Source organism: Alnus glutinosa, chromosome 5 (genome assembly GCF_958979055.1).
Source record: "Alnus glutinosa chromosome 5, dhAlnGlut1.1, whole genome shotgun sequence".
NCBI lineage: Eukaryota > Viridiplantae > Streptophyta > Magnoliopsida > Fagales > Betulaceae > Alnus > Alnus glutinosa.
In genome coordinates this window covers 14,277,774-14,340,553 of record NC_084890.1, presented here as the reverse complement: position 1 = coordinate 14,340,553, position 62,780 = coordinate 14,277,774, and the positions used below count along the sequence as shown (strand labels likewise).

Here is a 62,780-nt window from a genome sequence, read left to right as displayed (position 1 = left end):
AAAAATCGTCATACCTCGTACTCAAAACAATAATTAATGTAAACTCTCTCTTTCCATGGTTTCCTTGAATTCAATGTAAAATTTAGAAAAGGAAAAAGAAAAAAGCAATTTGAACAAAAAAATAATATAAATTAGGAAATAGGGACAAAAAAAAATGTAAAGAGAGAACAAAATCATAGAAAATAAAGTAAAAAAAAATGATAACCACTAATATAATAGAAAATAACTATTTTTTTATATACTTTTTCCAGTTCCAAAGAAATTTGTAGGTATAGGAAGAAACTACGGTCAGATAAATATTTTTTAATTCGACCATTATTCTTATATATAGCGGAAAAGAAACTACTTTTTCAACAAAAATAAAAAAAAATAATATAAATTATCAATGCAAAAATAAGGATATAAAATCAAATCAGAAAAACAGAAGCACATAAAATAAATACAAACATATTATTTACAATTCTATTGAACACAACCCCGACAAACTTGAAAGACAAACTAAAAAAAAAAGGCTATAGTAGTATTACAAACAAAAAGGTTCCAACAATAGCAAAAACTTCGCTCTCTTTGCTTTGAGCACCACTCTCCGGTAATGTAAACAACATTGCAGTTTTGCATAGCCACAAACCATTACTTCATATATTTATTTGAGAAAGCGAGAAATATTGAAGTGACTTTTGACATTTCCCAAAGAAAAAAAAACTGGCATTTGACTTTTTGAGGTTTAGTTTGTAATGGACATTTAGTGGGAGGGGAAGCAGTGTTAGAGTAAAAGATTTTACTTAAAGGAAGAGAGAGGTAGAAATTAGTGAGAATTTAATGACAACAAAATTAAATGTTTCTATTCATTTTCTATTCAATGGAAGAGATTTGATTAGGAATACGTTTCTATTCATTTTTTATTCAATATAAGATAATTAATTAGTCATATTAAATGCACCATTTATTTTACTTAAAATACACAGATCGGTTTAGTTTTACTTAAATTGCCAGTTTTTTACTCAAATGGCCGATTCAATATTTAAAAGTATGGATTCATGCCACGTGTCCTAATTCTAGGCCAATTCTAAGTTAGAACTCGGCTTTTATATATATATGATATGATATGATATGATATGATATGTTTCAATAAAAATAAAATCCATATAATTTTGAACATTAAAAAAAAAACATTTCAAATTTAATGCTTAATTAACTCTTTAGTGTTTTAAAAGCATTTATATTCCTTTTGTGCACAATAATCAAATAAAATTTTGCATTTTTTGACTTTCAAAAGCAGAATAACACTTACAAAAAATAATTGAAAATCGAAAAATTACATAAAAGAAAAACAAATATCCCATTAAACATTTAAATCAATTAATACATAAGACCCTTATTTTTAGTTTAATTCATATAAATTAAAACATGTTAGAATATTTATTCACATAGGTGTAGTTTAGAATGAAAATAAGTATGAAGAAGAAAAATAGCAAGAAGAAAACCACGATTTTGATTATCAAAATATAAAATAGAAAATTAGTAGGAATTTTTTTTGATGTTAGTGTGATACCTATTATATTTCAATCCTATATAATTCTGAACATTCGAAAAAGCAAATGAACAAAAAAAAAATCTCATAAACATTCAAATGAAGAATTGTTCAATCACAAATTTCACAAACAAAATGGAAACAATTTAGATTTCAACCAAAAATATAAAAATACCAAAGAATCATACTTATATCATTAATTGAGAGAGAGAGGCTACTTGTATCGTTAATAGAGAAAGAGAGAGAGATTAAATAGACCGGTTATATTTAGATTTCAACAAAAAATATAAAAATACCAAAGAGTCATACTTATATCATTAATTGAGAGAGAGGGGCTACTTGTATCATTAATAGAGAGAGAGAGAGAGAGAGAGAGAGAGAGATTAAATAGACCAGTTCAATTTTATTTAAAAGACCGGTTCAGTATTTAAATGACCGGTTTAGACACTAAAAAGTATGGGTTCATACCACGTGTCACTATTCTATGTCATTCTAAGGAAAAATTCGGCTTTTATATATATATGATATGATATGATTACTAGTTGGGGTATCTAAGTCATTGAAATCCGACCATTAGAACTTAACAGACACTTAATCTTAACCATTAGATTAAATATTTATTAACGTTTATTTAATTATAACTGTTAGATTGTAATTATTAGTACCGATCACTTGATTTCAACCTTAAATCATATTAAGTTTGATCTTAAAAGTTTAGTTTATTAATGGTTCAGTAAATCTGGCAGTTGGATTTACCTTAGAAGTATTCCAATGGTTTGGATCAAACTATCAAATCGAATGATTTGACAGACCAAGTGCCCTACATGCCACTGTCGTGCGTATCCGGTGCAAACCGTACTAGATTATACACACATATACATACACCAAGCATTTGCTTGAAGTGTGATGGGCATTTTTAAATGCTAACTTGACTTTATCTTTTTTCCGCATGGGGCTCTATTTGTTCAAAGCTATTTAAAACCTTTCATTTAAAACATTCTCAAACCACGAATTAAATTACTAATTTTGGAAATGCTTTAACAGTTTGGTTCGTTGGCATTTGAGAAAAATGGAAAAGCATTAAGAAATTGTGAGAAAAATGGAAAAGGGGATTGAGAATATGAGAGTCTGGCCGGAGTAATCAGAGATAGGCGCATATATTGGAGACGTTGATTGGGTAAAGCTTAAAAAGGGTCAGAATTAATCATATCTGTAAAAGAGTTGCAAAATGGCCTCAAGAACAGGGATTGACGAGGAAACTGGTGATCATAAAGGTAGTATGTGGAAGTTGGATCAGAAGCTTGATCAACCAATGGATGAGGAAGCCATGAAGCTTAAAAGTATGTCTAGGAACAAGGTACATTTGCATTTTTCCATATAAGAAGTTATATTCATGTTGATAGGTTACCAAACAGATGGGATGAATTACTACCTTTTTCTTTAAAAGTTAAGAAGCATGAAAATGGTACATCCCCCTTCTTCTTCTTTTTTTAAGAGAAACCCTTCCGAGGTAAAAGAAAAGATAATGCTATAGAAATATAAAATGAAAAGCAAAATAAAGAAAATAAGAATAAAAATTTTACGTGGTTCGGTCTATAACCTACGTTTACAGGGTAAAGCTCAAAGGGTTACATTATTGCTCTTATTTCTTGATAGAAATTGTATAATAAAATGACCTTATTATAGTTGAATAAAACCATGAATACAATAATTACATAATCAATATATAACATATGAGAATTAGAAGAGATACATAATCAATATGTAATATAAGAGAATTATGAGGATAATGCATGAAAGTTACATAATTAATATGTGACGTATGAAAATTATGAGAGTAAATAATACATTAACATGCATGACCATTTCGTGTATCCATCATTGTTGGATAAACCTCAGACATGCCCAAAGCGCCCTCTCCACATGGATCGGGCAATGCTCAGGCTTTGCCTGCATGCCGGCCCCAAAGAATTGTTTACACCAAGAGGAAATGAAAATAGTACATCATAAGTACATGATGGATCAATTCTACTTTGTTGAAGTAGAAAAAAAAAAAAAAAAAGAAAAAAAAAAACCATAGGAAGGAACGTAATAAAGTCGTTAAATTTCGAATCTGCATTGTATTGATTGTATATGGATTATAATTTTTAAGTACTAAACTTCGAGGGGTTGGCTCAAGTGGTAAGGCTCTTGGCCTTGGTGACATTTCCACCAGGTCTAAAGTTTGAATCCCCTTGGGTGAAAACAATTTCTTGGGCTAGTCCGCCGGCGAAGCCAGAGTTTTACCTGATCTATGTGGAGGGGGCGCTTTGCACAGATCTGAGTTTTATCCGACAGAAATGAGTACATGAAGTAACTTTTCCTTGGAGGCAGGGACGGAACTAGGGGGGCCGGTAGGGACCATGGCCCTCCCTCACTTCCAAAAAAAAAATTAGCCTATTGTCTCCTACCAACAAATTTTTTTAGCCCTTGGCTCTTGCCCATGAGAGCTTCTGGCTCTGTCCCTACTTGGAGGGGTTCCTCGTCATAAAAAAAAATTAAGTACTGTATATTTGAAGCATGCAGTTCCATGACATGAGCTGTAGATAGCATAGAGACACTCACTGATTGCATCCGAAGAATAAGAAGAAGCTGGAGAGATTTAGGATTTTTGTATTAATTGTTACTTTCAAAAAGCTTCTCCCTGTTGATCCAGTGTTGTTTCCTCTAGGAAATTTCAACCCTAATGCTTATGCAACTTGCATTCCAGAGTCTTGGAGTGGTCTATGGAGATTTAGGGACATCTCCTTTGTATGTTTTCTACAATACATTTCCTCACGGAATTGCAGAAACAGAGGATGTGATTGGAGTTCTATCGTTGATTATATATTCCCTTACTCTTGTTCCACTCATCAAGTATGTCTTCATTGTGAGTAGAGCAAATGATAATGGTCAAGGTAAATTGTTCTTTTCTAGCAACTTCTTTAATGTTCTATTCCTGCATATCTAAGTAATAATGTTCCATTTTAGCTACCAATAAGAAGAACAAGGGCACATTAACATCAGGCATTTTATGCAGGATATATGGATACTAGTTTTGATGTATGACATCCACCTCAATCGTGTGTACTGAAAGAACAGAACGAATTTACAGTTGAAAATAATTTTTTATCCAAGATCATAATGTAGTGAGAAACTAAATATCTTAAAAGTCTAGAGGTAACACATAAAGTTCTAGATCAGGGTTGCTTCTATATGCCACAGAATTATCCTTTGACACCCCTTTTGATTTTAGAATAAAGTCCAAAATGTAATACAAATTCTTGATTTAGAAATGGCTTCAATGATTTAACTGCATTCTTCCAATGGTATCATAGCTTAAAAACTAGTAACTTTCTTTTTGATGAATTAAGCACGTATACCTGTTTGATACTGCAGGTGGAACTTTTGCTCTTTATTCACTCCTCTGTCGACATGCAAAAATAAAGAATTTCCCTAACTATGACCGAACTGATGAAGAGTTAACAACATATAGTCATTCTTCATTCCATGAACAATCATTTGCTGGAAAAACCAAGAGATGGCTGGAGAGACGAGCATTTAGGAAGAATGCACTTCTTGTACTTGTCCTTGTTGGATCTTGCATGGTGATTGGTGATGGGATCCTCACTCCAGCTATATCAGGTACATTTCTTCATGCATCCTTGTGGTCTTTTATTTACCTGTCAGAAGGGCAGAACTAGCATTTGGAATTTGGGGGGTAAAACTATAAAATAAAATAAAAATTGGTGGTGCTCATGCAGCAGCAAGGATCCGCAACTCTCGAAAGGGGCCACCAACCGCCCGAATCACTGTAGATTATAGTTTTCAAAGGATTAGAAGAGTATTTTTTTTAAAAAAAAAAAATATGGAAAATAGGCCACCATGTAGCTCTGCCCCTGCTTGGTAGTGGATGAGATTATAGAGGAAACAAAATTCAATCTCTACCTTTAAATCCTGATCATCTTTACAGCATCATGACCAGTTACTTCTCTTGCTTTTGGAAGTTCTAAAAAAGAAATTAAAGAAAACAAATTTTGCTAAAGATTCATGATTGGTAATGGAGTGAGGAAATATCAAGCCTAAAAGAGGAGCTGAGATTCATGCTTTAGTCTTCTGTGTAAGTAACAGTTGGCATCCTTGCATTGTCACATTTTATTTGCACCAAAACCGAAATAGGTACACATAACTCTTTCTCAAACACTCTAGAAATCTTAATTGAGTGGCGCTTTAGATTAATTTATCTCACATCTTCTAGGTATTACCGTATTATATCAAAACACAAGTTCATGTTTCTATGTGCATGAGAGTTTGTCTGTGTTTCTTATATTGTAAAACAAAAAACTTTGTTTTAAGGAGGAGCATGTAAGACTACAAGAAATGGAACTCCCAAGCTCAGATAGGCACACACACAACCTTGTACACATTTGCATTCGTCAACTAAAACAAAAATGGCTTTGAAGTCCTCTTCTCCAACCAAAATCCTAGAAAAACATTTAGTTATGAAACACGCTCATACTATGAAAGATTTATATCAAGCTTGCGCAGATTACAGAAAGGAAACAAATGGGTTTATCCTAAAATCGATTTGGAGTGTTGGACTAAATATGTTCAGCTTTGTCAATTCATTCATTCATAAATAGGTTCATCCTAAATTCAGCTATTAGTGAATTTCGAGATTGTCCATTATGGTCACGAGTTTCTTCTGTACTTACTATAAATTTGACTTAGACAGTCATGAATTTATAGTTCCTACATCACTGTGAGATTGTGTCAATGCATTCCCTTATACATAGGTCAATTAGGTTTACTGATCTTGATTCTGATATACATAGTTAACGCAACAAATGCAATTGAGTTCATCCTTTATTTCTTTAGTCATGGTGTTATCTTCAGACCAAAAAAAAAACAAAACAAAAAGCAAAAAAAGGCCATGGAATACCTTAATTCCATTGTAAAGATTATGTTGAGGTTCGAGGAATAATCTCCTTCATAGTGCGCTGGAGGTTGGCTATGTAAATCTGGTACAGATACTATTATATGTAACATAGAATGAAATATTATCAGATATCTAAATTGCAGAGGCCAAATAATCAAATGACACAGTTTTCCTCCAACCCTACCTATAAAAATGCTATGTGTCTATTGTACATGTAAAAAGCACATGCTTTTTAAATAGCAAAGACATAATTGAAAGAAATTTTATTAAAAAAGCATGTCTCTTCCAACTTTGTCATTACTATTTAAAAAAAAAAAAAAATGATTCTCACATGCAAAATAGACACGTCATTTTATACATTGGGATGTCTGGACGAAATTTTTGTCCATAATCAAATATGCACTTAGCTTGTTTATAGTAGGACAGTACATTTATATAAATAGGTCTTAGAGAAGGATTAGTAAATAATATTTCAGTTCAAAAGATACCAGTGTGCATAGGTTTCCAATATTTAATTGGTTCTTTTACCTATTGGTTATCTCCCATATTATAAATCTTCAGTCTAGCCTTAAGATGAATCAGAAATGCATATGAACACACTGTACATTTTAGATTGTGTTGAACTTTGCATGTGTTACTTGCTAAGCTTGAGAGAATTTTTTACCCATGTGGCCATGTCATGTTGACTTATACATCTTTGAACAGAAACCTACCAATTAAGTGTCAAAAACCTTTGAACAGAAACCTACCAATTAAGACCTTTTAAGGGGAGGTTGGCATTTGATATTCCCCTACTTAGTCTTTTTGTAATGCTTCTCTCACATCCAGCACATGTCCTTTACACGCTATATGTCTAATGTTTTCTTATGTAAGGTTTTACAGCCTATATAAGTATTACTGAATACTTTCCTTAATTATCAAATAGTTGCTTAACCATACTATCTCTTACAGTTCTATCGGCTGTTGATGGGATTAACATAGATCACCCCAAGTTGAGTGAAGGTATCTCATTGCTGCTGAATCATAGATTTTTTTTTTTTTCACAGTTGCTTCGTGCATTTGCAACTCGATTTCTTCTCCCTGGTCATCACAAGTCTATATAACATAATTTACTTTTTTTCCACAGATGCAGTCTTGATCATTGCCATTGCTTTAATAGTAGGTTTGTTTAGCATTCAACACTATGGTACAGATAAAGTTGGCTGGCTCTTTTCACCAATTGTGTTCCTCTGGTTTCTCTTAATTGGAGGTATTGGCATACACAACATTTGCGTGTATGACAGCAGCATCTATAAAGCCTTTTCTCCAGTCTATATATATAGGTATTTTAAAAGGGGAGGGAGAGATAGCTGGGCATCCTTGGGAGGTGTCATGCTTAGTTTAACAGGTAAGCTTCGTTATCTGAGTTAATCTTCTCTTTTTTACACTTTTAAGGTTCACAAATATTACAGAAAACCAAAAAAAATAAAAAATTGATATCAGAGTTGGGTGACTAGTTATGAACCATCACAGGCACAGAGGCACTTTTTGCCGACCTCTCTCATTTCCCAGTTCCAGCCATACAGATTGCTTTCACGGTAATTGTATTTCCTTGCCTGCTGTTAGCCTACGCTGGACAAGCTGCCTACCTCATGAAAAACTCAGACCACGTGGTTTCTGCATTTTATTATTCTGTTCCAGGTTTGTTCTGATCCAAAAGATCTGAATCACTTTGGGGGAGGGGGGGGTTTATAAGGTGATTGAAATCTCTCGTGTCTTACTTTAGTCCTTTTCATGGTCATTTTTTGTAAAAGAGAGCATCAATATTAATGCAAAGCACTCATGGGATCATTAGATTTGCTCTCCTGGAAACTTCTAGATGTCTTGCCATAAATTTTGGAAGACCATTCTAGGAATCAGGTATCTTCTAGGTGCTATTTGTAATTATGAAGCATTTTTTTCTCCTATAAATGCAAAGTAGGTTCACTAGCATATCATACTTTGCAAAGATCAAAGGTCTCTTTGCCTTGCTGATCTCAGAAAACTCAATTTTTGCAATTATATGCGTTTCTGAATAATTCATCAGTTTGTAGCAGCCAAAATGTTGTAGGGTTTCGCAACTAATACGGTACATCCATGTATAATTGGAAATTTATTCAATTTCATTGAACAATGTTTGTGGGATAATCTCTTAAAAAATGTCAGCTTAATAGTTCAAGGGATACTTAAAAAAAAAAAAAATGTCGTCAGAATGGTTTGGATGTTCCATTCTATGCGGCAAGGGTCAGTCTCTCAGATGCTGATTATTCATTGTTCTGCAGGCAGCTTGTATTGGCCAGTATATGTTGTTGCAACTGCAGCTGCAATCATTGCAAGCCAAGCCACCATATGTGCAACTTTTTCATTGATCAAGCAGGCTGTGGCACTTGGCTGTTTTCCAAGAGTCAAAGTTGTTCATACATCAAAGGAGTTCCTTAACCGGATATATATTCCCGATGTTAATTGGATCCTCATGATTCTATGCGTCACGGTGACAGCTGGCTTCAAAGATCAAAACCAAATTGGAAATGCTTCTGGTAAGTTTATCCTCTTTTGAACATGGAGAAGTTTATTCGATCCATTTGTCTTTCATTCTGTTAAATCAATCTCTCTTTGTGAGAGAGCCAACTATTCTGAATTCGTCTCAGCATCTCACACTGTCAAGAAGAATGCAGTTTCCATTCTGCTGATGTCTTGTTATAAATGAATTGTTACCAAGGCCCAAGGGGATGTATTTGGATGTGAAGAAAATGTTCATGGATATGACATTCGCCATGTCATTTCATCTATTCAGTATTGCTTCCTTACTTTGTAACATCTCTTTATCCCATTGACTTCCCATGATACATGCCCTCAGCATAGCAGAGCAGTGTACTTGTTGTCTACATCTCTCAGTTGAGACATTGTTATCATATCTAATTTTAAATATTTAAGATAATGGCATATTGTGATCAATATGATGCAGGTGATCTTAGGGCTAATTCTGCTAGGCAAAACTCTTGTTATTTGTCTGACCTTGCTTCTTTTTGAGTCTGTTCTGATCAGTAGTATAACTTTTCATGTCACTGCAGGGGCAGCAGTTGTGTTAGTGATGCTGGTAACCACATTTCTTATGATTCTGATCATGTTATTAGTATGGCGTTGCCATTGGATGATTGTCCTGATCTTCACTGCCTTATCACTGGCAGTGGAGTTGACATACTTCTCTGCCCTAATCCTCAAGGTCAATCAAGGTGGTTGGGTTCCTCTTGTCATTGCAGCAGCTTTTTTTATCATTATGTATGTTTGGAATTATGGTACAATGAAACGCTACGAGTTTGAAATGCACTCCAAGGTTTCAGTGGCATGGATTCTCAGGCTTGGCCCGAGTTTAGGACTGGTCCGGGTCCCCGGGGTCGGACTTGTGTACAGTGAGTTAGCAAGTGGAGTGCCACACATTTTTTCCCACTTAATCACCAACCTACCTGCCCTCCATTCTGTTGTTGTTTTTGTTTGTGTGAAGTACCTTCCTGTGTACACAGTCCCAGAAGGAGAGAGATTCCTTGTGAAGAGGATAGGAACCAAGAATTTCCACATCTTCCGTTGTGTTGTGAGATATGGCTATACCGACCTCCATAAGAAAGATGATGATTTTGAGAGTAAGCTTTTTGATAACCTCTTCATGTTTGTCCGCCTTGAGAGCTTGATGGATGGGTGTTCAGACATAGATGAGCATGGTTTATATGAGCAGGAAACTGAGTCAAGAGATGAAAATGGCAATGAATCTCACTTCAATGTGAATCCCAACATTTCATCAGCAGACTCGATCTTGCTTGTTGACTCTCCATTGCATACAAACAATACTGTCATGTCTTCAAGTCAGACAAGCAAACAGAGCGAGGTTGATGAGATAGAGTTCTTGAAAAGCTGTAGAGTCGCTGGGGTGGTGCATTTAATGGGGAACACAGCAGTGAAGGCTAGGAGCGGATCAAAATTCTACAAGAAGATAGCCATAGATTATATATATGAGTTTCTCAGGAAAATGTGTAGGGATAACAGTGTGATCTTCCATGTTCCTCATGAGAGTCTCTTGAATGTTGGGCAGGTATGCTATGTATAACATTTTTGTGCCATGACTGGGAAGAAGAGTTGACTTCCAGCTCTTAGTCAGTGCCTATATCACAGATTCACAGTTGGTCTCTGTTTGTAAGAGTAAAAAAAAAAAGGCACAATTTGCCATTACAATCAGCCAGCAGCTCTCCAGAATAATCAAAATTTTGTATTTGTTATTCACACAGTACCAAAAGCAGAGTATGGATGTATACAAATAATAGATTTACATATAAACTGATTTTCTTCAGTTTCTCTCAAACACAATCATACTAACCAATCACGATTTATAATATAACCAACCTATAATTTCACCCTCTAAATGGGAGCCCCTTCTCCCTGCTCATATAATACACACAATCTTTATGGAGTATATGAGATGAACATCTCTCGTCGTCACTATTCATGATAAGAGCCAAAATGCCATAAAGGGAATCAACAGGTGCCATCACTTGGGCACCTGGTTCTGTGGTTGATGACCCTGTGGCTTAGTTTGACAAGCTGTAGACATCTCGCGTAAGCGTCTGGCAATTTCTGTGAATGATGGTCGGGCCACCGGGTCAGGGGCCCAACACTGCTCCATTAGCAGTCTCCATTCAGAATCGCAGAAGTTTGGCACATGAGGTCTCAACGTGTTATTTACTATGCCGCCTGAATGCAATAAAAGAGGCTGTCAAGATAAATATTTCCATCATATTTTTCCTATCTAGTAAGGTGGTGATGGACACCATAGAAATCACAGGGAAGTAACAGAATAAACTGACAAGAAAGCTTGAAAAGATAAAATTAGAAATGAGCATGTTCTTAAATAAAACAAAGAGCAGTGCTGATGTCAAACGGAAGAAAATAGAATTACAGTAAGTGGTTTGGCCAAAAGAAACCCTAAATAGAGCCCCGTATCGAACTCAGAAATTGAAGGGGATTATCTGCTGTAAAGCTGGCAGGAGTGAGACTTGATATGAAAGTGATCATTTGCTTATAATCTTTACCGGCAAGTGAGGTCTCTGAACACCGTCCTCCTGGGACATTGGGCTGTGCTGCCAGTCAAATCAATTATAATGTTTTGATTTGTTCAGTAAAGCTTTTTTCCTTGCCCTGTTAGTTTACCGTCTTTAGAGTTGCTCTTATTTAATTTAATTTTTTTTTTTTTCTAAAGGGCGCCACAGAGCAAGCTTATCATTTGATACGCTTTGAAAGGATGCTTTTCACGTTTCAGGTGGACGTGCATATTATATACCTACTCAAATAAAACTGAATACTTTGAAGTGTTTTAGTGTAAGTCACCTTGAGGTGCACCTCAATAACATCTTCTAAACCATTAACTCGTAATCCTTAAGTCAACTAATATGCTTTAATCAAAGTTAAACCACAAAAGGGGACCATTCATCAATCCTATTGCACGCAGTTTCAGTGGCTAAAGTATGTTCTCGAATTTCAGGGAAAAAGAAATTTCATAATTGAGTGAAGCCCATATGCCTGTCCCACCAACTAAAAGCAAAATCTGGTAGGACATTAGGAAGAGAGAGAGAGAGAGAGAGAGAGAGAGAGAGAGAGAGAGATTATTTCAAACCTATGATAGCTCCGTAGTGCATATTGGCATAAGGCTCCTCACCAGTGAGAATCTCCCATAGGACAATACCAAATGAGAACACATCAACCTGCAAATTAGACGTGCATGGACCTGTTATCGATTGGGCACAATATATAAGAAATGAAAAGCATAAAAGACACCACTAAAACCATCTTCGACAAATAAACACAACCACTAAACAGCTTCACCATATAACAACAGATTAAGGTAAGAAATTTCATTTTCCTCTAGTGTAATGGTGTCTACCTGAAGCAGGAATTTTTCAAAACTAACTGATGGCATAGGTTTAGTTTGCTTCTACTGAAAATATTAAGGAATCAACCAGTTTTGAGCTAGTTTCCTCTTCTTCCTAATGAAAGAAAGAGGGAAAATATTCCAGAACCCTCCCCTGCATTTTCGGATTTTGCCTTTTAGACCGCAGTTTTCAATTTGGCCAATTTAAAACATGAGTTACGAAAATTTTAAATCTAAGACTTCTATCCATTTTCCCTTCGAATAAATAACAAAATTTATGTGAAAATACTAGTACACCCTTCCCATTAATGTTTTTTTAATCGGAGGGTGGCCGCAAGACACCTCTTTTGTGGGGGGTTGCCGCAAGCTACCCCCTCTGTTTGGGATGGTTCGCAGCCACCTCTATTCGGCCACCACACAATTGAAGGGTGGCTCACGGCCACTTTGTTCCCAACAGAGGCTCTTTTTAATAAATAAAATAAATAATAATAATAATAATAATAATGGTAAAGGCACAATAGTATTTTTCAAATCATTTTTGTTAATTATTTAAAGGAAAAATTGACAGAATCCCTAGATTTAAAATCTTGGTCAACTTGAGTCTTTACATTGGCCAAATTGAAAACTGCAGTCTAAAAGGCAAAATCGAGATAAGCACGGGTTTTGGATACTTTCCCTAAGAAATAAAAAGAACTACCTCACCTTCTCAGAAACCTTACTGCTGCTACCATTCAACAGCTCTGGAGCCATCCATGGAAGGGTTCCCCTTACACCACCAGTAACCAAGGTATTCCTTTTAATTTTTGACAAGCCAAAATCTCCTACCTGCACAATGAGCAGCACTTGACTTGCTTGATTCAGAACTTGGTAAGTGCACATGCATAGAGGGAGGGGGGCGAATTTAAAAGACATTAAGGGCAACTAAAGAGAGACATTTACCAACAGCTTTGTAGGTTGGTAGCATGTCTCTTTCCTGAAAGCGTAAGTTTAGGACTCGACCCCCACTTAAGGTTGTGGTGTTGGGAGTTCACTATTTAACACACACACACACACACACACACACAGAGTGACTTGCTTGATTCAGAACTTTTTAAGTGCACACTCATAGGGGGAGGGGGGTGAATTTAAAAGACATTAAGGGCAACTAAAGAGAGACATTTACCAACAGCTTTGTAGGTTGGTAGCATGTCTCTTCCCTGAAAGCGTAAGTTTAGGACTCGACCCCCACTTGAGGTTGTGGTGTTGGGAGTTTACTATTTAACACAGAGAGAGAGAGAGAGAGAGAGAGAGAGAGAGAGAGAGAGAGAGAGAGAGAGAGAGAGAGAGAGAGTTGCTTGATTCAGAACTTGGTAAGTGCACACTCATGGGGGGAGGGGGGCGAATTTAAAAGACATTAAGGGCAACTAAAGAGAGACATTTACCAACAGCTTTGCAGGTTGGTAGCATGTCTCTTCCCTGAAAGCGTAAGTTTAGGACTCGACCCCCACTTGAGGTTGTGGTGTTGGGAGTTTACTATTTAACACACACACACACACACAGAGAGATTTTCAAAAAACAGCTAAACCATCAGCAATTACCTTGCAAATAGGTCGTAAAGGATCTTTCAAGTTGACGAGCAAGTTGTCACATTTCAAATCGAAATGAACAATATTCTTTGAATGCAAATATTCCATTCCAAAAGCTGCATCCATTGCAATAATGAGTCGCTTGCGACGGTCAAGATGCCTGCATATTTACAAAACACATTTAAAATGAAGAAGCTAGGAGGATGCGTCGACATCCTAGACAAAACAAAATATTACCTATCCTTGCTCAGCAAAACATGTCTAAGAGAGCCATTCACCATGAACTCTGTCACAGTGGCCAGTGTTGCACCAGGTCCATCTTGCACCACCCCATAAAATGCCACCACATTGGGATGGTGAAGCTTTGAAAGAATTTCAGCTTCACGCCAGAATTCCAGAGTCTGAAAAGTACGATTACTATTTACTGAGAAACATATGACAAAACAATTTCCCTTAATGAGCAAAAAGCAACTAAAGAGCAAAAATTGGGCACAATGCTGCTGGTGAAGACTAGCCTCAACCAGTAAGTACCCAAAGAAAACTGGAGACTAGCCTCAACTAATAATTGGGGGACAGCCATCTCAAATTGGCATCATAAATCCTTCCTAGGCTTCAACTCCATAATTGTGCAGTAAAAAAAGTAATGTTAAATAATGAAAGCTTTGATTGTTGCAACTGAAACCTTCACAAGTGACTCTTTTCTGCACTTAATCAATCGTTAAACAGGAAAACAAACATTTGATAGGTCCATTACATGAAAGAAAACCCACCAATCTTTCTTGCTCCGATGTGCGACCCGTGAAACAACTCTTTTTTATTCGCTTAATTGCAACATCTGTTCCTCTCCATTTTCCATGGTAAACAGTCCCAAATGTGCCAGAACCCAATTCCTTCAGCTCTTCAAGATCTTCATTCTTTATGATCTACTATGGCATTCAAAAATACATCAACAAATGATTAATATAGAAAGCAAAAAATTCAACTGCATCATTTAAATAGTCTGCTGAACAATAATCAAAGAAGGAAGCATACAATTGGTCCAACATATTTCATGCAGTACCAGATGGTCCTTCGAAACTTTAATCAGCACAAGTTCAGAAAAATTAGCCATGACATAAATAAATAAAAGAAAAATAAAACAAGAAAACAAAAATTTAAACAGAAAAAATATAATCATAATTGTTAGAATATTAATTAAACAATTAAATTCATCATATCCCATTAGCTTAAGCTTTTAGGATAATTAGTGATAACATGGTATGAAAATAGTGGTCAAGAGTTCGAATCCTACCTCTACAGTTGAATTCAATGCATTGAACCCCACTTATTAATAGGGAGTCTAGGCCCACGCATGAAAGGAAGTGTTCGAATGTTAATTAAATGATTAAATTCACCATTTATTATTAGCTTAAACTTTTGGTATAACTAATGATTTAACAATAATAATTCAAGTTTCTTAGGCCAGCCTATTTCTTTCTTCTTGTTGGTTTTGGAGAGAGAGGGGAGGATAGCAGCCAATACCATTTCATATGGGCATCGCAACTAACAATTCAATAACAATACTAACTTTTCCCACAGTTAAAAGAGTTCAGGTGTAAGCCCAAACATGCGTCCCAAACACCACCAGCATTCTTGAGCTAAAAATCACTAAGGATGAGCTTGAATTCAATATGCAGATCACAGTGTTAACAAAAGTAACGATACTTGGATCTCAATCACTTCTTTTTCTTTTCTTTTCTTTTTTTATAAGGAAATTTATTAAAAAAACGTAAGGCGCTTTTTGAGTACACAGGTAGTATACACCGGAACAACCCAGCTAGCCCACAAAAACCCAAAATACAGTAGATGCCCCCATCAAACACCCAAACCTACCCCAAAAGCACCCCAACCCAACAAACCCCACACGAAAACCCGAACAACCCTCCCAAAAAACCCACAAACCCAAAACCCACATGAAGCACCAAAAAACCCGAGCCGACCGAAGCCAAAATACAAGCAAACCTCAAAATACAGAGGAAAAACCAGAATTTAGAAAACCAAAAAGTACGCAATAATTCATTAGGGATGATCCTCAATTTATTCAAACTGAAACCCAAAAAGGAGATATTCATGCCAACAAATCTAATATATAAGAAATAGCCTGGTAATCAAACATGACATGGCTCATTGATTATGGTAAAATTAAGTCAAAACCAATTTTAGCTAGAAAGATGATCATTATGGAGGACGGGACAAAAGCAAAGAATGCAGTACAGTTTAACTCGACACTGTGGTGCAGTGCTCTTATATAGATGGCAAAGCAATTAACAAAAGTTGTACCTATTGCTGCATTAGAAGAGGATTAGTAGAAAATGAATTGCAATAGTTTTCCATTCACATGGAAACATATTAACGCGTATTATCAACTATGTATCCTCATTATTCCATACTTTGCATCTTTGGACAGCTACTTTTGTTCATTCTTTGGTTATTAGTTATCATGATTTCTTTGTTCTTTTTGCTCTTAGATATGTGCTTTCTTTTGTATACTTCTTGTGCACCTGAGGACGCCTTACGCTTTTAATGATATATATAAAGAGTTTTATTATAAAGCGTAAGGCGCCCCTAAGAACGCTGGAAGTATACACAAGAACAACCAAAAGCCAGCCCAAGAAACAAAACCCAAACAAACCCTTCAACCCAAAAAACCCAAAACCACAAAACCCATAGAAAGAACACAACCCAATGTCATGTGAGCCTTTCCTTTCCGACGCCTGGAGGGAGCGCTCACATCGCCATAGTTGATGGAACTTTTCAAATTCAAAAGCTCCCTCTTGCTTTTGGTCTTTTGGCGTGCTAACATTTGGTCCCAATAAAATTTCTCTATAAAAGCATCCAGGATTGCCAACGACTCCATGTCAGGACCACCCTCCATCTCCTAATCCAAAGGCATCCCATCCCAAAACTCGTCGTCCTACTCCCACACGACCTCCCCAGAAGGATCAAACCCAACAGGCCACTTATTAGATGGAGAAAAACCGTTGTCCAATACAACACCATCATCCTTGACCTCCCGAGTCGAAGATGAGGCCAACTCAATAGGTAAAGAAAGAGGAGTGGTGGGGGCTATCACAGCCAGCCTCAGGTTGAGAAAACCCCCGAAGTAAGCCCTTCTTCTCATTACCTGCCATTCCGGCAGAACTTCAAAGGGGGTGCTGTAATTGGTTCCTTAGTTTTAGAACAGACAAGCGTCCTCGAAGCTGCCATCAAATCAGCGAATCAACTATATCAGATGTTATAACTTGCCTCGTATTTGCTTTAGTCTCTCGGTGTCATAAGGCCATTGCCTTCTAGTATTGTGCCCTCATTACATATTCAATTATGTTCCAATTCATTATAACTTCTATTTCAAAATTAATCTTTTGCAAAAAGTGGAAATGTGGAAAAATATGAAGAAATCTTCTACATCAATATTAGGACTGTGCAGATCAACCGCCTGCCACCCACCGGCAGCCTATCGGCCGTCACCGTGCCGACGCCGAACCGCCACCGACATCCGGCGGCTAGTAGGCGGCACAGATTTTGCCTACTGACGTCGGTTCGATCGGTAGGCGAAATGTTTTCCTTGGAGTCGGTTTTTGCACCGACCTAAACCGATAGTGAATTTTTTTCTTTATAAAAAGATATATTAATCAAAACAACTCTGTTTTGTGTTATGAAAACAGACGTCTTCTTCCATCCTAACCTGAAAGGCTGAAACCATTCAGTAAATAAAAAGCTCAAATCGCTCTTTGCCTTTGTCTTTGCCGTTTTGAGAATAGAAGAAGTCAGATTCTTTCCGTCTCTCTTGCTGTTGCCAACACCGTCAAACTCTGAAACTCATTCTCTCTCAGTCGTTCTTGCCGAGCCATGAGTCCATACTTAGTTCTAAGGGGTAAACAACTTTTTCTTTTATGCCTTATTCCTTAGATTCCTTATGTATTATTTGTTATTTGCTTATTGGAGTTTATTAACCATGCACACTTCTTGAGACATTGGTTTCGATGAATTGGACTTTCTCCTGAACACACGTCTTGAGAACATCAGAACATGTATTAGCTTTACTTGAGTACACGTCTTAGATTGACACACTAATAAAGCATCAAACTGACACACAATGTTTGGAGCACTGTGCCGCACAGCCTATGTCAATCACTATGCGTGTGTGTCAATCACGGACAACGCTTTGTGAGAGCTTCACTGTGCACTTTGCATTGTGTAGATCAGTTTTCTACTTCTTTTTCTTCAAGAGAATGGAGTCTCTATTATAGTATATATATACACAATATAATATAATACAATATATATCCGGAATACAATACGTATTCTATTGGTTGAACGATGATACAGTTGAAAACAATATATATTATAATATCCTTTGACTCCATTAATTTTTTCTGTATCAGTGTGGCGATATATATATATATATATCCTAATTTCTTTTTTCTTTTTTGTCAGATGAGTGTGATGTATATAATCTTTGTTTAAAATATACAACAACCAACTTGTACTTGCTGTGAACTAAGCCGTGGCCTTTGTGTTAAAACAATATGGCTTGTGATGAGTCAGTGGCAAAAAAATTATATATTGATCCCGTTGTTAACTAGTGAAAGAAAAGAGTTCTATAATCCTGTTGTGTCAACTAGTTACATTTCCTATCCCTCTTTCTTGCGGAACCAAAAGGCTGCATGCCACTCTGTTTTCTCTGAGGGGAAGCTTGTCAATTGTCACTGTGTCACCTTTCTTTCAATAATGCTTGTAGCCAGCTAGCCACTTTCCGTGCATCTTTCATCTTCTGCTACAATGACAGCCTAGGAAGACTAGCTGACAGCCAACTTATATCATGATTAATTACCCAAAAAAAAAACAATCATAAAAAATCTTACTCAATTAGTGCTAAGCCACAAGGTGACTATTATCTGAGAAATAATACTGATTTTCGTTCTCAGCTTCCTCTACAAGATACAAAGCTAATGTGATAACATCTCTCTCTCAGTAGTCTGTCCAAGTTTGAACCAGCCATCTACCGCTGCGTCTCTCTCATTTGCGCCTCCCTCATTTTCGTCTCTCATTTGCTCTTTCCAAGAATACCCAGCCATCTTGGTTTTCTGGTTTCAGGTTTGACGGTTTTATGGTTCTGCGATCTGCCAACCCATCGCCGCCACCGCCACCACCTTAACCACAAGCAACATGGAAGCCAGTTTTATCATCGGTCTAAAATCAAACTAATAGCAAAGCCTCTCTCTCTAACCGATTACCGACCGTTACCGTCACTGGTTGGTAACGGTCGAAATATACCAAATCGGAAAGAAGTCGGTGAAATTATCGACTTCACCGACAAAGTCGGGACGGTAGGAGGAAAACTCCCTACCGTCCCCGATTCCCCCGATACCCACCCCTAATCAATATTGATTTTTTTTTTTTTTTCATGAGGAACTTATCCTTGTCAAGGTTTCCCCCCTCTTAAATAAACCAATATTCTATCCTTCTAAGCCTATGAGGAACTTATCCTTCTAATTTTGATTTGGTTCTCTCTCTCTCCTCTCTCTTTTCTCTCTCGACTTTTCTAAACTCTTTCACTCCAGCGGTGGCGCGTGTAGGCGCGTCCCGCTAGGATTCCATTCTCTTGAGTTCTCAAGGGGATGGCTTTGGAGAGGCGCTTCTTCGTGGAGGCCAAAACTTTCCTCTTCTAGGTGGAGGAAGGCAAGTTTGTGCTGAGAACGGAGAAGAGAAGGAAAGGTTTCTTAGGGGTTGTGCTATTGGGTTTGCAATGTACTGCTTGGGTTATCGCAGTAGTGAAGGAAGCTTTATGGTCTCATGGGGTCAAGGATTTTGTCAAATCCTTTCGGGAAGATTCGAAGGCTTGGATTGTTCGGAAAGGCTAAAATAAGGATGGCAGCTTCTTGGAGCTGGCGATCTATGCATTGGGTGGCCGGAGAGGGTTCATCTTGTTCCGAGAGGGACGAGTAGGGCGGGGATAGAACAGAGTGGCTAATGAGTTGTGCAAGGTGGTGGTTTTCCTGGAAACCACGGCTGGGTCTTCTCTCATTGGTGTGCTGTCTCCGGTGGAGAAGAAGGATGGGAAGGAGGTTTTGGGTTTGAAGGTCTCCTCACCGTGCTAGGGTGGGGCTTGGCCCTTTTTGGGTGGTGCTCTTCCATTATCATGGAGATGGTGAAGTTAGAGGTGGTGAAGTCAAAGGGTCCTGTCAAGTAGCGAATTCCGCTGATTAAGAGGCGTGATCTTGATCTTCTCTTGGCAGTGAGACCATTAGCATCAGAGGAGGTGAGGTTGGCCATGGACTGCTCTGTGTTGAAGAAGGAACCGCTGGGTAAGGAATTGATGCTGAATCTACAGTGCAAGGGACATCCAGCACATCTTCCCTCTGCCCAAGGCACACCAGGATCAGCAAGGAAGTCTTTGCCTCGTTTGAAATTGCGGTCGAGGAGGAACCTTCTAGTGAGATTGTGGGTCAGGTCGTTGATGGGTCATCATTTGGTTTCAGCTTGGGTCTTAAACCCAATTTCAGTTTTAATGATTTATGTCTGGGCCAGGTTTTGACGAAGCCCAAATCTAAGAAGTGGACTGAGGTTAGGGGTCAAGGGCTCCCTTTGGATCCTGAAGCGGGTTTTGAGTTCTTCGTGGGTTTTGGGTCTACATCGGGTCTTCAACAGCTGAAGGTGATGACGACAGTCGACATGGGTGGCGAGTTGTCTACTACCGGCCAATTCTGAGTTGTCTAAAGGTGCTGAAGAGTTCTCCTTTCCTCCTGAAGGCGCCAGTTCTTGCTTGAACACGTCGTTGGCCGCTGATCTCTCTATTTCCAAGGGATTTGCAAACTGAGCGATAGATGCTGCGCCGTTGTCAGCAAGGTCTAGGCCGGTTTCTTCTACTCCGGAGTCTGCCTCTGCGTTTCTAGGTAGGTCGTTGTCAGCGATCTCTTCCCCTTGTTCGGCGTTTTCTGGGTCCCCTCTTGCGATAGCTTCTCCTTCCAAAGTGAATGTTCCCTTTGGGTGCTTAAACTTGGATTCTAAGGGGTTTTCTCCAGCTCTCGAGTTCTCTGAAGTTGGGTCAAATTCCAAGGTCTCTTCTTTGGGGGCGACTGCGTTGGGAGAACATTTTCTCTTCCGATAATGTCAGAGAGTGGGCTCCCATCTATCCGACCGAATCCAAATTGATTCTAAGATATCATCGGAGATTGAAGGCAAAAACTGCTTAGATGGATTCTTCTCTGATTGACGAGGTTGTGGCAACTCTCATTACTCCGGTGACGCCCTTTTTGGGTGGTGCTTCTCAGGTCCAGTCTTCACCAAAGCCAGGTCGGGGAGGGGGTAAGTCTTCTCCGTCTAGCTTTCTTCGACGAGGCTTCCTTCTCCCGAGTGTTTTCTCCCCTTTGAGTGGTTGCGCTTCTCCAATTGCTAAAAAGGAGGTGAATTTCACGACGAATGGCTTGATCCAATCTCAGAAGTGGCCAGTGGGTTTTGGCCCGTCTGGGGAGATTGTTGTGTGGGATCAGGGGGATGAGGTTTGGCTTGGCAAGGAAGGAGGCTCCCCTTACTCCTTGGGTGTCTGTCCTCCCAACATGCCCTTGGATTGGGCGTCAGATGGTGTTGAGGATGAAAATCCGTCCTTCACAATTTTGGATGCAATTGAAGAGGATTTCCATCAGGTTATGCGTCTTAAGATTAAAGGGAGGAGAGAGATGTTGAATCTAAAAAGCTCCATTAACTACGGCAATGCAAGCATGCCCTCTAGGAGAAGGAAAGGAAAGACTCAAGTGCTGTAGCTTTAAGTGCTCCTTGTGAGTTCCAGGTTTAAGGGCTAGGTCCTGGTGGGTTTGTTTGGGGTTTTTTTTTTTTCTTATTGTTGCTTTGAGTGCTTCTTGTGGGTTTTGAATTTAAGGGCTTAGGTCCTGTGGGTTTGTTTGGGTTTCTTTTTGTGGGTTGTTTTGGTTGTTCCTGTGTATACTCCATGTGTATTTAGAGATGCCTTACGCTTTTTAATAAAACATTTCTTACTTGTCAAAAAAAAGATCGCCTTTTAAAAGAATCACTATATTCAGTATTACATTGAAAAGAAACAGACCACAACAGATAATGCAACATGCAAAGCAGACTGCTAGTTGACCCCTGCTGAGAAGAAAAAGGGAGTTTGAGAACTTTTAAGGATTAGAGGATGGACCTATTTCTTGGGTTTTAATGATAGGCTTCATAGTTTTTTACATGTAAGTTTAGAGTTCTAATGGTGTCTGAGTAACTTGAGGACCAACCATATTGGAGTCTACATATAAGCTTGTAAAAATTATTATAGTTGTGTAAGTAATTGGATTTTTGGAGCTCAGATCAAGGAAAATGGAAAGTGTTTGTTCTTCCCTTGAAGAGCACAGAGCCCAAAACTATAATACTACATACAAAGGTTATAGACTAGATTATATAAAACAATGGTGTATATATATAAATATATCTTTCAACAGTTTTATATATATGTTTTTTTTTATCAACAAGTAAAACTATTAAAATATATATAACATGTGGAACAGCTTTATGGCCTTGACTATGGTTCTCAATCAAATCTTCATGAAGTCATGTACAAAGTTTCTTTGGCTTAAAGAAGGCGATAATTAAACAGTTTTTTCATCGGCTTGCTAACTCGAACCGGAGATTCAATTCTATAGAGTCGCTTTCTGTCAACGGCTCAGTTGCTTCCGATCCTTTAGTTATCAGTGATCAAATTGTTCAGTTTTATGACTCTTTATTCTCTGAACATCACAACTGGAGGCCTAGATTGGATAACCTTGCTTTCGACTCTCTAGAGGTGGAGGAGGCCTATCGGCTAGAGCTCCCTTTTGAGGAGATGGAAGTTTTAGAGGTGGAGAAAGGTATGAATAGAGAGAAGGCCCCAAGCCTGATGGCTTCTCTATGGCTTTTTTTCAAGACTGCTAGGATGTAATCAAATTTGATCTCATGAAGGTTTTCCTAGATTGCCATGCTCACAGCTATTTCAAGAAAAGCCTTAATGCCTCTTTCATTGCTTTAATTTCGAAGAAAGCTGGGGCTATCGATACCTCTGACTTTCGGCCTATTAGTCTTATCGGTGGGGTTTATAACATCATCGCTAAAGTCCTTGCTAATAGAATGAGTTCTATTATAGAAAAGTTATCTCTAAGCCTCAAAACACTTTTGTTAAAGGTAGGCAAATTCTGGATTCGGTCCTCATAGCTAGCGAATGTTTGGACAGTCGTCTCAAGTCCAACGATCTTGGGTTACTTTGCAAGCTAGATATTGCAAAGGCTTTTGACCATGTCAACTGGCATTTCCTTCTGTACATGATGAGGTGAGGTTTCATGGAGAAATTGTGCTCTTGGATAGCGCATTGCATATCTTTGATTCACTTCTCCGTGTTGGTAAATGGTTCTCCAACTGGCTTTTTCAGTAGTTCTTGTGGGTTGAGGCAAAGCGACCCATTATCTCCTTTTCTCTTTGTTATATTCATGGAGGCTTTGAGCAAAATGATCATTACTACTGTTGATAGAGGTTTTCTCTCAAGTTTCTTTGTGGGTTCTAGGCCTCCAGCTGTAACTTTTTTTGATAGGTAATAAGTAGGTCTTATTAAAAGCGTAAGGCGCCCCTCAATACACCGGCAGTATACAAGAGAACGCACCTAGCTAGAAAGAGAAAAACGAACAAGAAATTCATCAAAGGTAAACGACAACGGTGACACAAAAGCCACCGTCCAAAGATACAAAGTATGAAAAAAAGAAGCTAAAATTTCCTCCAATGATCTCTCCAAGTCCTCAAAACACCTATCATTTCTTTCCTTCCAAACACACCAGAGAATGCATGTTGGCACCATCTTCCAGATAACAGCACTCCTTTGCCTCCCAGCCGTCCACCAACACTCAAACAAGTCAAGGACTCTTAAAGGCATAACCCAAGACAGCCCAAAACGAGAAAAAATAGCACTCCACATAGCGTATGCAACATCGCAGTGAAGGAGAAGGTGATCCACTGATTCCCCGCTTCTCTTACACATGCAACATCTATCCACCACAATGATATGCCTCTTCCTGAGGTTATCCCCCGTTAGGATCTTGCCTAGAGCCGTAGACCAAGCGAAAAAAGCCGCCCGCGGAGGAGCCTGAGTCTGCCATACACTCTTCCACGGAAAGTGACTTCTCACATCGCAAGTCAGAGAGCTAAAGAAAGACCCTACCTTGAACAAACCTTTTTTGGAAGGGGTCCACCACAATTTGTCTTCACTGCCTCTATTAAGACTGACCGAGTGCAATACCTGGAAAAACGCAGCAAAGGTATCCACTTCCCAATCATGCGCTTCTCTAAAAAAGCACACTCTCCACTGATTGAAGCCCCCCACAGGCTCCACATTATCCGCAACTGAAGCATCCTTCGCACGAGCAATTCCAAATAACACAGGAAAAGCTTCCTTAAGAGTTGAGTTCCCACACCACAAATCATGCCAAAATTTTGTTCTAGCCCCACCTCCCACCTCAAATCTAGAGAATCCTACAAAATTCTCCCACCCTTTCCTGATGTTCTTCCATAACCCCACCCCAAAAGTACATGTAGGCTCTAGGGAGCACCAACCTCCCCATAGACTTCCAAACTTGGAATCCACCGCTATTCTCCACCAAGCATCCCTCTCAATCCCATAACGCCACAGCCATTTGCCTAATAGAGCCTTGTTAAACACCACCAGATTTCTAATACCCAACCCGCCTTCTGAAACTGGAGTGCACACTTTAGACCATTTCACCAAATGATACTTGAACTCATCACCAATTCCTCCCCAAAGGAAGTCTCGTTGTAGCTTCTCAATACGAGCACCTACACTTGCCGGGATAGGAAAAAGAGACAAAAAATACGTGGGCAAGTTGGAAAGAGTACTCTTGATTAGGGTAACTCTACCTCCCTTGGAAAGGTATAACCTTTTCCAGCTGGCCAACCGACGTTCAACCTTCTCAATAACACCATCCCAGATATGAATAGATTTGTAGGAAGCCCCCAACGGAAGGCCTAGATACTTCACCGGTAGATTAGCAACCCCACACCCTAGAATATCGGCAAGACCTTCCACTTGAACTACGTCTCCCACAGGGATTAAAGCTGACTTGGCCAAATTAACCTTCAAGCCCGAAGCAGCTTCAAATAGAAGAAAGAGGCTTCTAAGATAACGCAACTGAGCATGGCGAGCATTGCAAAAAATCAAAGTATCATCTGCAAATAACAAGTGTGAGAATGAAACATTACCCACACTAAATCCTTCGAGTAAGCCCCCCCCTACCGCAGCTGAAATCATTCGACTCAATGCCTCCATCACAAAAACAAATAACAAGGGTGAGAGAGGATCCCCTTGTCTCAATCCACGTGAACTGCTGAAAAATCCATTGGGAGAGCCATTAACCATCACTGAAAATCTCACAGAGGATATACAATGTTTTATCCAAGAGCACCATTTTTCTCCAAATCCACATCTCCTCAATACAAACAAGAGAAAATCCCAATTGACATGATCATAAGCTTTTTCCAAATCCATTTTGCACATGACTCCAGGCTCTCCAGATCTTAATCTACTATCCAGACATTCATTAGCAATAAGTATTGGGTCCAAAATTTGTCTCCCCTTGACAAAGGCGCTTTGAGAATTAGAAATAACCTTTTCCAGAACCGTCTTAAGCCTATTTGCAAGAACTTTGGCAATGATTTTGTAAACACCACCCACAAGACTAATAGGTCGAAAGTCTTTTAAATCGTTAGCACCTGGAATCTTCGGAATAAGAGAAATGAACGAAGTATTGAGGCTCTTTTCGAAAGAACCCCCGATAAAAAACTCCTGAAACACATCCATAATGTCCCCCCTCAAAACATCCCAACACTCTTTGAAGAAGGCCATAGAAAAGCCATCAGGACCTGGCGCCTTATCTCCTTCCATTGCTGAAACTACATTCCTGACCTCCTCCTCCTCAAAAGCTCTCTCCATCCAACTGGCCTCAGACTCTAGAATAGAATCAAAGGATATACCCTCAACCGAAGGCCTCTACCTGCACTGCTCCGTAAACAGCTTCTTATAGAACTTGACGATGTGCACACCGATTTCTGACTGATCAGAGGATATAGAGTCCCCTATCACTAAGGAGTTCAGAGAATTGTACCTTCTATTGGAATTGGCTATAGAATGAAAGAATTTAGTGCACTTATCCCCTTCCTTTAACCACAACATCCTAGATTTCTGCCTCCAACTCACCTCCTCCAAAAGAGCACACTTCTCTAGCTCCCTAACAGTCTCAGCCTTTCTCAAGATCTCTTCTTCCCCTAATGCCCTTCTTTCTTCAATAGCATCGAAAGCCTGAATACCTTCAGTCAGCTTCCTCTTGTTATGCTCTATGTTGCCAAACACCTCATCGTTCCATTTCTTCAAATCCTGCTTCAAAGCCTTCAGCTTACACGCTAGAACAAAGCTAGACGAACCTTGGAACGAGTAAGAATCCCACCATTGTTTCACCAAACCCACGAACCCTTCTTCCTTTAGCCACATGTTTTCAAACTTAAAAGGCCTTCTCCCTCTAGAAACATCGCCGCAATCCAGAAGTATCGGAAAATGATCCGAAAAAAGGCGAGAAAGCCTCTTTTGCGAAACCAAAGGAAACCGGGCTTCCCAATCATGTGACACTAGGAAGCGGTCAATCCTTGACCACATGGGAGGATCATGAGCAATCGACCAAGTAGAGGTGCCTCCAGCTAGGGGAAGATCTATAAGTCTATGGTCTGCAATAAAATCCGAAAACTCAGTCATAGCCGAGCAAAGACGAACATCACCAGATCTTTCACTCGGAAAGCGTGTAACATTGAAGTCTCCCCCTATACACCACGGCAGACTCCACCAACTACACAAACCAGCCAACTCATCCCAAAGACGTCTTCTATCGAACCCAGAATTCGGGCCATAAACCCCTGCAAAGGCCCATACAAAATTATCCGCAACGTTCTTGAATGAGACTGCGAGAGTGAATTCCCCCACACACTTCTCGACCATCTCCACCACCCTTGTGTCCCACATAATAAGAATGCCCCCAGAGGCCCCACTGGAGTCTAAAGAACACCAGTCAAAATGGTTGCATCTCCATAAGCTGCGCAAAACACTGCGAGAGAGACTTTTAAGCTTAGTTTCTTGAAAACAAATAACATCCGCCTTCCAATCTCTGAGCAAGTTACTAATCCTAAGTCGTTTTCTCCTCTTGTTCAGCCCCCTCACATTCCAAGAAAGGATTCTTGGCTTCATAACACAACTTGGTCCCCCCTTACCTTCCTGTTCCTGCGTCTGGAAGAAGCGCCTCTAGCATCGTAATTGACTGCACTTTTCAGATTCTTGACCTCCCTCTTACCTTTCTCCCCAATACTAGACCGCTCACCCATCGCTTCTGAACGTCGTTCCCCCTCCAGAAATGTTAAGAGTGCCAACAGTTGTAGCTTGTGACCTTCAAACGAAATTCCCACAATGGGATAAATTTCATTTGCACACTGAATAACCCAATCAGAATACCCCGAAAAGCCCCCTGATGTTGGAGAATATGAATGAAGGGGAGGCAGTGTACCCAAATCAGCAGCACCTCCCACCTCCTCCGCTACAGTCAACGCTCCTGCCCCCTCTCCAGCAATACTCAATTCCTTCCTACTTCCAGCTCCTTCAAGACCCCGAGTATCCTCCTGAACCTCAGCCAATTCAGAGCATCCGGAACAGACTGCAAGCTGCCTTGGCCGGTTCACATGAGGAGAGATCAGCGGACTCTTCAACCCGTTCTGCCAGGACACTGAAGAACCAACTCCAGCATCCGCAACGTCCAAGCCCAACGACCATGGCCCCGAAAATTTCACTCCTGTTGCCGGAAAACGCATCATCGGCGCCCTCTGAATCCTCTCAGCCCCGAAATCGGTCAAAGTGACCACCGGAAAATGCATCTCCGTCGCCCTCTGACTACTCTCAGCCCCGAAGTCGACCTGAGCTGCGACGTCCTCCGCCTCGACCACCGATTGGAGCAGCTTAGCACATACCGGTGTCGTTTGCTTCTGACCACCGGAGAGGAGAAGAGCTTCAGAGCGGTTCCCCTCAGGCCCGCTCACCGAGAAAGGGCTCCCTAACGGCCCGGACGGCCCGGACGGCCCAGATGACGTCGACGCTCCTAGGTCTACCGTCTTGCCTGTATCCGAGCCATCCAACCATAGGGCCGATCCACCACCGACTTGGCTCTCCGTAACAACGGCCTTTCCTTTGGTATCGGCCTTCTTCATCCACTTAGGCTTGGGCTTGGAGACGTCTTGACCGGCTTGTAAATTTCCTCCAGTAATGGGCTTGTGAGGCTTAGCCTGATCCCATCCCGTAAGCCCAATTTCAGCTGAGCCCAGCCTCTTCAAGCACTGGTCCACATCCTCTTTGAGCTTCAACAACGTCTCTTTCAGATTTGAGATTACGATACTTTCACCGAAATGTGGGATCGTGTCAGTATCCACCCTACCCTTGACAGTTTGCTTGTGCCAGTGTGCATCTTTTCCGTTGGACACCCTTCCTACCATTGGACATCCTTCCTGCGCAGAGACCGTTGGTCCATACCTGGTTGTAAAACTCTTCACCGTAGGGTAGGAATTCTTCATCATCTTCTCCCTTCTGACCGCCGGAACTGGAGCTGGAGCTAGCGAATGAACCGATACTGGATTCCTCTTCAAGACCTCTGCAAAGGTCCTCTTTCCCCTCTCCGCCTGAACCACAGGCCGTGCCTTCCCCATAGTAGCTCCTTTTCTGAAAAACTCGTGCACCCAACGAAGGGCCGCGCCAAAGAGATCCCATCCTACACCTCTTCTTCCTTCTGGAACAAGAACCACCCCGCTTTTCCTTCGACCATCGTATTCCTCAACCAACAGGAAACTTCCGTGTCGATTGAAACAACGTTGAGCAATGATCCTTGGAAAGCCAGGGCGACCTTGATCCCAGAAGACCCGGGAGTCTTCCACCTCCACCAGTTCCTCAAAGATGCGAACCAACCACGCAATCTCGTCTCTATCCAGCAGAATAGACCTCAACTTTCCTCTGCAAGTCTCGCGTAATCTGGCCCCAGTCTCTCCTCCTACTACCACCAATTCAAAAAACTTGGATTCCACCTCCCAACTTCTGGTGCACGCCATGATAAAACACACCTAAAACTAATCCTTGTTTCTCCAAATTGGTAAGTTCAGTAGTTTCCTAATTTGATCCATAAAAGGTCACCTAGATTGTGGTCGGATCATTTCCCTATTCTTCTCGATTGCAGAGGCTTTTCTTGAGCTAGAAGGTATTTCAAGTTTGAGAAGGTATTTCCAGCTGTAACTATCTCACACTTGTTGTTCGTGGATGCTACTTTGGTTTTTTGTGGGGCCAACCCTAATCATCTTTGTCATCTCCGAGTTCTACTCTTATTTTTCGAAGCTGTTTCCGGTTTAAAAGTTAATCTGGCTAAGTTTGTTTTGGTTCTGGTGGGTAATGTGGACAACATGGGTGAATTGACTGACATCTTAGGTGGGACCACTTCTCTGGCCTTGAAGTATCTTGGCCTTCTGCAAGGGGCTTTTTACAAGGCAAAGTCTATTTGGGATGTCATTGTGGAAAAGATGGAGCGTCAGTTGGCCAGTTGGAAACGGATGTATCTTTTCAAAGGCGGCAAGGTCAATATTTCTTACCTACGTACCTTTTGTCCCTCTTCCCCATCCCTGCTAGTGCGGCTAATTGCATTGAGAAGCTCCAACGAGACTTTTTATGAGGCGGGATTGATGAAGAATTTAAATATCACCTTGTTAGTTGGGCTAAGGTTTGCTCCCCGATCTCTGCAAGGGGGTTGGGTATCCATAACTTAAGAATATTCAACCACGCTCTTCTAGGTAAATGGCTGTGGCGCTTTGGTATTGAGAGAGATGCTTGGTGGAGAACTGTGGTGGATTCCAAATTTGGTTATTTCCGAGGTGGATGGTGCTCCCACATTCCCATAGGAGCTTTTGGGGTGGGACTATGGAAGAATATTCGAAAAGGTTTGGAGACTTTTTAACGCTACACCAAATTCGAAGTGGGGAATGGGACCAGGATTAGCTTTTGGCACGATCTATGGGTCGGGAATATGACTATCAATGCAGCTTTTCCAGCTTTGTTTGGTATGGCCGTTGCAAAAGACACCTCTATTGCAAATAACCTAGAGTTCTTGGGTGGTTCCAACCAGTGGAACGTAAGCTTTGCTAGAGAAGCGCATGATTGGGAGGTGGATGTTTTCGCTTCTTTCTTCCAGATGTTGCATTCGGTTATAGTAAGAAGAAGTGGCGAAAACAAGCTTTGGTGGGTCCCTTCCAAAAAAGGTCATTTCAAGGTCAAATCTTTTGTCTACTCCTTGAATCGTCCTATAGGTACTCGCTTTCCTGGAAGTGTGTGTGGCGGACCCAAGCCCCCTCAAGGGTAGCCTTCTTTTCGTGGTCGGCGGCTCTTGGGAGGATCCTCACCTTAAACAATCTCAACTTCAAGAAAACAAGTTAATGAAGACTAAGCAAAAATGCTTGCAATTATACACAAACTCGACCCTTGGACTAAAGGTTGTATACTTGTGACCTGGTCACTGAGCATTTTGGCCATCAGTTGCACGTTTTCTTATACTTAAGCCATGTTAGATTTAAATATGAATGCAAGCAATCACACATGCGGAAACATATATAGAAACAGATAAATATACATATAGTGATCTCACTCTTGTTCTTACTATTGCTCCATGCTCTAGTTTTTCTAATTCCAAATTTGTTAAAACAGACACTACAATGACAAAGATGTTTTCCAAACCAATGGTGATGACCGAAGCTGCCTTTTCAGTCAAACTCAAATGCAAGAAAACATGAACCTATCAGCCTAATAGAGACATAATTTACTCGGGCAATACATGACACCCTTCCATATTGATAAATGTTAAACAACATAACTATATAAAGCTTTATACATCTATGTTATTAAGCCACAGCATGAAGCAATATAGAATGGGATCTTATTATCTTAAATTCTTGTTTTTTTTTTATAGGTAATTAAAGTTTTATTGAGAAATGAAGCGTAAGGCGCCCCAAAGTACATAGATGGTATACAAAGGAGAACTAAAGCTAACCTGAAAACCCAACAAACAATCAAAGCAACAGGAAAAAAGTAAACCTAAGGACCCGAGAAACAAACCACAAAAACCCCCAAGGCATACAACCCTACATCACATGGCTCTTGCCTTTCCTACGCCTAGAAGAAGTTTTAGAATCACCATAATCAATGGAGCTTTGCAGATTCAGAAGCTCCTTCTTGCCCTTAGTCTTCTAAAGCTTAATCATTTCTTCCGTAATAGCCATGATCCTCTCGCCATGCTCCTCAGACACTGTCCACGCATACTCCTAGGACAACCTCTCCCAAATCCCAACAGCCTTCTTCCTAACATCTAACTCCCACTTCGACGTCAACTTCTCATCCATCTCAGCCGAAGAGAGTGAATCTGTATGGGTAATCAGAGAAACCATGGAAGACGTCTCTAGTGCTGGAAGAAGAGAAAAGCCTCAGAAAGTCTGACTACAGAACCCGAAAACCCAGGAATTACCGAAGGAAGACTCGGCCCAGCTACAGCACCCGAGTCCCCATCTATGTCCAATAGATCCACACCCACTGAAGCCACCCCAGATTCTGGCCCCAAAGAAATCTCCGACGAAGTCTCCGGCTGAATCTCCGTCGAACCCGAGCCCACATCTTCGTCTGGATCAAGGTGACGACAACTACGCCCATCCCCGAAAGAAGACAAACCCAAAATCACCCCAGAGACTGCCGGCGATGTCGACTCCGGCACAGGAGGAGACGACGAGGTCTCCGATTGAAGAAGACACCTACGAGAGCCCGACAAAGCCATACCCACACTCTCAAAGGTTTCCAACGGAGCGTTCACCAAGACACCAATAGAAAGGCGATCCGAGGGAGACCCAGAAGTAATCTCCGGCGACATCTCCAACAGTTTCGAGAAGAGTTGGGCTAAGCAGAAACCCAAGCAATGACCCAGACCAATCTTGACAAAACGGGCCAAAAGTTTTCTTACAGCCCGGCCCAAAGCCAAGCTAGACCCCATATCCAGCTTGCTCCACGTGCGACGTTTTGAAAGTTTAAATTTCAAATTTGGATGTGCTAGAATCTTCTTACCCGGCGGACAGAGAGGCCGGTCAATACCCATCAATTCATGCGGAGGTGCTTCCAGAGAGAAATAATCCATCAGCATTCTGAGCTCTTCCTCTGCTTGCCTTACCGACGGGAGAAGGTTCAGATCACACGGCTTCGCTGAAGCATGAAACAACCTGGATCAACTACCCCCCGCAATAGGGCCCGTGCCTAACCTCAAGACCTCCACAAAGGAGGGTCCCTTCCAGTAAGGAGCCAAACCCAGCTTTGGCTCTTCTTTCTTCCCCTCGTTTTTGACCGACACAACCGAAGACCTAGAACCGCTATCCATTTTGGCAAAAAAAAAAAAAAAGAGTAGCTGCCTTTCTCATCTCATCTGGGAATTTGATCCAACCCCACCCACCACGGCCCTCAGGGATCAAAATGAACCCTTTCCGGCCGCCCAGCCCGAAAACTACTACTTCTAGGAAACGGCCAACTTGGTTACTGCCTCTCCTAGTGATCACGATTTTCGACCCTTTCCTGAAGGATTTGATGAACTCTTGATCTTCCGGGTAACCCAATAGAATCTCCATCGTCAATGCGAGCCACTCCGAGCACTGAGAACTGATGACGATCTCACCGGAAAAAGTTCTTTTACGGAAGTAGAAAGTATGGAACTCCTAGCTTAATGCGCTCTCACGCGCCGAAGTTAGTTCTGGAGAGAGAGAGAGAGAGAGAGAGAGAGAGAGAGAGAGAGAGAGAGAGATCTTAAATTCTTGAAAGCTTTTAAAGCAAACCAAGACCTAAAAAAAATAGTCTTGCACTTAATTGGTTGAGATAAAATCAATACAAGGGGATGCATCACTTATATTTTCAAAATAAATAATCCAATAATCATGCCTCTCTTGCAAATAGGATTTCATAGTCCATTTCAAATGTGATTTTATCGCATTATTTCTCTTTTGCTTCCTAATGCAGAAAGTACTAACAAGCTATATCAAAAGAGTACCTTGACAAATTTTGTTGGAGGGTAAGAGAACAGGTTTTAATATAAAATGTCATGTAGCTTCATTGCAGGGTTCAAAATAAGGCATGACTCAAACTCTGCAATATTGCAGATGAACAGAGAAGCAAACTGAGAACATATTTATTTATTTTTAATAAGTAAACTGTAAGCGTCATACCTGCAAGGTATTAATATCAAATTCTCCAAGAGAAAGATCAACAAGAGGTGCACCAGCAGTCTGAATATCCAACTTCACATCCTATAAGTGATAATAGAAATTAGAAAAACATAGCCACAGGTAAGTAATACATATAATAGCAGGGATCGTTAAACAAAAATGTAAAACAGAATACCTCATAATCTAATTCTGGCATTCTGGGGCTAACCCCATCCAACTGCACACTTTCATTTCCCTTGAGCTCAGGACTGTAATCTGGTCCCAAATTCATCATGCTAGGTCCAATAAGAACAGATGACCCTTCTTGAAGCTCCTCATCAAAGTTGATATGGGAGTCGATGTGACTGAGAGCAACCCCATCAGGCTTCACAGGTGGATAGCTGTAATCTATAGGACCCCCCTCCTCATTCGTAAGTGGGGATGAGAAGCCCAGATGATCTTGGTCCATAAGGGAAACATCTTTTCTAACAAACTCATCCTGGGCCAACTTTCGAAAGTATGACCAATGCTTAGGCTCATGATTCTCCATGTACAAGCTCAAGCCAGTTCCGTCATTATGTAGTGGACTCATATGAGAGAGATTTTGCGAGATTCTTGCCTTTGAGAACATATCAGACAGTAAATCACGAGGAAAGCGATCATTTATATCAATAAGAATGTCTCCCTGCTCTGGAGTGCCAACAATAGCGGACTCCCCTCGAGAAACACCTCTAAGTTGGTCCTCTGCCCAAGGTGAGGGCTGAACAGGTGCCCTACTACTCTCCTCATTCTTCTTAGAGGCAGCCACCTCATTTCGTTCAAATTCTGGTGGCCTTAAAGCAGAACCTTCCGTGTGCTTACCAGAAGTTCCTTGACTTTGCATTAGATTATTCAAACCAGCTGCTTCTTTATCATTTATAGAGGGATCTTTGTCGTTTTCTTTTGTCCAGGCCATTCCATGGTCATCCACAGGCTTAATCACCATGTGTCTCAACTCAGATTTCTGTAACTTCGGATCCTCCTCAGGCTTACTGGAATTTATGTTACTAATATTGTCAGCAAACTCTTTATACTTTTTGAGTTTCACCAGTTCATCTTCAACAGATTGAGTATTCGCATACAGCGGTTTTGAAGATGAATTGGACTGCTCAATCTGCAACGCCACATGCCCATCATGCAATTTATCAATTGATTCAGTAATTGGTTGGGAAAGATCAGAACATGCTTGAGTTATCAGAAACTGCGAACCAAAGAAATCATCTGATTTGGACAAACGGTTCAATTCTGCCTGCACTCTAGGAATTTGCTCAGAATGAAAAACCGGTGGAGGAACCAAGGGTGCATCATGATAGCCAAAGTCAGTTGGATAACCCTCGGAGCCACCATATCCTGGAGTGAATTGTCCACCAGATGCATAAAAATGGTCATCTTCATAATTCTTTGTCCCATCATTCACACCTTCAGGGGACATTTTATTCTGTATGGTTTCCTGGAGCTTTTTATTACTTTTCATGGACACCAATGGAGGTCCTATGTCCGCTGCTGAATTAGCAACGGATACTTCTTCCCTCGGCATATAATTCAGAACAGAATAATGAAGTGGATGAGACGAAACAGCATACTCATGGTCTAAAGTTTGATCTTTATCTGTTTCATTTATCTTTTGGAATGAGCTCTCCCTTTTCATTCTTGCCTCCTTCAATGATGCTTCCTTCTCCAGCAATGGAAATTTCTCAGGTTCATTTAGCTTCTGGGCTGAGCTATCTCTTTTCAATTTCAGCTCTGTCACAGATACTTCTGAATCCTGCACATGAAAGCCACCATACGGCTGCTCAGCCAGACCTCCCTGTTGAGTAACATGGCCATGGACAGATATTGGAGCTAAATTCTCTCCAGTTGCTGCATAATTAGAACGGTCAGAACCATAACCATATTGCAATGGAATAGACAAGGGAGTATTAGTCTTTTCATCTTTCTTAGGGAAGCTCTCCAGAGGGTGGAGAGCAGTGAATATATGTTGTCCGGCTTCTCCATGATGATTCCTCTGTCCCTGGTAAGGATGTGAATTGGATTCATACGCAATAGACGAGCTTGGTGGCAGAGGTTGAGAAGATTGCACAGATGATGGTGTATTAACTGTCAAAGGTGTAGTGCTTGCACCAGCTAATTCTGGCGCACCTCGACCATTCTCCCTTTCAACATTTAGGCTAAGTAACTCATCCAAATTGTTTGCCGAAGCACTTGCCAAAGCAACTGAGTTCCTTCTCAAACCTAGGTCCATACCATTCACAGCAACTACATACTGAATCTCAGAATCACCCTCAGTGTTTCCGAGACCAAACTGAGCATCCTCCAAATCACCATTTGAAAACAGGAACATCCTAGGTTTCTGTGATCCTCCATCTTGCAGTACATTACATTCTTCCATCATGTTTTGCAGATCCTCATCAGAAGATACAGAGACTAATGCATCAAGATCCTCTCCAGGAAGCTGATATTTTATTGAATTGGTTTGGTTGTAAATTGTCAACATTTTCTGCAGAAGATCTTGCGAAGAAATGTCCTTCCTTATCTGGATAATACGTGTCTCACCACCAACATACCTAAGCTTTCCATCACTGGGGCGAGGAAAAATCCTACCTCCAAAGCTGCAGAGGAACTTCACCTTTGTTGATGAGTTATCAGAAGCCCCTGAAGAAGCATAACCATGAAGTCCCCGGCTATTGTCATTCCTTGATGAGGTTCGTGGCACTGATTGCACAGAATCATAATAACTTTTGTCCTCATGCGTGGAAGATCCCTTTCTCTCAAAATCCTGAATGCGACCCTTTTCTACTGAGTTGAGAATTGCGATATCAGACCCACTTTCTGAACCTGTGTGGCTAATTCCCAGAATACCTTTCAGCTCCATATACCCAGCTGCACTGTTAGGTTCACCATAAGCATTTGGAATGAACTGCTGCCTAGGATTGACCCTTTCCCGCATAAATTCAAGAGCGAACTCCTCACCAGTTTGAATAGAGAAATTCAGAACAGGTCTAGCTCCAACTGACATATTGTAATCAGGAGGTCGCAAGTTGGTATTTATATTACTTGATGGATCCTGGAAAAATCTTTGATTTGCAGACCCAAGTCCCTCATTTCTTGTTTCAACATTGTTGTACTGAATTTGTTCGTAGTTTTTCTGTTGATCCACCGTACTCTTTCCCACATTTCTCTCCATTTACTTTAACTTCAGCAGGACAAACACCCAATGCGAGATGCCATCAATATCAGCCCATTGCAATATCAGTTCAAACTAAACCAAACTTGCAAAGATCCTTTCTTAAATGCAGACAAGTATTCAGATCCTCAGCCAGGAACCTGAGAGTACACACGCTTCGAGTAACTCAGTCACCCAGATAAAGAAACTCTTCTAGATTAAGCAATCTTTAAGACAAATTAGCAATATTCTTCCCACAATACAGGATACTTAAAGCATTTTAGTCATAGATAATAAATAAACTCTCCTAAAACCGTATCTGAGATCTCAGCAAATTTTAGAGGAAATAAAATCGTTGAAGATAATGCTGTATCAAAGTAATCTATGTCTAGAAAGAAGGACAAATACTGGAATCAAACCACTCAATAAAATTAAATATATCTTAACATGAGCAATGCATTTGTAAATCCACATATATCTTAACATGAACCACATTAAATATGTCATCACTACATTTTAGAACCTCCTCGAAACAAATACAATAAGTGTTTTAGGCGCATTCCAGTGTTTGAAGCTTTTGATTACCCCAAACCCTAGACGATGGCGAAACCTTGGCGTCAGAATATCAATTTCTAATGTTTTCCTTCACTTCCTCAACAGCCAAACAGCTGACCAAGTACAAATCAAGGGCGCATAGTTCCCATCTCAATTATTAAATAAGAAATTATGTAAAATTAGTATCATGAAAGAATCGACTACAATAAATTTGGTTAACATAGTTTGGGACTTACTGTATAACCATATCAAATGGGTACAAACTGGAGTTATAATTAAAGCAAAGAGAAAAGGCCAGCGTGCACATACACAGACATGTAACCAAGAATTAATATTACCAACAAGTAAATTAGTCATGACGAGAAAACACCTCAAATAGACCCAAAGAATTGACTAGAACTGCAATCGGCTAAGAGGGTGTAGGAACTATGCTAAATTAAATATCCTTAACATGTGATTATCTTAAGTGAGTACAAAATCAACTTAGAACTAGTGTTACTTACAAGTAAGCACCATTAATCGACGCAAAGAATCGACTTAAACTGAAATTGCTAAATTTCCTGCCGTTCACATGCTACTGACAAGTGAATTAGTGTCAATGACAAGTAACTACACACCATGCAGACCCAGAAGACAGCATTTTGATACAGAAATCAACCCCAAAAGCTTTAATCTTAAAGCCCCCAAAACTCCAATTTAGCACCAAACACAAACAAACAAACCGACCCAAGTCCACAATCCCAAAACCCACAACAATTACACCCAACTCTCTAACATATCAGTCTCCGATCCACCAGAATTCATTCACAACCAGGTCGAAACTGAACATCAAAAAACGAAATCTCCAACACAAAACACAAACAAAAACAAAACAACATAATTGTTAAAAAAAAAAAAAATTGTGAGAGATCAAGCCCGAATTGCTACAGAATCATACCTGAAACATGCCGATCAGAAGCTTAAAAATCTCCATATTTTACCTAAAAAAAAACAAAAAAACAAACACAGAGAGAGAGAGAGAGAGAGAGAATTAACAAAAACCACCAAACACTCTGAGCTGGGCTTAAGCAAATTTCACCTCTCTCTCTCTCTCTCTCTCTCTCTCTCTCTTACTCCTTCTCTCTCTGTCTCTCAAATCTCAGAAGATATTAGATTAGTTTCTCTTTTCTCTCTAATTTAACGACTTTGAGAGACGGTAATGATGTTTTTCCAGTATTTTCTATTTTCATGGGACCTACTCGCGTCAGGGGCGCGTTTAGTTCCCTGTCCAATTAGTGGGTTTATTCCCCCTTGGTAGGTGTAGACTGTGTGCGGGTCCAAGCTGACGGAGGTGGGATCGTCTACGGTTGTCCTAGTGAGCCTTATCATTACTCCTGTTTACGTCATTACTGATTACATAAATCTTTTTTTGTTTAAAAATATTATTAAATTAAAAAAAAAAAAAAAAAAAAAAAAAAAAAAAAACAGCTTAAATTTCATTCTAAATGTCAGCTAAACTGGCTTATATCTCTTCGTAATATATCCTGTTATTCACATATTGTATTGCAAAGGATTTGAAGTCTAATGTTGTCATCCGGGAAAAACTCAACTTATTCTAAATTTTAAAGATTTGCTTAGGTGCTATAGCTATTTAAAAGATAAATTTATAATAAATCTTTGAGTAAACGCGCGATTTGAAATTACTTTCTTTATTTTAATTTTTCAATTTTCACTATTAATTTTTTTACGAATTTGAAATAGGTCATTTTGTGAATTTTTCAACATCCGTTAGTATCACATCATTATTTTTGTCACATCAACTTAAAAATAATATTTTTATTTTATTTTATTAAAAACAAAAATCTAAAAAAAAAAAATTATCTAAAAAAAATCACCAAATGAGAGAATCTCCATCATAGAGGTACTTGCAAAACACCCCAAAGGTAGCTATGGGTGGCTGCGAGCCACTTCCATTGGTGGTTGAGCAAGCCACCCCCATGGATAGGCCAACTCAAGTACGGTCTCTAATATGGGTTTGTTTTCTCGAACTCAAGATGAGGTCAACTTGAATGCTCTTGCGATTGACAGGATAGGGAAGGGACACTTATATGAGATTATAGACTAGGACTGTAAATAAACCTTTCTATTCGACAACCTACTCGATACCCAATCAATTAAACTCGACTCGAGCACGAACTCGATATTGTACAAACCTGCTTGTTACTGTAAAAATCTGCTCGATTAGTAAGTGATATGTGTTTGACTCTCTCAACGAAACTCAATAGAGACTCACAAGTTTAACTCATTTAAAGCTCGATTGAGCCACTCACTCAACTCTTTTAGGGCTCGTATGAAGCTCGACTCGACGTCTTAGCCTAACTCATTAACTCGATCATATATATTTGTATAGATATTAATATATTAATAAAATGAGTTATTATGTATATTAGTAACTAAGTAATATTTGTTATATAGGCTATTTAATATTCATATGTGTGTTATATAGTAGTATTAATATGTTAAACTGGTTAATAAAGGTATAAACTAACATATTAACTTCGTTAGCCTATAACTTAGACTTACCTAGTAACTAAGTAAGTATTATATAAGATATAACATATATAAGTAATATAAATAAGCATAAAGCATATAGTGTAAAATATAAAATGTTTTATGTAAAATAATACAAACGCATATTAGGACTAACATACTAACTAGCATATTAACTCCCTTTTTGGAGACCTTGCAGCACACAGCTCTTCCTTTTTTGGCTAAATTCTAATGTTAACTTTGCAAAGCTCATAGGATGAGTACTAAGGTGTGCAACCACTGGATTCTCAAAACTATGTCACAACCAGCCAATGGTAAGAAAAAGAGGTCAGTTCTGAAAAAAAAAATATAATATTGCATTTTAATTCCCACTTCTTTACATTTTCTAGGATTAGCAATTTCCTGTCCATTAGCAACCATGATTGTAATACTATCTTGATCTATGGGTTGAAAACCAAGAGTAGCTGGAATTTTAGTACCTAAGAAGTTATTAGTACTACCCAAGTCTATAAGAATTATGACTTATTGATACCTTAGGATTCCTACAATCTTCATTGTCTTAGGACTAGGATTACAGATGATAGCATTAAGAGAGATTTCAGGAAATTCTTCCAAGAAAAACTCATTAGGATCATCTTTTTCAAGTGGTATGTCTCTCATCTTATCTTTATCAATTTCTCCCACAGCCTCAATGAAAAACAACTTAAACACACTACATACAGGGTCTCTACTCCATTTAGAATCACGAGTAACAAATTCTGTTTCTCATTCTTTTCTCCATTTGAGCCTGAGAGATTTTCTGGACTGTCACCAGGGCCTAGTTTGGATTGCCACTACTCTTCCCATTCTGCCCAGCCCCAAATATAGGATGTATATACTGCCCTGGCTGACCCTGCATATTCCCTCATGTACCAGCATTGCCGATTCCCTTAGAGAATCCAATTGGTATTTAAGCATTCATATCATGATTAGAACTATGAAATTGATTAGAATTCCATATAGGTCTAGCAACTCTTCTAGTATTCCACACACATTCTGGCTAAGGAGTAAGCATCAATCAAACTTTTAGGGCTAAACATTATAACCAATAATCTTATTTCATCCTCTAGTTCTCCAAAAAAAAAAACTTAATTTGTAAAATTTTGGCAGTTATTGTACCTTATTGGCCAAATTATCAAATTGAGTCTTATAATCTTCAAGAAAACCCACTTGTTTCAGTTTAGTTAGGGTTTCCATAGGATCATCATATGATCCTTATTTCATCCCTTAGTCTTCCTAAAAAAATACTTAATTTGTAAGATTATGCCAGTCCTTGTACCTTAATGGCCAGATTATCAAATTGAGTCTTATAATCCTCAAGCAAACCAACTTGTTTCAGTTTAGTTAAGGTTTCCATATTATCATCATAGGATCCTTTCCCAAATCTAACTTGCGTAGCCCTAACAAATTCTTACCATGTACAAACACATTTTGTATCCTTCAACTCTTAAAACTACACAAGAGCCTTATCTTCCAATGAAAGTAGGAAATTGAGAGCATTTGTGCATCCAGAGTTCCATAGAAGTCGAAGAATTGAGCAGTTCTGTAGCACCAAGTTTCTGGTTTTTCCCCATCAAACCTTGGGGAAATCCCCGTTGAATGCTACATGTATGTTCCTTTATTATTTCATCCAATTGTGATTTTCACTGCAATATACAGGATTGAGCAATTGTAGTAAACAGATGGGAGTCAAGTTTCTTCAAAATGTTTCTTCAAAACTTTTAAGGAATTTTATAGGGTTTACTGAATGATATACCGAAATGTTTCTTCAAAATTTTAATGTTTTGATTTATCATATAGAAGTAAAACATATGTTGAATTAAAGATAAATGTTATAGATAAAAGTGATCTTAATGCATGGTTGAACTGTCACTACTTTTAAATCAGCCCATGCATGCAGGTGATTGGCAGTGTCACATAAAAAATAAGCAACGAGACCCCTATTTGTAAGAAAATGGACCACAAGCCCCAACAAAAATGGCTCGACATCGGCTACTTAAAAGTACAAAGGTCTTAATGATATTATCCAAAATTATCACTTATTCTTTAGAATAATACGTAGCAAAAGCATTCACATTAACTTGTAATTAATTATGCTATAATAGGAAAAATAAATAGAAAAATAAATTGCCAATGCTGGTTAACAGCTAGCTTTGTAGGAGTACTTATAGATAATTTAAAGCTGAATTTTTATTTGTAAAACATTCTCGAATATTTTATTCACTAATATTTAAAAAATAATAATAATTTGCTGATACAACCAAAGTATTGTTAGATTCATTTCAACTTATTCGCTACAACACTCTCTAGCCCTCCCTTTTCTTTTTCACTTTGTTTTTTTTGTTTTTTTTCATCTACTTAAAATCCATTAAATTCACAAGCTAAACTTGTGAGGTCTAGGAAATCAACAGCATCTATTTGGAAAAGGACAATATGGAATAAATGGATCGTTGCCTCACTGGGCCATAAAAATTCTATTCTTACAATCAGGAAGATCAAAGCATTCACCAGCACCTTGACCACTGCCTTATCCTAGTACAATTTCGGTTATTAATTCATGTTGCAATTTTTGTAACATGTTTCAATGTAGCTTCCTACTTTATTCGCACATGTCACGATAAAAATTACATCAGATTCTTAATAGGAACACATGCATATACAAACAAACACACACACACACACCTTGACCATTGAAATATTGAAATTGCATCTTTCCATATACCAAAGAATTTTTTTTTTTTTTCCTTTGTCAATAGTTGAATAACTGTATATTCTATTTTTCATTCCCATAGCTTTTCCTTTTCATTTCATTCCATATATAGCTATAATCCGAAGAACATTGTAAATTACAATTTATGGTGGTCACTCTGTATAGCACTAATAAGAAATAACTTATTTTTTTAATGGGAGTATTAGAAACACAACAGTTACACACTGGTTACACAACCCCCTCACATGAGGTGGAACCCACATGTGGTGGGCCCTACCCCATATGAGGGAGGGGGGGTGTAACCAATGTGTAACTGGTATTTTTTTAGCATTATCATTTTTTAATAGCATGTGCTACAAACATGTTTTTTCAAAAGCATTAATAAGTAAGCACATGCTTCTCACTTTATTAGACTGGTTTTGTGAGAATTAGATACAAACCAGCTTGTGGCTAATTTTTGTCCAACCGTAAATGAATGAAAAATATATATAGACTTATTACATATATATATATATATATATATATATATATATATATATATATATATATATATATATATATATATATATATATATATATATATATATATATAGCAAAGAATAATCGCAATATGTACAAAGCAAATGTCGTAATATTAGTTGAAGGATGTCAGACAATAAAAGAGAATTTGAAATAAATTTAATGAGACAAATATATCACGAAACGTCAAATAATTGTCAAACATGGAAAAATAATTGACATGAGTTGGTGAATATATCAATAAAATGAGACTACATAACAAAATATGGAAATACATTAACAAACAATGAAAAGCCATATATATCTAGACACGTAACCCAAAAATAGAAAGAAAATATGAGAATACTAATAATAGAAAAATGTGGACTTTTTTTCTCTTGAAAAACAATGTAGTTTTTGAAAGTCTTTCTCAATATAATCTTCTTTATTTTTAACAAAATGGAGAAAAAATAAAATTGTTACGAAGGAGAGGAAACAATACCAAAAGAGAAAACCAGGAAAGTCAAAAAGAAGAAGAGACAATGTTGTAGAGTCTTTCATATTGAGATGAAAAGAGTGTACTAAAACACTTCACTTTCACCTCAAATGAATGAAAAATACATAGACTTATTGCATATATATATATATAGCAAAGAGTAACTGTATTTTACGTTGTGAACACACTATCTTCACAAAATGAGCGAAAAAAAAAAAAAAAACATGTTTTCGTTTTAGATTGTCTTCGTCCCTTGACTTATGTCAAGTGCAAATTTCTAAACCATGCCGAGTCCAGGGAGGCCTCGTTAGTGATATTAGATCCACATATACAGTAACACATACAACATACACTACATTTTCTTTCTTCTTTTTCTTTGATCTAAGAATATTTATTAAAGCAATGCCTACATAAGGGCAATGATAGAAGTAACCCATAATGCGTAATTATTTTTTTGGATACACAATAGGGATTCGAGTCTCTTGGTGCCCATCTCGTAGATTATTCTGCATTATAAATGAATTATTTGCATTTATAAGCGAAATGCTCCCTGCTATATAGATTAGTTTAAATTCATCTTATTGCCTGCATTATTTTAGAAATTAATTTTTTACTTTAAAAAAGCTTTATTTTTTTTTTCTTTTGTCTCTCCAAACCTAAACTTATAATTTGCCCATGATGCTATGGAAAAGAATCCTCTCTATTGCACTTGAAATGGAAAGACTATTCTGATGCCTACATACATGGCTGCAAATAAATGATGCAATGCCTATCATAAACTTGGCTTTGGTTTTATTGTCAAAAGGAACAATCACAAGTCACAATATATATAATGCTTATTTATTAATTAATTGACGAATAAAATGATGCTTCCATTTTTTTAGTGACTAAATATATCATCTTGCTAGTCAATTACGTTCATCAGAAACTTTCAATGCTCAAAAATTACATTATTCACAAGCCATAGTAAAATGGCTTAGTGTCTGCTACTTAAAAGTACAAAGGTCTTAATTACGTTATCCAGTATTAACACTTATTCTTAAGAATATATAGTAGCAATAAGCAATCACATTAACTTCTAATCAATTATGCTATAACTGAAAAAAGAAATAGAAAATAACAAAATTGACAATGCTAGTTAATAGCTTGGTAGGAGCCAAGAATGAATGTTTGTTGAGGGTTATTAGTTATTATAAATAATTTAAAATTGAACACTTATTTACAAATAATAATTGAATTGGTTATTCGCAAAAGATTAAAAAAAGAAAAACGTTTGTGATACTATCAAAGCATTGTTTTATTCAATAAAATTTATTTGTGCGGTACAACACTATCTAGCTAGCCATCCCTTTTCCTTTTCATACTATTTAATTTTTTTTTTCTCATCTACTTGAAATCCTTAAAAATTCACAAGCTAAAACTTTTGAGGTTGAGGTATGCAACAACATCTGTCTGTACTATGACAATATTGTTAGAACAACTAAACATATTATGCTCAACTAACATGCACAGTGAAAAATATAAGGATCTAGGCTTACCTCTAGCTATCTTTGCTCAAGCGTTTCCTCGAATATCTGAAGAACAAAAATATATTATTTGAGTAATTTTCTAATCTATACCTATAACTGTATTGCCGTACTGATGGTGTACACATGCTATTAATTTATAGGCTAGATTAGGAACCCTTAAATATGGTAAATACCGTATTATTCCTTCGATCAAGGAAAAAATATTATTAATTGATTTTAAATCAATTAAACGATTCCATCATGGTGATCTAAATTAATAGAAATTACCATAACCGTAATACTATATACTATATTAAAATAAATATAATAAACACTGTATATGTGGCATATAGGCCATATATGGAGATAATATCTTACATTCTCCTACTTGGCCTTTATGACACATGACCTTATGGTATTAAGTTCTTTAGTTTGGCTAATCACCTATGAAATCCTCCCACTCAAATAAGAAATGTTTCACATGAATCATGACAGTAAAACCATTATAAATTTAGGTCGTCCATTCCATGTATCACAATGTAAAACACTCATTACATGAGTACTTTATGGATAGTAAAGCTTTATGAATGAACTTCCTATAAGTCTAGGAAGTTCATTCGAGTCCAACTTTATTTATCCTAATGGATAAAATAACAAATGTGTACAAAATCTTTATTATAATAACTTCATGTCTATAGACCAAAAAGAGACAAAACAAGCAAAAAATGAATTAATGAGTTTCAAATACTCCGCATGACTTTAAACTTTCTTTACTAGTAAACTTTAAGCCATGGGATCCGCAATCATTAATTCAGTACTTATATGCTCAATAGACCCTTTATGTCTCTTAATGTTATCTCTCGTATTGAGATACTTAATGTCGATTTACTTCTGCTTCTAATAGTTATTCTTATAAAAGAAGACTATAGTAGAATTACCGCAGAATATCTTTATGGTCTAACTGTAAAATTGACAATATTGAAACTTTCAACAAAATATCTCATCCATCATGCCTTTGTACTAAATTCATAGCACGAGAGAATTTTAGTTTTTTTGGTAGACATAGCAACTATAGTCTTCATACTGCATCTCTAGGATATATCCCTCAATAAGAAAATATATACCTTAAAGTAGACTTTCTACTATCTACACAATCAGCAAGACTCAAATTTGAACAACTAACCACCTCCAAATGGAAAGTGTATCTTTAGGTTAAGTTGTACTTCTTGGATCCTTGCGTATACTGCAAGACTTTATTTGCAGCATGATAATAGGAAATAAAAAGAAGCTAGGGACATGCATGTCTTTTCTTGAGAATTAAGAGAGCCCAGATTTTTTCCAAGAAGAGGATCATATATGATTCTTTCCTTGATAAACGAAGCAGCAGCTGTAATTTATTTCCATAATGAACTGGCAGTACCACATATTGATCAGACATTATTTACTTCCAAAACTGGCAGAGGACGTGATTGTTTCTATGAAGACTTGCAATACAAAGTTATGTTTTCTCGTCTCTTGTACACATACATGGGTTGCATCAAATAGAGAAGTCAAGTTTCCTTAATAAGGAAAGTGCGGCACTGCAGACCTAGCCAAATTGTCTATATATATACTTTCTTTTCTCTTGGGGGGAGGAAGCAAGGAGAAGAGCCAAGGAGCATAGAAGAGCATAGAGGCGCAGAGTTTGAATTTTTATTTTCTTTGTTTTCAATTTATGTTTAGTACTTTGATTATGAAATTTATTTTTATAATCATGAATGGCTACACCTCTAGCTAGGGTTAGAGGTGAAGCCTAGTATTTTAATTATGTGTTCTTGAGACTATGTTATTTATTTTTTATAGATGAATGATTAAATTTTGGGGATGATTTTTATTTGAGAGTAATTTTGTGAGACAAGTTTATTTTGATTCCTTATGATTTTTGTTTATATCAAATGCTTACTTTGTTTGATTTGATATGATTCGGAAATATATTGAATGCTTAATTTATTGTGTCATGTTTTTGAAATCAAATTTTCAATTAGCCCATGTTTGATTTATTTTATATTTTTTTATGTCCCATGAATACGTAACAAAATACTAGGTGGATCCTTGAAACCCTAGTCTTTTCCAATATTTTCTTCCAAAGCAAATCTATTTATTTTATTTTCATAGTTTACTTTTTAATTTAAATTATATTTCTTTGCTCCACTTTCGAGTGGAAACCAAAAGCAATTTTTTTTTTTTTTTTTTTTTTTTTTTTTCTTTTCAATTATTCCCTTGTGTCTAATCATTCCCTGTGGATCGGCCTTGGACTTACCGTGATTTATTACTTGCGAAAACCTACACTTGGATTTGCACCATTTTTGGTCCAACAAGTTTTTGGTGCCGTTGCCTGGGAGTGCATTTAAAACACTGGGTTTAATTATTATTATTTTTTATTTTATTTTGTTTTCTTTAAAAAAATTAATTTTGTTTAATTTTTTTTCTCTTAACAAGTACCAATTGTCTAATCATTACAGCTCAAAAATTCAAGGGAGGTTTATTTCTGGAAAAGTGTGAAACCATCATAAATTCTCCAGGTGATATTGTTCTACTTTGTAGCGTATTGAGTTAATTTTTTGTGTATGAGCGTTTGGCAATGCGATTACACAAAAAGGCTTTGTAAGGTAGAATCTGATATTTTTCCTATAGAGTTGCATAATTCTGCGTTAGAGTTTTTTAACGACTCTATAAATATGACTAATGATGAAGGGAGTAACCATGAGGATGAATTTGAAAACCAAGCTGACCAACCTATCAAAAGCCTTAGAGACTATTTGCAATCCACTAGGTCAAGTACCCCTTCCTGGGTGGCAGTCCCTACCAATACTGAAAATTTTGACGTTAAACGTGGGGTAGTCCAATTGTTGCCTAAGTTTTGTGGGCTTGATTCTGAAAATCCTTACATGCATCTCAAGGAATTTGATATGGTTTGTGCTATGCATCTTAGTAATCTTGATGATGTTGTTAAGCTGACATTGTTCCCATTTTCTTTGACTGAGAAAGCTAGATATTGGCTACACACCCTAAAGCCTAGAACAATAGGGACATGGCAAGAGATGGCCAGAGAATTTTTGAAAAAGTTTTTCCTAACTCATAAGCCAATACCTTGAGAAGGAGCATCACGAATTTTGCCATGAAAGAAAATGAAACATTTTTTCAATGCTGGAAACGGCTTAAAGAACTTTTACTCTCATGCCCACATCATGGGTATGAAACATGGCGGGTAATAAGTTTTTTTTTTATGATGGTTTGACTTCTAATATGAGGCAATTTGTGGAAATGATGTGTAATGGTGAGTTTATGAACAAAGCATCCGATGAAGCTTGGGATTATTTTGATCTCTTGGCCGAAAATGCCTAAGTCTGGGACACCATGGAGAGAACTGATAAGGCAAAACCTAAATCTAATTCTAGGGGAGGTTTATTTCACATTAAAGCAAATGAGGATATGAGTGCTCGTATTGCTACATTGACTAGGAAGGTGGAGGCCATATAGCTGAGCAAAGTGGGTGTGACTAAGAGTCCCAAACCAATTGAGATTAGTTGCGAGATTTGTGAGGCTAATGTGCAAAGGATTGTCCCATAATCCCTACTTTCAAAGAGGTGTTGCACGAACAGGCCAATGCATATCAAAGACTATTTAGTTCACCTTATTCTGAGACGTATAATCCTAACTGGCGAAATCACTCGAATTTTAGTTAGAAAAATCTGCAAATGAACCTCAAGGATCTTCTTCTCATGCTCCTTATGTGCCACCACATAAGTAGACCTTAGAGGAAACATTGCAAGCCTTCATACAAAGCCAGTCTCAGATCAACCAAGATACCAAGCAAGATATTCAAGAGTTGAAAAACGCAATTGGTAGAATTGAGTCTCAGTGGAATGTGAGAGAGAAATGAAAGTTTCTAGCCCAACCCGAACCTAACCCAAGGACTCGAGCTGGGATAAATGAAGTCAGCAATACTCAAGTGGAACATGTTAAGTCTGTCACTATCTTTAGGAGTAGAAAGATGGTTAATAAAGAAATCTCAACAAAAGTTTCACCACCTAAGGGAGATTTAGAAACCAAGAAAGATGACAAGCCTAGTAAGGTTGAAGATGTTGTGGAGAAAGTATATAAGCCTGTTGCCCCATTTCCCCAAAGGTTGTTTGCACCTAAAAATGGAACAGAAAATCAAGATATTTTGGAAGTGTTCAAGCAAGTGAAGATAAACATTCCTTTGTTAGATGCCATCAAACAAATACCTTCATATGCAAAAAATTTGAAAGATCTTTGCATGGTAAAGCGAAAGCTTTTTGTTCACAAGAAGGCATTTTAAACAGAGCAGGTAAGTGCTATAATTCAGCAGAAAATTCCTTTGAAACAGAAAGATCCTCGATCACTAACTATCCCATGCATCATTGCAATTCTAAGATTGATAAAGCATTAATGAATTTTGGAGCAGGTGTAAATCTACTTCCCTATACAGTTTATGAGCAAATGGGTCTTGGGGAGTTAAAACCCACCAAAGTTGTTCTTCAACTTGCTGACCGATCTGTTGTTATATCGAGAGGGGTAGTAGGGGATGTTTTGGTGCAAGTGGATAAATTTTACTTTCCCGTGAATTTCATTGTTTTAGATACAAAGCCTATTTCACATTCTAGCATTGATGTTCCTGTCATTTTGGGACGACCATTTTTGGCTACTTCTAACACTTTGATTAATTGCAGGAATGGAATCATGAAGCTTACATTTGGAAATATGACCGTTGAATTGAACATCTTCAACAATTGTAAGCAACCTGTCATTGATGATGATGAGGAGATTCTTGAGGTGGATATGATCCAAACCTTGGTGGAAGATAAGTTTTCTCACTCTAAGTTTTCTGATCCTATAGATGCATGTTTACTAAATCCCATGAGTGATGATATAGAATTGGAAAAAGCTCATGTTGTTCTAGATGTTGATCCAGTGATGGACACTAATGGATGGAACTCTTGTTTTGAGGACTTGCATGCACCCATTAAAACTAATCCATCTAGTGTCAAAGCACCAAAAATTGAAAACTTAAAAAATGGTAATGTTTCTAAAGAAAAACATTTGAAACCATTTTATGAAGATTTTGAACCTATAGATGAGTCTAATGATTTGGAGGATCCTGTTTACCAGGATCTGCCAAACACATGAACTCAGTTTGTCGTTATAATAGTGGTGTTTGTGTCGCAGTTTATGTTGTTGTTGTTGCTCTTTTTTTTCTTTTCTTTTTTTATGTGTTTTGTTTTTCTAATTTTTGCAGGCAATAAGTTTAGTTTGTTTTCATCACTGCAAGGTACTCTTTCTAATCTCTACTTATTTACTTTATTTTGTTACATTAGAGACAATGTAAGTTTTAGGTTGGGGGGAGGAGCTTGATGCTTGATGCTTGATGCATGTCTTTGTTTTTTTGATGTTTTGGTTATTTTATATTTTCAATATATATATATATATATATATATAAAGTTTTTTTTTTTTTTTTGGTCTTGTGTGTTTTCTTTTTTAGTCTCAATTTTGTGTAAAAAAAAAAAAAAAAAAATTCTTGTTTCCTTGGCATGAATTTTTTATTCAAGTTCATTGTGCTACTCTTGCTAAAAAATTTCATTGCTTTCATGCTCAATTCATTGCACATGCACTCAGCCACATAAACATGTCTCTTTGTTTCGGATTGAAGTGACTTAGAAATTCTTGAGGATAAAAATGTGGAGATTTTTAACCCATGTGAGTTTTAAGCCAATCATTCTGTAGAGAGGGTAAATATTCATGGTATCATATTTCTTTTGGAAGCGCATACATTATTTTGTTATTAGTCTCATTGTTCTTTCTCTTGGCTGAATGCTAAAAATTAATGTTTTTCTGCCACACTTGAATTTGAGAAGTCATGAATATTGAAGAATTATGCAAATTCTTGAGAGATGAAATTATGCAATTTTTCTTTACTTTGAGCCTGCAATTTCTTTTCATGATATATTGTCACTAGTTATTCCGTTGAGCCTTATGATTAGCCTTTATTCTTAAACCCTTTCTCAAAGTGTTTCAAGAATGAGGTCGATTAACTTATCCCAATGAGGTGGTGTGTGATTTAAAAAAAAAAGAAAAAGAAAAGAAGAAGAAGAAAGAAGGAAATTGGAGTTGATGTTCAAGGGCAGAAGATATATTGGAATAGAAATAGTGCTTATTGGAGGAAGATATGAAAAAAAAAAATAAAAAAAAAAATTGATTGAAATGTAAGAAGATGATGAAGTTCCAATTATTCTTGAAAACATTTCTCACTTTTACCATTACCTTTTTTGTTAGTTATTCCTCCTTCTCTTAACCCTATATTACGTCCCAATAAAAGTTCTTGTTTGATCTCAAGGAATGTATGGCTCAGAAATTTTCATGACTAATCAATGAGTGTGATGTAAATTATTTTCAGCATCCTGAAACTACTTGTTCTTTCTTGATTAAGCGTTTTTTATATGATCCATATGTGAGATGTTTGATTTTTGCCTACATTATTCCACTCACATATACTTGAGAGTGTTACACCTATTTCAGAGCGATTTCAATTGTTGAGTGTTAACACCAGTAAGTCTTGAATCAAAACATAATTATTTGGATAGAATTTCAAGGTCATGTAAATCTGAAATTGAGAGTGTGTTTATGTTGGCTGACAATTCCATTCACATTGAGTTATGGGAGCATCTGAAAATTCTTTGGTTGTTGTTAGTGTTTTGAACTTGGACTAATTTTTTGTTAAGTTAAAAAAAAAAAAAAAAAAAATTCTCTTGAATGATTGAATCTATGTTTGTAATTCACTTGAACTCGCTTTAATGGCTAGGGACTAGCAATAAGCTGGTTGGGGGAATGTGATAATAGGTTAAAAATGCATATTTTCTCTATTAAAATAAGTATTATCATACTACTTTTTATTCTAATTCTCGCATTTAATATTTAATTGTGGAATATTGTTTAATTATTACATTTGAGCTTAAATTAATATTAATGCAATGAATTGTTATTTTGTAGAAGATCAAAAGAAAAGAGGAAATAAAAATAGAAGAAAAGAAGCTAGGGACATGCATGTCTTTTCTTGAGAATTAAGAGAGCCCAGATTCTTTCCAAGAAGAGGATCATGTATGATTCTTTCCTTGATAAACGAAGCAACAGCTGTGATTTATTTCAATAATGAACTGGCAGTACCACATATTGAAAAATTTATTTCTACCCAAAATAAGAAAAATTTCAAGTTTAAAATAAATTGAAATTTTTAACAAACTAAACTAGAAAATAAATTTCTAAAAGATTATGGAATATAAAGTATTTTTTAGGTCAAAAATATAATTGAATTTTAAAATTAACCTATGGATCCCAACAACCTTTAACTATAAAAATACGTGTTCTACATTTGTTGACAATGTGGATTGTTAAACCATAGTCAATCCACAACATATTTAAATGAGCCACTAAATGAGATTCACGACACACTAAATATATGCGATTATCTTTATTTTAAGCATTTTTCATACTTTATGCAATATTTCTTTATATGCTCTCAGTTTTCCTTATTGCGGAAGAAATAAGTGTCTTGATTGCCATAGTATTTCTTGGCACTTTATTCTCATGCTTTAACGAATAGACATGATTGCATTTATTGGTTTTTTCCTAAATGATAATGTGAACACTTTATGAATTCTCTCATCTTCTTGAACACACATGGTTAGAAGTTTCTTTACTAATCATTTATCTTTATGTGTGTTATAAGATAAAATTCTACGCTTAGAAGAGAGAATTCAAAAAATGAAATAGACCAATATTGACTCAAAAAATCTCAACATTTAGGGACTTAAGCTAAGCTATAATATCCTTTATTCCTATAATGGGATTAGAAACACTTTAGAAACTGTAAAAATGTTTGTCTTTAAACCTTTTTCTATTAAGGTGCTGGCCAAGCTTTGTTTGAACTTACTAAATGTTCATAAATCTTTAGCCTTAAACCATTTAGGAATAAATTCTCGATGCCTTTGGTGACATGAGATTTCATGAACTTCTAACCTAGGTGATTAGATCACTCTCACCGTTTCATGCTTAATAATCTCATATGGTGTACTTAATTCAATGGGAGTAGGTGGTTTGTCCACACGAAGCGCCAAATTTCTTAACACCCGAAGTGAAAAAGTAAATTAATCTTTTTCCAATCAGAAAAAAATATTACCATAAAGTATTGGAACATAAAACTACCAAAAGGTAGAGTAAAAGAAATAGCTGCAATCACCAAGAAAATTAAAATAAGAATACTTTAATGCTATGAAATAACTTTATTTTAAATTAGCCAATGCCAATTTAATAGTAAATAGTAAATTTCAACCTACCTTTTGGCAAAGGATGCATCACGCATAAAAAATTTTCTTTATTAATAAGACTAATAAATTTAAATATTAATAAATAAAATTCTCCATACTTTTAGGCAACCGAAAGAAATTTTACTTTTAATACTAAATTTGTTATCTTATTCTAATTAAGTCATAAAAATAAAAACTTCCCTTTGGGGATAAGTAATTAAATTTATGAATTAATTAATTTTAATTACAACACGATGTTAATTTTTCTATATGAAGTTCATGTGTACGATCTTTATACAATTATTATAAAATTAGGATGCTTTGGCTCTCCCAAAATCATAATAATCACTCTACAATTCATGAACATCTAATAAAATTATTTATGAGGTTCATGCATGTAATCCTGATGTAATTATCATTAAAAAAATGGGATGCTTTGGCTTTCCCAGAATTATTATGATAATTACGTGTGTAATCTTGGTGCAATTATCATTCAAAAATTGAGATGCTTTGGTTCTCCCAAAATTATCATAATTATTACGATTTTATTAACATCTAACAACTTTATAGATGTCTCAAATGGCTCTAGGAATATAACAAACCAATACCTAAATATGGTAAACAACATTTTTCAATATGCAACCAGGTGAGTTCTCAGGAAAGTGAAGGAGGTCACTTGGACACTCTTAAATCCCAAGACTTTTCTAGCTAGAACTTTTCTAGATATTGCATTCTTGGATATTACTGTAAACAAGCCAACATATATGGTATTGTTAATTATTATTAGGTCTAGGCATCAAGCAATTTATAATTAAACAATATAAATTATATTCCTCAGTTCATGTATTAAAGAAACAATAATATTAATACAGAACATTGTAAATAATAAAGGGAATAAAATCTTAATATGAAAGCATAAAATTAGGCTTAGCTTAATGGTTTGAAACTTGTCACTTAATGGACTCAAAGGTCCCAAGTTCAAATACCCACCTAAGCCCAATTTTTATTTTTTTATTTATTTTTTTATTTTCATAAAATCCAAATGGGTCATTGTATTGGGTTGGCCCAATTTGGTCATCCCGTTTAATCGGGTCGGGCTTCTGGGTCTCTGAATAGGGTTGGCCCAAATCGGGTCAACCCACTTAAATGGACCTTATGTTGGACGGGGCTTGTGTTAAAAACCCTACCCGGTGGCCCAAACCTTATGACCCGGAAAAACACAAACCCTAACCTAGATGCCTTATCCCCTTGACCCGATAAACTGAAAAATTCCAGCCGCCACCCATATGCCGCCCCTTATGAGGGAGCCAAGAGAGGCTACTTTAGAACACTAACGACTACCCAAGAGTTGCCATTGCTTGACGGCTAACGGCGACCCTTGTGGGTCGTCGTTCTCCTATGTAGCAGCGGCCCCAAAGGGCCGCCTGTTATAGTGCGGGAAGAGGCCGTAAGGGGCGGCCTCTCCTCGCAAGAGACAAGGACGACGCTGCTGTGCTCAGCGGCTGGTGACGTAAGGGTGTCCTTCACGGTGGTTTTTCCATGGGTTGCTTGAACAAGTAGGGGCAAGACAGTAAATATGAAAATACCCATATTTAGATTATGGCAACCCAAAAATAGATAGTAAATCACAATACACAGAATAGTGATAATCGAAAAATATCCATATAAAAAATTATGGGTTTTTCAATCGTACATGAAAAACAAATTTAATTGTATTCACAAAACATTTACTGGATTGAAAAAAAAAAAATATTCACAAAACTATGTTTAAAACTGTATGTGAACAATAAATAACAGACTATGTTCACAGAAATTATGGATTGAACAAAAAATTAATGCTGAGCAAAATAGCATAGAGGTGGCTCTGATACCACATGTTAGAACAACTAAACATATTATGCTCAACTAACATGCGCAGCAAAAAATATAAGGACCTAGGCTTACCTTTAGCCATATTTGCTCAAGCGTTTCCACGAATATCTGATGAACAAAAATATATTATTTGAGTGATCTTCTAACTTATGTCTATGACTGTATTGCCGTACTGATGATGTACATAGACTATTAATTTATAGGCTAGGTCAGGGACCTTCAAATATGGTAAATACCGTATTATTCCTCCCATCAAGGAAACAATATTATTAATTGATTTTAAATCAATTAAACGATTCCATCACGGTAATCTAAATTAATAGAAATTACCATAACCATAATACCGTATATTATATTAAAATAAATATAATAAACACCGTATATTTGGCATATAGACCATATATGGAGATAATATCTTACAAATATGATATAAATGGAGCCAATCTACCACTGCAATGGACCATGCAACTGCTACTCACACAACCAAGAAGCTCTGAGCAAATACCAACACCTTTAGTACTTCCTTGTCTTGGTGCGATTCCTGTTATTTAGGACTTAAAAAAATAAGGTTCAAAAGAAAATATAATAATTTCATTATGGTGCTAACATACCTATATGGCTATATTGTAACATTACATGTGTTAAAAGGAAACATCTACCGTCAAAAGACAAAATAAATTATGATGTTCGATCAATTGTTGATAAATTCTAACAACATGTATAAAAACTAATTAACCCGAATACACACTTCCGTACAATATAATTGAAAGGTATTTAAGTTTAAGCGGGATATTTGGAATCATGCATGTTGTGATGGTAACAAAAATGATATTAAGAGCAAGTAAAAGAAAACGATGTGAAGGTCAAAATAGTAGCACCCTAAACAAAAAAGTGTGGCCAATTTTCTGAAGACTAAATGTCAAAACTATATTCTTGAATGAATATTTTATTTTTTAGCGCTAAACATGAATTAGTAACTAGAAAGTTTTTACACTGATAATAAAAATTAAACGAAAAAAAATTTGAATGTTAAGACTTTGTTCTTTGTTGAATTAAACAACATCAAGAATTTTGTGAACTAAAAAAAATGATAATATAAATATATGCACAAAATTTGAAATTGCAAAGTAAAAAAAATAAACGAAATTAATGCATGAAGTAGAAAAAAAACATTTATACCAAGAGAGAGGAAATGATACTGAAAGATAAAATTAGGAAAGTCACCAAAAGGAAAGAGAATGCTACAGAGTATTTCATATTGAGATTAAAAAGGTGCATTAAAACACTTCACTTTACCCTCAAACGAACGAAAAACCCATATAAACTTATCGCATATATATAGCAAAGAATAAGCGCAATATGTCTTAAGCAAATACCGTAATATTGGGTGAAAAATTTCATAAAAAAAGAAGAAGGAGAATTTGAAATAAATGTAATATATAGAGTTACCTTATATTGATATATTCACCACCTCATGTCAATTAAATTTTTTTTTTTTCTTGTTTCTAATTTATTTGACTTTTCTTCATATATATATATATTATAGTCAAATAAATTAGAAATAAGAAAAAAAAAAATTAATTGACATGAGGTGGTGAATATATCAATATAAGGTAACTATAGAATAAAGTATGAAAATATATTAAAGAATAATGAAAAGCCATATCAAGCTAGAAAAGTAAAATAAGCTAAGAAATAGAAAGAAAATAAGAGAATATTAGTAATAGAAAAATATCGATTTTTCTAAAGTCTTTCTCAGAATAATCTTGTTTTGGTTTTATTTATTAAATTAATATCTTTTATGTTGATGTCGAAGGAACAATGAAAAACCATGTATGGAAATGTAAAATACAATATAGAACTAACAAGAAATCAATAGAGCATTAATTATTAAAGTTTTTTCCTTCAAACAAAACAATGAATTTTTATAATTTTTATTTTTATTATTTTTTCAGAATTGTCTTCTTTATATTTTTTTATTTTTTTAATTACTGCATTTTAGATTGTACCGTACACACTATCTTGGCGAAACGAGCGAAAAAAAAACATTTATTAGTTTTAGACTTTATCTTCCTCTCATGGCCCATAATAATCATTTGCAAATAAATCCAGATCTTCTTAGTAGGTGAATGATTTGAGAAAATAAAAGAAGATTTAGAATTAATTATACAATTGAATTAACATATCAAGAAAGAAAATAAGTTGTAAACAAGGAAAAAATTTATTGATAAGAGTCTATGAATATATCAATGGAAGGAAACCATAGAATAGCATATAAAAAGATGAGAAATGATTGTTTCACAACTCTTGTACAACTTCAACAAATTTTTTTTAAACTAACCATTGGATCTGTTTTCCTATATGTAGGTCTTCCATATCCAATGGTTGATTTTTAAAAAAATTGTTGGAATTGTGTAAGAGTTGTATGAAAGTTGTAGATGTATCATATCTCTAAAAAGATATTACAAGAGCAATGAAATCATATTTAGAAAGGTAAACTAAGATACTGATAAAGAAATTTAACAGTTTAATAAACTGTATATGGATTATAGGGTTGATTATGGAATTGTAAATGGAATGAATGAATGAAATAGTATGAATTGATGAAAGAAATGAAATTCGAATAGATTAGGCAAATTCAAGGATGCCTTCCCTCCAACTTCAACCGAACATTTACAAAACAAAAGCCTACGTTTATTACAGGAATTGGGCTTAAGATACTCGCCGATTAACCACTAGCCCATGTGCACAAGCTTCAACCTCAAGTATATTAAACGCTACATCTAACAAGTAAAACGACAAGCATCAACTAATCTTCTAGCTTTTCCTGCACGCCTCATTCTCGGATCTCAAGTCCAATTTAGAGAAAAATTTAGCACCCAAAAGTTCATCCACAAGCTCATCTACAATAGGTATAAGGAATTTGTCTTTGATGGTTACCTTGTTGAGGGATTTGTAATCCATGCATATCCTCACAGTGCCATCTGTCTTTCTTACCAATAGAACATAGAGGATAAAGGACTATGACTATGTCTAATGACTCCAGACTCCAGTAGATCCCTCACTATCTTTTCGATCTCTTCCTTTTGATAAAAAGGATATCGATAAAGACTCACAGAAATTGGATGCACTCCTTCTTTTAGAGGAGTGGAATTGTCATGCGACCTTACTGGTGGTAGGCCTTTAGGTTCTCTAAACAGATCGTCATATTGCTTAAGGGTATCTGTTAAAGGCCCTTGCAACCCTTTGTTCACCTCTAGCTTTAAGGGAGTATCTAGATTGGCCAATAGTTGTAGAAAGACTCATTTCTTTTCTTTTCTTGAAAGCTTCAATGATTCTCCATCTTCTAAGCTCACGCTAGGCCTTTTTTGGAGACCTTGCAGCACACAACTCTTCCCTTTTTGGCTGAATTACAATGTTAACTTCACAAAGTCTCACAAGATGAGTACTAAGGTGCGCAACCACTAGATTCCCATAACTATGTCACAGCCAGCCAATGGTAAGATAAAGACGTCAGTTCTAAAAACATAACCTTGCATTTTAATTCCCACATCTCTGCATTTTCCAGGACTAACCATTTATTGTCCATTAGTGACCCTAACTATAATACCATCTTGATCTATGGGTTGAAAACCAAGAGTAGCTAGAATTTTAGTACCAAAGAATTTGTGGGTACAACTCGAGCCTATAAGATTTATGACTTATTGATACTTTAGGATTCCTACAATCCTCATTGTCTTAGGACTAGGAGTACATATGATAGTATTAAGAGAGATTTCAGGAAATTCTTCCAAGAAAAACTCATTAAGATCATTTTCTTCTGGTGGTATGTCTTTCATCTTATTTTTATCAGTTTCTCCCACAACCTCAACAAGAAACAATTTCAACACACTGCATACATGGTCTCTACTCCATTTAGAATCACATGAGAAACAACTTCAACAAACTGTCACCAAGGCCAAGTTTGGGTTGCCACTGCCATTCCCATTCTGCCCAGCCCCAAATATAAGTTGTATATTCTGCCTTGGCTGACCTTGCATATTCCCTCGTGTACCAACATTGCCAATTCCCTTTTAGAATCCAATTGGTATTTAAGCATTCATATCATGATTAGGATTATGAAATTGATTAGAATTCCATATAGGTCTAACAACTCTTCTAGTATTCCACACACATTCTTCTTGATTCTGGCTAAGGAGTAAGCATCAATCAAGCTTTTAGGGCTAAACATTCTAACCAGTAATCTTATTTCATCCTTTAGTCCTCCCAAAAAAAACTTATTTTGTAAGATTCTGGCAGTCCTTGTACCTTAATGGCCAAATTATCAAATTGGGTATGATAATTCTCAAGAAAACCCACTTGTTTCAATTTAGTTAAGGTTTCCATAGGATCATCATATGATCCTTATTTCATCCTTTAGTCCTCCAAAAAAAAATACTTAATTTGTAAGATTCTATCGATCCTTGTACCTTAATGGCCAGATTATCAAATTGAGTCTTATAACCCTCAAGCAAACCCACTTACTTCAGTTTAGTTAAGGTTTCCATAGGATCATCATAGAATCATTTCCTAAATCTAAGTTGTATAGCCCTAACAAATTCTTCCCATGTACAAACACATTTTTTAGCCTTCAACTCTTGAAACCACACAAGAGCCCTACCTTCCATATGAAAGGAGGAAATTGAGAGCCTTTGTACATCTGGAGTTCCATAGAAGTAGAAGAATTAAGCGGCTCTGCAGCACCAAGTTTCTGGTTTCTCCCTATCAAACCTTGGGGAAATCCCTGTTGGATGCTACATGTATGTTCCCTCAATATTTTATTCAATTGTGATTTTCACTGCAACATACAGGATTAAGCAATTGTAGTAAACACATGGGGGAGTCAAGTTTCTTCAAAATGTTTCTTCAAAATTTTTAAGGGATTTTATAGGATTTACCGAATGTTATACCAAAATGTTTCTTCAAAATTTTAATGTTTGGGAAAACTGCAATTTACCCCCTGATGTTTACACGAATTTGCAATCCTGGAACCAATGTTTAGATTGCTTCAATTGCACCCAAGAAAGTTGCAAAAATTTGCAATCCACCCCCTTTTCGTCCAATTGCTCCGTCTGATGAGACGGAAATGGACTCACGTGCGCGGCATGTGACTTATATGCAGATAATCGGAATAAAATACCCTCAAAAAAATTGAGCCGTTGTTTTCTAAATAAAAAAAGACCGGTCCTTGTGTTCGCTTAAAAACTAAAAAACCACTTTCAAATGCAAAGTAAAAACCCGAAAGACATCCTGGGAGACTGAAGAAGGAACCAACAACAAATTTCTAATTTAGGATTCCTTTGCGGATTATCATCAACAACAAATTTCAGCCGAAATCGACTTTGGGCTAAGGGTTGTCGTGATTAAACCGACCGAAGTGGGTGTTCGATTAAGGTATGTTCAAATAAAAAGACTCCTCTTTTAAATTTAGGGTTTTGTGCAAAAGTAGGTTCCGTCGTTTTTGTGTTATGAAATCTTTTAAATTCATTCGGTAGTTCCTTTATTTTGTCTTGAATGAAGTGAAAGAACCGAACTAAAATGTGGTTAGGGTTCCGTCTGATGTGGATTTTTTCTACTTCAATAATAATACCACTCGCAATAGAACGAATCGTTGTAGGATGGTGTCTATATTGAGGGTGTCGATCCACAGGTAATGTATTGATTGCATGCATCAAGCTTTAATAAAATCGGTCCTAATTTATCCCTTTAGAGAAATGATGTTTTTGTGATTTTCAACTTGTAAACTAATGACAGAGATTAAATGATAGAAAGTAAATTAAAGTTGAACTTAATAAAATAAGAAATAGGGGTTTGATTTTACCGCTAACCTTGTACCAATAGCTATCATGTTAACATGGGACGTTCATTCTAGTCATGATATTACCCGTGTATGGTTGTCAATCACACAACAAAGTGTCAAGAAAATACCATCATTAAAAATAAGCATAACCCATCCTAAGATTAGTACCGATCGTCTACCTAAGCTAGGGTGCAGCACCATCCGTCTATCCAAGGCATGGACTATCAAACTTGTTAACTTAGTTACAAACAAACAATGATTAAGTGTAGCCCATCCTAAAATTAGTACAAATCATCTACCTAAGCTAGGGTGCAGCATCATTTGTCTATCCTAGGCATGAACTATCAAAACCTCTTGTTGCATGTTCAAAGAATACCATTGCATAACCATTACATTTACCATCTTTTGAACAATATACATAATTTGAGCACAATCAAAATGATAAGCTTTCTAGATAAACATTTCATCATGATTGCATTTAACTTTAAAACCAATTACAAAAATGTAATTCTCATAGTTATACAATCATCAATGCACACAATAAATATCCCAAAATAAAACATAATTAAGCCATTGATACTTGGATAGGGTTTATCAAAACCCTATGGAAAACTTTAGCTACGCATGGAGATCCGTTGATAATTTGGACTTGAAGAACAATTCCCCATTAACGAGCTTGTTATCTACAAACAAAACTAAAACTAAAAAGGAAAGAAAACTAAAAAAAAAAAAAGGGACGTGAAGAGCTTCCTAAAAACTAAGCTACCTAAAAACTAAAAACTCCTAACTAATCTACATTTTTTTTTTCCAGTCTTTTTTTTTTTTTTTTTTGGGGTGGTTCCCCCCGGATGGGGTTTTATGGAACAAGCTCTCCCCTTTCTGCTGCCTGGTGGAGAATGGTGCAGCCCATGCTGCTTTGCTGTCCTTGGCGCCTACTGCCCTGACGTGGACTGCTGTCCTAGGAGCTTGGAGCTGCTCAGGTGGCATGGAAGAATGTTGCCCAGCAGGTGCTGTCCCTTTCAGGAGCTGTCCAAGCCCATGCTGTCCTTGCCTTGAAGATGTGTGCATGCTGTCCTTGGGTAGGCTGCTGGCCGCAAGGTGCATGCTCTTGCTGTCCTTGGAGAAGCTGCCATGTAAAGATGGTGATGAGCTGCTGTCCAGCAGCTCCAGCTTTTTCATTCCATGTTGCTGTCCTTGGTGCTGCCCTTCACGTGCATGAGTTGTTGTCCAGCTTTTGTGAGCTGCTGTCCAGTAGCTTTGCAAGCTACAGGCCTACTTTTGCTAGCTTTGAAAGGGGGGACACGCAAGGGGAGACAAGAGGGAGAGGTGCTGCCCATCAACTTTGCAAGCTGCTGTTCAGCAGCTTTAGAGCTACTATCCAGTAGCTTTTGTTGCAGGTTTGGTGCCTCACGTGTCTTGCCTTCAACAAAAACCTGCACAACCTCATGCTTTCAACAAAATCCTGCACCACCTCATGCTGAATTTCCACAAAATCATGCAATAATGACTTCAATTTCCAACGTCCAGCACATCCTCTAAAGCTCCTAGCCACATCATGATTTAGATTGAGTTGCACACTCAATTTTTTTCTTCAATTCAGTGCTGACTTCTTCTTCAATTTAATGTTCGGTTTCCTTGATGCATTTATGTGTATTTTTCTTTAGGACCTAAAAATAAGATAAACACTAAAACAAGATAAAATGTTAAATTACAATGAGGTTAAGGGTTTAACAATAGCAAATTAAAGGGCTTGAATGTGTAACATTCAAGACCTATCATTGTCGTTTTGGGGTTATGAAATCTTTGTTTTATTCAGAAGATG

General features: G+C 37.2%; 2 protein-coding genes across 2 annotated transcripts; one reads left to right on the top strand and one right to left on the bottom strand.

The window, feature by feature from the left end:
- Nucleotides 1–2,759: 2,759 nt before the first annotated feature.
- On the top strand, nucleotides 2,760–10,669 carry LOC133868602 (potassium transporter 11-like). The gene is made up of 8 exons (XM_062305532.1): nucleotides 2,760–2,888; nucleotides 4,242–4,467; nucleotides 4,949–5,194; nucleotides 7,440–7,490; nucleotides 7,615–7,875; nucleotides 8,001–8,168; nucleotides 8,789–9,043; nucleotides 9,578–10,669. Exons 1-8 carry the CDS (start codon nucleotides 2,760–2,762, stop codon nucleotides 10,603–10,605), a joined length of 2,364 nt encoding a protein of 787 aa, XP_062161516.1. The 3' UTR covers nucleotides 10,606–10,669.
- Nucleotides 10,670–10,751: 82 nt separating this feature from the next.
- Nucleotides 10,752–38,249, bottom strand: LOC133868601 (uncharacterized). Its single transcript, XM_062305531.1, has 9 exons — nucleotides 38,045–38,249; nucleotides 33,547–36,713; nucleotides 33,372–33,452; nucleotides 14,756–14,908; nucleotides 14,223–14,386; nucleotides 13,998–14,145; nucleotides 13,123–13,245; nucleotides 12,166–12,253; nucleotides 10,752–11,246 (listed from the first exon to the last, which is right to left on the bottom strand). The coding sequence occupies exons 2-9, from the start codon at nucleotides 36,571–36,573 to the stop codon at nucleotides 11,044–11,046; spliced, it is 3,987 nt and encodes a 1,328-aa protein (XP_062161515.1). The 5' UTR covers nucleotides 36,574–36,713; nucleotides 38,045–38,249; the 3' UTR covers nucleotides 10,752–11,043.
- Between the last annotated feature and the right edge of the window lie 24,531 nt (nucleotides 38,250–62,780).

What these genes read in the sequence shown, in the direction of transcription:
- LOC133868602 (XM_062305532.1), top strand. Translation starts at nt 2,760, where the DNA reads ATGGCCTCAAGAACAGGGATTGACGAGGAAACTGGTGATCATAAAGGT. An exon ending in TCACCCCAAGTTGAGTGAAG is followed by an intron (nt 7,491 to 7,614) that starts GTATCTCATTGC and finishes TTTTTTCCACAG; the next exon opens with ATGCAGTCTTGATCATTGCC. An exon ending in CCAAATTGGAAATGCTTCTG is followed by an intron (nt 9,044 to 9,577) that starts GTAAGTTTATCC and finishes ATGTCACTGCAG; the next exon opens with GGGCAGCAGTTGTGTTAGTG.
- LOC133868601 (XM_062305531.1), bottom strand. Translation starts at nt 36,573, where the DNA reads ATGGAGAGAAATGTGGGAAAGAGTACGGTGGATCAACAGAAAAACTAC. An exon ending in TGCCAGAATTAGATTATGAG is followed by an intron (nt 33,453 to 33,546) that starts GTATTCTGTTTT and finishes TATCACTTATAG; the next exon opens with GATGTGAAGTTGGATATTCA. An exon ending in GCACTACGGAGCTATCATAG is followed by an intron (nt 11,247 to 12,165) that starts GTTTGAAATAAT and finishes TATTGCATTCAG; the next exon opens with GCGGCATAGTAAATAACACG.